The sequence below is a fragment of the Carettochelys insculpta genome, chromosome 3 (assembly GCF_033958435.1).
Source record: "Carettochelys insculpta isolate YL-2023 chromosome 3, ASM3395843v1, whole genome shotgun sequence".
NCBI classification, from domain to species: Eukaryota; Metazoa; Chordata; order Testudines; family Carettochelyidae; genus Carettochelys; species Carettochelys insculpta.
The window spans coordinates 10,144,227-10,209,649 of record NC_134139.1 but is presented as its reverse complement, the minus strand read 5'-3'; the positions used below and the strand labels follow the sequence as shown (position 1 = coordinate 10,209,649).

Sequence of the window (65,423 nt, the reverse complement as noted above, 5' to 3'; positions counted from 1 at the left end):
AAGTGTACCCTTGATAGGAAGTGTGACCATTCTAATCCACATTCTGCTTACAGGTATCTTTGCAAACCTAATTACAAAGCTGATAATTTTTTTTTCCCCAGTTTAACCAGCGTTAGGTATGAAAACAAGAATGCCTGATATCCAGTTGTTTTAGTAATTTATTTTTAAAGTAGGCAACTTTGTAACCCAAATGGCTCAGTAGATTGAGGTGTAAAATGTGTTTTTGTATTCAATATGGAAAGTCATTTGCAAGTCTTTGAAATGATGACTACTCAGTGTGGTTGAAATTTGTAGTTTTACGTTTTGTTACAAAGTTAAAGCTCACGATTTGCTCGTCCATTGAGTTGCTAGTGGTAGGCTGAAATTTTAAGTGAAGCAAAAACAGCTGATGGGTTTAGATTTTAATCTTAATATAAAATCAGGTTTCCTCTACGTTTCTTTTTTAAGGCTTTGCATTTTTCTAATCTAAAACATCATGCATCTCAAAATAGTCTCATGTGCCCCTTGGGTGAAGCAGATGAGTTTTGATTAGCTTTTATTTTTTCACTCTGTAGACGAGCATACCTGGGCTGCATGTTTCTTAAGTTAGACTTTTGTGGCCTTTGTGAAGAGGTTTGCTATCTCAGCTGAGTTTGGCTCAAAGGCTTTCAAAGTTAATTCACCAGTTTGTCTATTTGGTTATAAATCTGAGTTCAGGAAACTTGCACCGAATACCTCTCCTTAATTTTCTCCCACAATCCCTGCTCCCTCTCTTTGACATAATTGACTTCCAGGAAGACTTTCACATCTAGGGTATTGAGGCTAGGACTCGGTCTGCATTTGAGGTTCTCTGTGAATATTTTGTACAGCTCCACTGTTTCAACCTTAGTATTGAGTGTAGAATCTAGGTCTCCACTATAATAAAAATGTGACTAGCTGCAAAAGGCCAGTGTAGAGTTAGCCTGAAACCACTGCTGTTCTAGATGTTAATAGGGAACCATTACCATTTATTCAGAGTATAAATTCTGAGCATAAGTGAAATATCCAGGACAAAGATCTGTTCGGTTTGGTAAGTCACTCAGTATTGCAGGAAGATAGAGATTTCCTCAATCTTTACCATTGCTCACCACAGCTCCTGAGGCACTCATTAAACTATTTGAGGCCCAAGAGAGAATACTTATTGAATAAGTGAAGCACTCTCAAATCTTTTATCAACACTTATGAAATATTAATTCAGTATTCCATCAGAATTTGTTACACAAGCCTGCTTTGTGGAATGCACAAGGTATTTTGAATAGCCCTTTTCAGTAGCTGGTTGTTTGACTAGAGTATGATTTTAAAGATGGCTTTAAAGATGCGCAAAAAAGGTCACAGGGGCCGTGTCTACAAGTGCATGCTACTTCGAAGTAGCGGCGCCAACTTCGAAGTAGCGCCCGTCACGGCTACACGTGTTGGGCGCTATGTTGAAGTTGAAATCGACGTTAGGTGGTGAGACGTCGAAGTCGCTAACCCCATGAGGGGATGGGAATAGCGCCCTACTTCGAAGTTGAACGTTGAAGTAGGGCACGTGTAGACAATCTGCGTCCCGCAACATCGAAATAGTGGGGTCCGCCATGGCGGCCATCAGCTGAGGGGTTGAGAGACGCTCTCTGTCCAGCCCCTGCGGGGCTCTATGGTCATCGTGTGCAGCAGCCCTTAGCCCAGGGCTTCTGGCTGCTGCTGCTGCAGCTGGGGATCCATGCTGCATGCACAAAGTCTGCAAGCAGTTGTCGGCTCTGTGGATCTTGTGGTGTTTAGTGCAACAGTGTCTGGGAGGGGCCTTTTAAGGGAGCGGCTTGCTGTTGAGTCCACCCTGTGACCCTGTCTGCAGCTGTTCCTGGCACCCTTATTTTGATGTGTGCTGCTTTGGCATGTAGACATTCCCTCGCAGCGCCTATTTTGATGTGGTGCTGCCCAACGTCGAAGTTGAATGTAGACGTTGCCAGCCCTGGAGGACGTGTAGACGTTATTCGTCGCTACATCTAAATAAGCTATTTCGATGTAGCGTGCACGTGTAGACGTAGCCAGGATCTCTCTAAGAACTAGAATAGCAGATCAGAGATTCCTATAAAATCCTGTAATTTTCCTCTTTGGAGTTTTTAGTGGATAAGGATTAAATCAGTAATAAATCTGTTTGGAGTTTGACTATTAGAATTAAATCTGACAGTAAAAACAGTTCTCCACAGGCCTTTTTCCTCCAATTTTAGACAAGGGGGCAGTCAGGAAAAATGAGAACAAGAAAAAGGAGGAACAAACGATGAATTCCCTATGAGGCACAGTGCCTCTGTCAACAGATTTTGTCAACAAAAAATAGCATAGATGCTCCCTGGGGCCCTCAGTTGGCAGACAGGGCTTACTGTTGCCTGAGCAGCCCTGTTCGCAGAGCTTCTGATTAGCTGTTCTGTCGACAGAGGGCTGGGCAGTTTGGCTCTCTCTGTTGAGAGGGCATTGACGGCGGAGCCTGTATTAGCTTTGGACATATTCTTTAGACAGGTTCTGTCAGGGAAATATCTGTTGACGGTGACTTCTATTAACAGAACTCTGTAGTGTAGTCGCAGCTCTAGTTACTGGTGTTCGCTGTAAGCTGAGGGCTTGGGCTGTCGCCCAGGAGAGATTCAGGTGCTGCCCAGCTGTTTAGCAGAGCATCCACAATCAGCAGCATGTGTTTCTATTGATGGTGCACATCCAGACATGCCTTGGTGCACATAAAAGTAATTCTACCCATTGATGTTTAAAATCAGGGGGAACGCTGCTAGTGACCTTGTCAACTCTGGCCTTCCTCTGGATTAATACCCTCCTTCTTTTTATGAGCCTGTATATTTCAACTTGCCTCTGGAGTCTCCATTACATGCACCTGACAAGGTGGGTTTTTGCCCACAAAAGCTCATGCTCCAAATTATCTGTTAGTCAATAAGGTGTCACAGGACTTCTTGTTTTGTCATCTTCGGCTCTATTCCTTTCCTTACTCTCCTGCTTCCATTGTCTGCGCCTCAGTTCTTGGTTCTGCCTTCATTCCACACTCATCTACAACTTGTATTACTGCCATCTTCCTCCTTTTGGTCTGCTGTTAGTAGCTTCACCTCTCCATAATTCACTGCTTTAAAGGTGAGTCTCATTCTGAGGTGGGCTTATCCATGTGAGGCTTTCTTGATGGTGGCGATGATGACATTACCCTTTACCAATAAGGAAGCAGATTCTTTCCTGTTGCCCTAGCTCAGCAGTCACTTGTTAGTCATTATGACCTCAGTGGTTCTGTTCCTCAGCTTGTGGGGAATTGGCCACATGATCAGCAGACCCACTGGTCTCCATGGAGTTTGTTCTTTCTCTGGTGGGGTGTCAGTTTGTGGGTTAGTTAACGCTATACTGCAGAGGGACTCTAGAGATAATGTGACTTGCTGCTGTCTGTATCTTTTTTCATAAGCAGGTTGCTGGTGAGCAAGAAATAAGCTCTTTGAAGAAACATCAGTGCTTCCAAGAGAAATTCTTCAGTAACCCCGAGTTAAGGACCATATTTCCAAAAGTGGGCTTAAAATCCAGTAAGAAAAAAAATCAACTCTATTTTCTCTCTAATGGGAGATAGAGGTGTCATGCGCTTGTCAAACCCTGGGATGGCTGTAGAGTTCAGTTCCTTACAATCAGTGTAAGTTAGGAAGGATGTATAAACTTGAGTCACTTAATCATCCACTTTCCTATTAAAGTTGGTCCAAAGTTCTGTTCATTATTTTGGACTTTCTTAGCAAATCTGGCACAAGATTTTCAACATGGCTAGGGCATTTGAGTGCTTCCATTTTGAGACACCCAAAAATGGGGGCAATCATAATCACTAGTTGTTGCTGGAAAATCTTATCTTCATTCTCCAAGTATACATCCTCCTGATTAATTTCAAGAGACCTTCGAACATTGTCTGTTGCTCCCACTTTTTTTGTCCAGCTGTGTGTCAAAAAGGGTATTATATCTTTATAACTTCACCTGCTGTGGAAATTGTGAAATCTGCAATGTATGTTAAAGATATCTAGTGACTCAATCATGAGCTCATAGAATTCTTTACAAAAGCACCTGATTGAACTCAGAGGAGCCAACTTTCCAGACCTGGGGCTCCTAACAGCGTGCTGCAGATAGGCTATATAATCTCAATACATTTAGCTGTGTCTCTATAAGGTGAGCAGAAAGGCTGATGGAAAAGGGCTGTTCTTTGAGTGACTGTCCTACTGGAATCCACTTATGCTGTGCATATGTGCAAGACTGGATTATTTATTTATTTATTGAGGCCAAAAGTATCTGTGGTTGGTGTCTCTGCACACAGACGTTCTGGTGCTCCTCATCGTAGAGCTTAAAGGGAAGAGTTGCCCCAGCTATGTTTTGTTTGCTTCTTAGTGCTTATGGCAGTGAGATGTTTGTCTTCTTCCTTGCATGCTATGCTAGTGGAGTTACATTAGTCTTATTAGTTGTAAGGTTAGTGGGCAAGGACAGTCTGTGTGTGTGAGTGGGTGGGGCAAGGACAGTCTTTGCGTGTGTCTGTGTCTGACCAATTTAGGAAAAATAAATGTTGGAATTTCCTTTGGGACAGAAGATCTGTCTTTTGACCTGTTCCAAAGTAGTTTGTCAGAAAATTGTCCAGATTATCCTAAAAATCCAGTCAGTATTTCCATGATCTCTTGAGACAGTAAATTCTACAGATTGTGCATCAAGTAAAGGAGAGAAGGGAGAACTGAAGCACTCAACCTGTGCAGTGATGTAATTCACAGTGTGCTTGCAAATGAAGGGTGTCCTAGGAAGCCCATTGGTCAAGGAAGACTCCAGATCACTGCATGATGCATTAATGTCCAGGACACCAGGTAAGTCTACTGGAATGATAGGTACCTTCCTGGAAGCAATGGCTGTGTCATCCATCTCCATCCGCTGTTGATGGCAGATGTTGCTCACTGTGGCAACGATCTCTTGCTGTAAGCTACTGCCAGAAGAGAGACTGTGAAAACTGATGCGTCTGATGAAGTAGATCTTTGCCCACGAAAGCTTATGCTCCAAAATATCAAAACTTGGCATGGAACAAAACGTTATGGAAGATATTGGATTCAGACACATCAAAAATATTTCAATCAAAATGAAGCATTTTGACATTCCCAAAGTGAGCCATTATATGTTTTTTGGTTTGTCAAACCAACCTGAAACATATAATTTTGGATTCCTTTAACATCAGTCTGGATCCACTTGCACCGTGGTCCCTCACCTTCTGCTCTGCCATGTTATAATGCTCATGATGCATCCTGACATCTCTGAGACCAGTCCATCATGGGAGGCACAGTTGTGGCAAGCAATCTGGAACATGGTTTAGAAGGAGGCAAGACCTTTCAGGCATTGACCTGAAAGAAAAAAAATCAGAGGTGTGTTTTTTTTTTGGGAATAGGGGAGAGGAAAGATGAATCAAAAAATTCCTGCTGACCTACATTTTTCCAAGGAACATTTTGTTTCTGTGGAAAACACAACTTCTTTTGAGAAATATTAGGACAGACAATTCCTGGCTAGGTTTTTTGTTTTTTTTTTTTTTTAAATGTATGCTGTTGGTAAAGGGGGAAATAGAGCTTCATGGTTCAGGGCAATGGCTGGGAACTGCAAAGGGTCGGAAAGGGGTTAGGGTTAGGTTTCCACTGAGGAAGACAAACACTGTGTGTCCATCCCTCACCTTTTTTTTTTTTTTTTCATTGTCTTACATTTCAGTTTGCGGCTCTGGCCGCTGCGAGAGAAGGAATTTCAGTCCCAGGCCTTGTCACTGTTACAGTCTGGTGGGAAAAAAGGTCCACGCAGGAAAGTGATTTGTTTACATAGACATGGCAGGGAGGATATCCTTGGTAGATCAAAGTCATTAAGGGTCTGGCCAAGCCAGACTTGAGCTGCATGTAGCTATATAATTAAAAGGAGATATATCTTTCTCGCTGAACTGTAGAGAAGTCCTTCTTCCTGACTGATCAGCTGGTGCAGCAATGGCTCACTAGCTGGGTGATGTAGCCTATAAATTATAAATAGACCTTTGAGAGAGTTTTCAAAAAAGCTCTACACTCTGGAGTTCCTTTCCAGGGTTCTCAGTAAGTGGCTGGTTGTGGAAAAATGCTCAGAGCACAGGAGCGCCTCTGAGGTGTGATGACCACACCATCTACATGCTGAAAGGGGAGTTTTGAAAGTCTTTTGAATGTCGAGAGCCCAGTTGTGGGTGCTCAGTTCATACGAATAGCTCTTTGCCCTCACCGTCAAGGTTCATTTTCCAAAGACAACTATCGTATACAATACATTGCTTGGCTGGAGTAGAGAGAGGTTTCTCCTCATGAAAATGAGCATTCCTTTTTAATCTCCTCATCCCATGGTTTGTGACTATCTTCCAGTGAAGGAAGGAGGATTCTGTAGAAAACATGGGAAAGTTGGGTTCAATATACAACTCTGGCTGTGAAGTCTCACTGCGCAGCCCTGGGCAAGTCACTTAACCTCCATGTAGCTGTGTCCCTGATGTAAAAGGGGGATAATCGCACCAGTTTGTGTCTCTGTGCCTCTGAGCATAGGTCCGTTAATGTGTGCAGGGCATTCTGGCGAGCCATAGAAAAGCTTTTACATAGTCATTTGGCTTAACAACTTGCTAGAATGCTTTCAAGAAGCACAGGCGTTCTATCAAAATATCAACAAATAATTACACTTTAACCATGGGCTGCAGTTCATCTGAGAACGAGCAGGAGTGCCATCCAAGAATGTCCCATCTGAGTCTGACTCTTACTCACAGGATTGCCTAGCGAAACTGCCATCTTCAATTTGCTCCTTTAAACCAAGGGCTAATTAGTCCTACCTTTCCAAAAGTGCCAGGTCACACTGTCCCTGTTATGGCACACTGCCACTCCCTTTGCTAGACTTCCTATTTAACAATGGACTTGCCTGGTATGCAGCCTCAGGTGGGAGCAGTAGGAGCCTTTCTCTACAGTGGTATGAACATCTGTCCCTACACTAAATCCTGAGCAGAAGGAAGGTGTGTGAGTTGGTGGGTGGGGACTGTGTAATCCCAGAAAAGTTGTTTTATGACACAAGCACTCTCCAGGGAGCTCTGCTTCTCGGGAAGAGTCTGGGAAGCAGCCAAAAGCCCTTAACTCTTCGCAGGACCAGGGTTCCCCAGCAAGCCCCAAGACCTGTGGAACTGGGCAGCTGCATCCATGGCAGAGCCTGCATTCCCAAGTGACTGCTTAGAAGAGGACTTGGATGTGGACTTCATATTTCCTGACCTTGTTCCCTGCCTTTCAGCTGGCACTGTGACTAGTGTGCCCAGTTAGGTGTGTAGTAAGTACAGGCCCAGTATGAGGCCTTAGGCCTGAACTAAAGTAATGGTCAAGACTTTGTTAACAGAAAGCAAAGTTCAGCTGTGAGCTAAAGGAATGCATTGCTCACAGAAGTTGGCAAGAAGAGGATTGATGTTGCATAAACATCTCTACCTAGCATATTGAAGTATGAACATGGTACCAGAACACCCTACCCTGGAACATTCCACAGTTAAGAAAGAACAGGCCGACCCATCCCAATGACAGGGGCAAAAGGGTAATATGATGGATAGAGTTGTTTTGTTCGAACCAACATGTACAAGATGAGAGGCGGCACCTGACTACGTAGAAGGGTTGTACCTCAATACGTCAGGAGTGATGTGTAAATTGTTTGTACCTGTGTATAAGAATGTACCCGTGGGGTGTGGTCTGGGTCTGGCCGAGGGGGCAGTGGAAAGTCCTGCCGCTGACTGAGCCGAGTCCATTGAGCGTGGGTGCATATTTGTATTATGCCCTGACTTAGACTAAGAAGTCTACAGGGAACTACTATTGCGTCCAGTATGGCAATAAACCTGGCCGACATGCCTTCGCACCTTGCTGGACTCTGTGGTCATTGGGGGTTCTCTTCGGGTCTGCTGTGTCGGCTATCTGCAGAGCTGGGGCAGCGCACAGAGGGAACGTACACGCAGCCGAGTGATACCAACATTGGAGAGAGCAGAGCACCACGCTGGTAGCATCTGACAACAAGGTGCTTTGAACCCATCCATGCAGGCTGAATTAAACTAGGCGCTCACCTAATCTGGCCTCCTCCATGGTGAGGGCCACTGCCAGACTCAGCTATTAGGCTGTGTGGATAAGACCTTTACTTTGTGAGGCCAGCGTTGCACAAGACCTAGATAGACACTTACGGTGCTTTGAAAAATGAAGGCTCAGTCTCTGCTGAACAGTGGGGCTACAACCTATCTAGGAAGTAACTCAAGTCCTTCACTGTTGTAAAAGCGCTTCATGCTCTGAAGGAACCAGGCCTGTCTGACGTCATAGCCAAGGTGAGTTAAAAAATAAACTGAGCAAAATTAGTGAGCACTAGGTTAATATGTATTAGATGATCAAGAGCCTTCTGCAGGAATCTGAATGGACAGTCCTCTCCATTTCAATCATGTAACCCCAGAGGCACTGAGACGACTGACAAGGGAGAGTGAAGTCTGCTCTATAGCCTGGGCTGAGAGCCAGCTGGCTTTTAGCTCATGCATTACAGCACACGGCTTTAGCCTGTAAGCCTGCACGTTCATTCCCTCCTGCTGACGACCCAGCTCCATCGACCACATACATAGAAGATGCTTATAACACAAAGATTTTTTTTTTTAAACTGTGATTTCTGTTTTCACCGTCTCTTTAACCTGAACAAGGACAGGGTTCTGTGGCCAGCCAGGCTAATCTTCCACTGTTGTGTCACTGCCATGGCAACTCTCCAGCATCTGTCCTCAGAAGGACAAAGAAGCAGCAGTGGTAGCTACAGAATAGCTTGTTAACATTTGGATGTTCCAATTGGATGGCGCTGTGACTCTTACCAGCATCTTGGCCCTAGTTATTCCAGTGAGTTCTTTGCTGTTGCACAAAATGCCCTCGTCTTTCCCTAAGGTGACAGCTAAGCCTGCACAAGTCTCATGAAGCAGAGAGAGGGAGACGTGCATTCTGCAGGATGGCAATTGCTTAGGTTTGTTAAAAGAAAGGAGCCAATTACTTGTAGGGAAATAGTGTCAGAGCTAGCCTATATATCTGTCAAATGCAGTGAATAGGCTCATCAGCGTATGGGCTATTACCTGCAAGAGGCCAACTGGATGGACCTAGAGCCAGACAACCTGGGTTGTTTTAAATGCTTTGTAATAAGTTTGGAGGCTCCTCCTGGTCAGAAATGACCAGGCAGCAGGAACAATATGCCTTATACATCTCAGCTGTGGCCTAGGAAGACAGCTGTGGTCTGTAAGTGTGGATGGGCAGACTCATGAATCCTCTGTTCCCCTGAGGGATGGGATAACACATTCACAACCAATGCAGAAATCTCTCCACAAAGCATCTTCACTGGGCAAAATGCACCTACTCTGCATCTGTGGCTTCGTCTGCCCCACCCTCTCTCTGACAGTCTTGGGTTAATCCTGGTAGGTGAAGCAGACCCATCTGGGTGCGGGGGTAGGGGGTGGCACATGACAATGAAATACAGACATGTGCCGATGTTCCCTCTAATCTGATCCATCCATGTGCATATTTTTTCCATCCATGTGCAGAATAAATGTTCATGTGCACTGAGGCATTTGCAAATGTGCACCACCTGTAGAAATAAAGGACCTAGCTGTGGGTGCTCTGCTAATCAGATGGGGGCATTTGAATCAGTCCTGAGTGGCTATGCGAGTGCTCAGCTTACAGGGAGCCCAGATCAGTACCACAGTATTCCATGGCATTTGGAACACCGAGGTAGGGATCACCTGCTGCCTTCTCAATGCAAGGTGTAATGTGAGTCCCTATGAGTAGAAGTCTGTGGCTACTCTGTGATAGGCTGTGATGTTACTGACAAGCTGCTCTTCCCATTCTATCTCCACCCCCACCTGACAGCTAGTAAGAGTGCACTGCCCAATAGTCACAATCTATCCAACTTCTTCCGAAATGAGTTGGACCCCTTCATCTGAGCCAGTTCCTTACAGGCATGGGGTGCAGGTACTGAGTGCTTTTGAGGTCTGGCATCATTACAGCATTGCTTTGTGGGGCAGAGCTTGTTGAAGCAGTGGTGCCTCGCAGTATACTCTGTCGGGGGTGTGATTGACATCTCTAACACTGATATCAGTGCTGCTGCGCAGATGGAAGGCACACCAAGGCCTTTTATAAATGCAGTATGATTTTAAAAAGTGTTTTGTTTCACCTAGAGGCAATTTGCTTGAATTTTGTGTTTATCTTTTTCACAATACAGTGGAGTGAATTATTTGCTATGAAAGTGAATGTGAAAAACATAGCCATTCTTTTCTTCTTATAATCATAGAACACTAGAACTCATCCCATAGATATTTTTCCAACCTGTTCTTAAATTTCTCCAATGATGGAGATATTTATCTCCAGTTCTTCTTGCTGAATGTCCATCTACCATCAGAAGATCATATGAATATCTAGCGGTTACATCTCCCTCAAAAATACGGGACAAATTCTGGCCTACCACAAAAGTAGCTCCAAAAGGGACACCCACGGACATTGCAAATACAAGCTTTGAAATAGTAATGGGCTACTGTATTGTGGCCAGTCATGCTTCCCAGCCCTCCCACTGGCCTTCCTTACTCCCCTTATTTCTGCTAGCAACATGAATGTTTGGTTTGACGTGTCACTATTCCTGGGTTGCGGTGGCCTATGCATTCGAACGTGTGAGTCTTGTTCTCTCATACCAAAGATCCACGCAGGCATGTCCTTCCCTGGTTGCCTGTCATTGGTGAACTGTGGAGAAACTTCCCCACAGGCTTTGTGAGGGGAGCTGAAACTGAGGTGGAAGCGCTCTTGTTCCTTGGAGCTTTTCTGCCATATGGCTCTGTGCACAGAGCAGGCAGGATTTGGTCACAGGTTTACCTTCTTAGCTAGTCTGGACTAAGCATACTTCCTTGTTTGGTGTGCGTGTGATGAATTTGGATGCCACTGTAACCCACACACCTGTTACACCCTAGTATAGGGGAGGAGGCATCTATACTGACTTCCTCTCAACACCCCCCACCACACTCGTGCCTCCCCTTCCTGTCCAGACTCCACCCCTCCTCTGCCTCTTCCCCTCCTCCGTACACCCATCTTCCTTCCTCCCCCTCCCTCAGTGCCTCCTACAGGGAGTGGAGGAGTAGATCAGCTGGGCAAACGGTGAGTGGGAGGCATTGGGGTGCAGAGTGGAGCTGGCTGCTGGTGGGTGCTAAGCACCCCCTAATTTTTTCCCATGGGTGCTCCAGCCCTGAAGCACCTCACAATCAGCACCTTTTGAGAGGAAGTTTGTGTACCAAGTGATTACTAGAGAGACAAAGGCAGTCTTGGGCCATGCTCGCCTACGTCAGTTGGCATGGTGCTTAAGGAAGGAAGGACTAAGGAAAAGGAGTGGGAGTGTGGGTACATGGGGATGGGTGTGACATAACCAGTTTGGGAAGTGTGAAGCAGCTTTGTGATCTTCAGAAGTTTTGGGGCAAATGATCAACTCGTATACAAAGTAACGCTGAATATAGCTGCGTGTATTAAAATATCTGGCTGTCACACAAGTTGAACACCGCTCCAAAATCATATCACAAGGGTTCAGGTGTGTTCGTTAGTCCATTCTGAACTTTGCTCAAAATTGACATGGATAAATGACCTGTGTTTCTTCGATTTAAAATATCTCCTGGTGTAATTACAGATCCGTTAATATTCATGTCCAGTAATTCCTCTCGTAAAAGTTTGCAGCAGATGAGTAACCATAAGAAGCATAAACCTCTCTCTCGTAAGCCTCTTAGACTAATTTCCTTTCATAGGGGAAAAGCTATTAGAGACATTTGGCTTTCTCTCTAAGTGCTGTAGTCTTCATTAAATGTTTCCCAAGACTGACCATATGGTCACCACTATCCATCCTGTTTCATTCCCGAAGGTGTTTCTCAAAAGATGTTAGAAAATCCCTGCTGAATCATAAGTGTTTTTCTCACTCATCACTGGTCCTTATGCTCTTTGGACAGTGTATCCGTAAAACAGTGGTGTACCCTTAAAACAAGACAAAGGCACAGTTGAAAATGAACAGACTTTGTAGTACACTGCAGTTTACTAGGAAGGATTGTGATTCTGTTTTTATTTGTTGTTTACTGTTTCGCCTCATTAAACAAATATAAAGCCACTCTACAATGCAAATGGCTAGGGAACTGGGTGGGTGGTTGTGCAGGCTTTGTTTGTGATTACCCGCAATTCCTGATTGGGTAACACTTCACACACACATACTAACACCTGATTTCTCAGGACATTACCCCGGTTTAAAGCAGGTGTAACTTCAAAAAAGTTGGAGTCATGCAGTGAGAAAGCAGGCCCTGCATGGAACTTTGGTGCCCCACATGTGACCCATGGAGCTTGTAGACAACTTTCAGAGTTTGGCTGTACCTCCTCCATTGTTCAGAATGATTGGATTTTAATTCCGTTCTAGATTTCTCCCTTTACCCCCAAACAGAAATGGAAAACATATGGATCATTAACGACTGACACAGAGCAAGAAAGTGGCAAATTTAAGATACATCACCCTAGAACACCCCTGAGAAGGAAGTGTATCTGTATCCATATCTACCAACTCACATTGTATTAATGTACTATATATACTCCCTCTCAGGGGTGTCCTCTTTTTTGAAAGTTCAAATATATTAACCATAATTGTGCTTGTAAGCCACAAGCTGGTAAGGAGAAATTAATGTCATTTATTCAAAATCTATCATTTAATTTCTAAATTCATGATTTGTTCTACAGTTATTACATTTTGGGTAAACAACAGCTATTAGGTGCATTCATTGTGCTCCCAGCTGAGGCATAAATCTCATTTGATAGCTCAATTTCAAAAAGACTTCGCAAATCACTACTTACAAATGATGTCTTGAGGTGTAGTCCAAAACATAAGAAGAGGAACCAGAAAATTGTATCTGTTTAAATGAAGAAACACCAAAAGGAGAATCCCGCATAACATATGCACCTTTATCTTGTCGCCATTGTTTGTTCGTTCTTTATTTTGGGACAGCGACCCACGGAAACCACAAGTCCCCTCATACACAGCTGCTCCCTGTCTGGAGAGAGATTGAAGGGAAAGGGTTTGGCAAAGGAACAAGGGTGGGTGAGATCTTAATACGGACTAGCAACGGAGTCTGAGCAGGGGAAGGGGGAGAGAGCTGATTTGCAGGGAGGGGGCAGAGGAGCTAGGGAGACAACTAAGATGATGATTCCCACCTCTCCTCTCCTCAAATAAACAACCCTACAATCTCCACTCACTGTTCTGACCTGTCAACCCCTCCTTTTGCTGGTACATTCACCCTTCTTCACATGGGGTTCTCGCAGGGCTGCCTCCTCTGCACCTGCTGAGGTCTTTCTCCCCCACTTGGATCTGCAGTGGACCAATGGGCAGAGGTTCCCCTTGCCCCAGAGCACCTTCTACAGGGGAAAGGAGGAAGTGCAACAGCTTTCATCCAGGATCAATGGAGCAGCAAGGGACCAGTTTTACGTGGTGCTCTGCAGAGGGCGGGATTTATTTCACTACATCCGAGCTCCGCAACTGGTGCGCCACAAAGCGGCGTATAGCGTGCCCAAGAGTCACATGCTGGGAGTGCTGTCTGCCATTCTGCTCATGAACCTCACCGCATGGTGGCTCCGGCTCTGGTGAGTCACTGGCATCAAGTGAGAGCGGTGGTGGGTAGGGGCCTGTGGGGGCCTGGCTCTGGTGGAGGGCTGGAGGATGGGGTTACAGCCTGGGAGCTGGGGGATACATGGCTCCGGTGGAGGGGAGGAAGACTGGGTTATAGCTGGGAGTGCCTGGCTCTGGGGGAGGGATGAGGGATGGGGTTAGAGTGGGGTCTGGGGATGCCTGGCTCTGGGGGAGGGATGGGGGGGTTGGGTTATAGCTGGTGTAGGGTGAAAATCCCAAGTTCCTGCTGCATATTACAGTTTCTGTTAAGAACCCTCACTTTTATGTCCAAATTTCATAGTCTGGTATAAGACCTAACTCGTAACATGTACCGTGGTTCGCAAATACAGCTAGTGTGAGAAGGAACTTACAAGCAAGGCTATAGCTTTCTCATAGCCCGGAGAAACAGATGATAACCACATCAACTGTGCTCCATGGCCAAGTCCAGAGGCTGAGAGACAAGCCTGAGCTGCCATGGATGAGATGCCCTCCTCCCTTTCAGTACTATCTACAAGACATTTCCCTAGTTCACTAACCCAGGGCCCAGGATACAAGAACAATGTGTTACAAATAAGTGATGTTTGTTATGTTCTCTCATTTGTTTTATTTTAACTCCTTCAGATATGCACCCGTGGATCATACCCAATCGAACAAAGGCATCATTACTACCATGGGTACATAAGCTGGAGTAGAATCAAGGTAAATGTTTAAATAGATGACTAAAGAAAAAAACACCTATGTATCATCTAAAATGTTGCATGTAAATTATGGGCAGAGTCATTGTGTAACCTTTCAGACTGGCTTATTGTGCTCATCATTTCTTGCTGCCAGCACATACCAAGGGACTTGGGATCTCTCACCCTGTTGTTTCTCACTGCTCATTGTTATCCTTTATAATCACTTGTAACCTATTGCTTGCCAGGGCTTCACTGAGCCTAGCCTGACAGGCAAGGTGGCACTCTGCCACTGCTGAGTGTGATAAACCCTCCCGCTTGGTTCTACACAGTGTCCAGACTTTGTTTCTGCAGCTGGGGGTGCCTAGCTCTGGGGAAGAGATGAGGAATTGGGTTATAGCCCGGAAGCTGGGGGTGTCTGGCTCTGGGGGAGTGGTGGGGGATTGGGTTATATATATATTGGATGTGCCATGAATTTATAACAAGGGCTGAAGTGTGCCACGATGTAATAAAGGTTGCTGAGCTCTGATCCACATTACAGAAGTGCCCTGAAGTCTGAAATCAGGGCTCTACTGTGCTTAGTGCTTTCCAGACACTGTAAAGTGGTTTGCATCAGGCATTGTCAAGACAAGGTGAGAGAGAGGAAAGATCATTACCCCACGTTTCACAGAAAAGGAACAGAGACACTGTGAGAGAGCCACTTACCTAAGGCATCTGTAACAGAGCCGGGAATTCAAGCCACATCTTCATAGGTGTCTTTACTGTAGACGTCTGAGAATCCTCTAGCTTTGTGCGTGTTTGAACCTGGAGTTGGAGCTGGTTTTGCAAATGGTCTATACAGAGTTCTCCAACAAGATCTAGAGCACTGAACGAGAGACAGTCCCTAACCTGAGGGACTAGCCTTTGTTAAACTTACGCAAAGTAAACATATTGGCACTATATGGATGCATGACTTACGTATGCATTTCTGTTCCTGCTTCCCCTTCTCCCCACCACATTGTAGACTTTTTTGCACAGGATCTTCCCCAACCATATTGGGCACATACCTCAAACTGTGAATGAGAACAGACTGGCAAAGTCCAAGGAGGCTGTCCAGGTGCACGACAGGATTGTTTGCACAATTTTAAAAGTTGTTTAAATCGATTCGGGTACTTGAACTTTGGCAAAGTCCCACATTAATGATTTACAGTCTGAAAAATAGAGCTTAAAAAGAGAAGGATTTGGAAGAAGAGATTTGTTCCGTGGGAGCTGCAAAATGTCTGCAAAGCCAGTTTGTGTTGATGATTTTGAACAATATGCCAAGAGAGTCCTTCCAAAAGCAGTGTACGACTATTACCGATCCGGAGCAGACAATCAACAAACATTAGCAGATAATATAGCAGCATTTTCAAGGTAGGAAAAAGACAGCGGTTCTTTAGTATGCTGAAAGTCTTTACTAGAAGTAGAGCTAGTTGGGTATGTATTTTGCCTTGCATCCTTGGCCCCCAAAAACCACCAGAGGTAAAAAAGAAAGCAATTGTGCTTTCATCGTTTTTCTTTGAAAAGTGAAAACAAAATAGTTTTTAAGTAACACTTTTGTGGACATGGAGTTTCTTGAGAATTTCCATTTATGGGGCTGGAAAATTAACCCAAAATGTTTTCCATCTGAAGATGGAATAGAGTTTTGATGGAGTTTTTTTTTATTTTTTACCAGATTTCAGTGTGAGCCCCATTGATTTTCCACTGAAGTGTCTGAAAAGGCCCCTGTTGGCTTCATTGTGGTTTGGATCAGGCCTGGGGTCAGCAACATTTAATCTGCCGATTGAGAGTTTAAATTTTACATTTCTCTTCACCACCTGAGTCATGTCTCTGCTTTCGGGGAACATTTCAGCCTCTTTTTTTCCCCATGGGGAACAGGAGATATGTGGGAGAGCTTTACAACTAACTCCAGCAAATTGCAATGCAAGGTACTGGCCACTAATGTTGACTGACTCAGACAAATGTACGAGCTGCGGAAGGCAATGATCGCTAGACCATTTTCAACCATCATCAGAATCTCTTTGAAGGGGTCAGATTCCAGCAGCTTTCTATCCTATCCCAAACTAGAAGTCCTGTGGCACCTTAATAGAAAATACTTGTCAGTCTATAAGGTGCCACAGGACTTCTTGTTGTTCTTGAAGATACAGACTAACACGACTACCTCTCTGATACTTATCCCAAACTAGTGACTCTCACTTCCCTCAGGCTGTCAATGACTTGCACTCCTGCTGGCAGCAGAATGAAAGCAGTGTCCTATTGATGCATCAAGAGACAAGACATGTAAGCTGAGTCTGAGTGTCTAGGTTGCCTTCTACGCATGTCTACAACCATTACTGTTGGGCATTCAGAGGGCCAGATCAATTCTGTTGGGTGGAGGCCTTACTCAGGTCTGATCTATGCTAGAACATTATGCTGGTTTACCGTTGCTGCCCAGGGCTATGAAAAATACACCACAGACCAAAGCTGCTTTTTCTCTCTCTGCTGTTTTCTTATGTCTTCTCTGTTATGTATGTTTGCTGTCTTTTGTCTTGAAGAAACAGAATCAGGCTTCAATGATGTCACCAGACCATCTAAACTAACCTTCTTTTTCCTATATAAAAAGGGGGCAGTTACTCTATCTTTTACACTGTCTAAAAGACCGAACAAGAAGGTCGTTCCCAGTAAATAACTAGGTGCAAATAAAAAGGGACTGGGGAAGAGAATAGGGAATATGGCTAAAATGAAAACCTTACTGCATATTTTATATTTCTGGTGCATAAACTGTTTTTCCTTTTTTTGCATCTCTGCTAAACCATTAAAACAATGTTCGTGGTACTGGTTGTAACAGAAGAAAGCCAGTCGTCATTTGCCATTAACTCTCTGGCTCACACTTAGCCATTAACTGTAACAGGAAGCAAAGGTTTCATTAACATCCCATCCCTTGATGGGCCCACAGCATGCCATTATCACCACAGCATATACAGTGTAACAGATACTTATGGAAGACATAAACTGGTGTGCAGTGGGATTGCTTGCAAATGTAGGTCCCCGAGAAGGTGGGAGGGGGGGCCCTCACTCTGTGCCCTAGAAGGGGTGTTGCCAAGGTTAGAAGGGGTGTGGCCTAGAGTATTCAGACCTTAGTACTGCATGGACTGCAGGCTTTCCACTCACTTGCAGCTGTGCACAGCTGGAGCAGTGCTGCTGCAACACTTTAAAGGGGTGCAGAACTCTGACGGCTGCTGCTGCCAAAGTAACTATGGCAGCGTCCAGAGCTCCACGCCCCTTTGAAATGCTGTCCCTAGGGGCAACTACCCCTCTTGAACTTCCCCCTCAAATGTCTCTGGGCCTGCTGGTGTGACCCTGCCTATTATAGCAAAGAACAATGCAGTTAGATAGCTGGTCTCCACTGACAATAATAATGTTCAAGTAATTCTAAGTGCCCTTTGGCTATTTAGCCCAAACACTCACTCAATTAACTGCTCAATATTTTTCCTTAATGAGCCTGTATTAGCCTGTTGATATGTGACATATTCTGCATTATATGGGCTTAATTGCTTTGGATGAGTAAATACCAATATATCCGCTTTAAGAAAGGATGAAATGCAAACAGCCCTTACTAATGAGTGTCCCCACTGACATTAGAAGGACTTCTGCCATTGACTAATGGGCCCAGGATATTTGTTCAGTGTTACTTTACAGAAGAAGGAGTTTTTACTACAGGAAATTATTACTGGAAAAATCTAAATCTAAAAATCTAGTTATTCTATGCTGCTACTCAGCAATGGCTCTCAAAGCACTTTACAAAGGTGTGTGGTCATCACCATGCACTTTTTATATCTGAGGAAACTCAGCCAAAGCAAGGTGAAATGACATGCCCAAGGTTTTTCAGCATGCCAGTGGCAGAGCCAGGAATAGAACTTATATTTTTCTGAGTCATTGGCCAGTCAGCTAGCCATCTGAGGGTGCATCTACACTTGTATTCCTCTTTTGAAAGAGGCATGCAACTGAGGGAAATCAAAATGCAAATATGGTGCAAATTTACATAGCTGGCACCTCATTTGCGTATTCCTGTTTCGAAAGAAGAAAAGCTGTGTAGACACTGCTCTTTCAAAAGTAAACCCCATCTTCGAAAGAATCCTTCTTCCTTTTTTGTTGTTTTTGTTTTAGGAAGAAGGATTCTTTCAAAGATGGGGTTTACTTTTGAAAGTGCAGTGTCTACATTGCTTTTCTTCTTTTGAAAGAAGCTCTTTCAAAAGAGGAATATGCAAATGAGGCAGCAGATGTGTAAATCTACACCCCATTTGCCTTTTCGATTTCACTCATTTGCATGCCTCTTTTGAAAGAGGAATGCAAGTGTAGACCCACCCCTGGTTTATTATGCTGAATATATGCAGATAACTTTTTATTACAATGCTCATTTTCCTTTTAGGTGCCTGTCAGGGTAACACTGCAAAAGCCAAGAGTTTCTTTTTGGATGTGTACTGTTATCCCTGTTACTAGACCTTACAGAAAACCCTGATAATATGAGAAATGTTGATTTCCTTATAGCAAGCAGGAAAAGTAGTAAGCTGGCAGAGAACCTCAATATTGGAGTGCTTTGTCTGAGAAGTGGAACCTTAACTGCGTATCTGAGTTTCTAGCGTGTATAACTTTTTAAAAAACTCTGACATTTTGCAGAGTTAATGTGCGCATGGAACTCTGATAAGTTCTGCAACTTGAATGTACCCATGAGGAAGTTTTCCTGCAGGATTCTGGAGTGATTGTGAAGGATGCTTGGTGCACGGCAATGAGAATTCACATCAGATGATTTTCTGCTCCGTTGCGTTTCTTTGGCAACAGCAGCTTGCGTACTTAACGGCGCCTATGGAGAAGGCTGCCAAATATGTGAATAGATTTTAATTTTCCAAACAAATGCTCTCACGTTGTGACCGAGGCTTATCAGACCAGAAACCCATAGTAACACGCCAAGAAGTAATGTGCAAATAGCACAGTTGTCTCACGTGTGTCTGACGCCTTCACTGTGCTTTGGATTGTGGTGCCTCCAGTCAACATCCTTAACATTTCTTCTGCAAGCTGAACGAGGCATGATGATTTTGGGGTTCAGCCATTGGAGTACAGTTCAGCAGTGTTGCATCCAGCCTCTGATTCTACCACAGCTTTCAAGGGGGCAAGGTCTGGATTGTGCTTCTGTGAGCCACCTGTTCTTGGGGAGGCGTGGGAAGGGGAGTGAGAGAGGGAATCCTACTTCCTAACTCACAAAGATTCAGCCCCTGCTTCTGAAAACTGGACCCTAAAAATACGAAGTCCCATGTACTTTCAGGACAAAGGACTTTAGCACTGACTGACTTTGAAATTCAGCTATTTAACTGCAAAATAGACAGCAGAAAGCTGAGACCAAATCAGCTCTTGGAATCTTCAGTGCGTGGGAGATGCACAAGTTGCTTTTTTGGTACTTGATGTCATTATTTAGGTACATACAGCAAATAGGGTGGCCACATTGCCCTATGGCAAATATGGGACACCGGCCTCCAGGAATGGGGGGCTGCTGCCCCGTGGTGAGGCACCAGGGATGGGTGTTCTGCAGCCTCTGATTTGGGAGGTACCAGGAATGGGGGCTTCACAGCCTCCTGGTGAAGGGGAGAAGAGGGTCGGGGCTCTGCAGCCTCCTGGATGGGAAGCGGGTTGCTCAAAATAGGGACTCCACAGCCTGTCAGCAGAGGGGACCAGGGCATGTGGCAGCCACCCCACAGAAAGGGTCCTTGAAAGCAGGGTCTGCTGTGGTGGGAAACAGGGTAGCCACCCCACAGAGGAGCTAACCTTTAGCAGGAGTGCTCTGAGGTGCAGGATGCTGGGGAACAAGGCAGCCACCCTGCTGAGACACTGGGTGCTGAGGAACAGGAGACCTGCAAACTATGGGACAGGTTGCCCATTTCCTTTAAAAAAAAAAAAAAAAAAATTAGGCAGCCTCAATAAGGGACTGTCCCATTAAAAACAGAACGGATGGTCACCTTAGCAACAAATAATTTTGGTGCCATTAAATGTGGCTGACTTGGTTGGATGAGTTTCTTTTTGTTGTCCACTCAGTGGCTGGGTTACGTGACCAATGGTGAAAATGGCTATCCATGAGTTTCCTAGCAAGAGAGGGATTGCTTTGGGCTGTGACACAGTTAGTTAATTTGGTCTTTACTGTGCAGAAGTCTGGAAGAGCAGCACGCTTAGAGAATGGATTATAAAATGATTATTTTAGCTTTTAGGTGACAAGAAGTTGAGCAACTTCAGCTGCTCTTGGCCCAAAATCAGTTCTCTAAGAGTTTAGAGCGAGGAATCGGCAACCAGGAAGAGCAGGTGGGACGCTAGTGGCCGTCCTTTACCTGAGTGGCTGCAGCAGCCTGTAGCCCACTGGGATTCCACGAATGGCCCCCTGTGTACCTGCCTCCTCTGCACTTACCTGCTCCTTCTCTCCCTCCCAACACTTTCAGCACACACAAATTGCTTGATTTTCACTCTAATCCCCATCCTCCCCGCTTCTACCCAGAGCTGGAACTCTGTGAACAGCTGCTTTATGGCATTCCAGCTCCTGGGGAGAGAGAGAGAGTATGGATGAAGTGTCAACCCAGCAGTTTGCATTGCTCTGGGGGGAGGCTTCGGACGTGCAGGGCTCCAGTGCCCCAGTGTGTGAGAGGTGCATGGGGAATGGGGAGCAGCCAGGGGGTCTGAGGGCCACAGGTCCATGGCCCTGAGAGTGCCCACTACTGCTTTAGCACGTGCAATTCCATGAAAGAACACTTTTTATGCCAATCATAGTAAGTTCTTTGCATTCTTTGAATTTGTCTGTTGTGGGAAGAACCATGGTTCATGTTCCAATGTCAGGACTTTACTGCTAACAGTAACTATCTGTTTCTTGCCAGCCCCGGGGTATCGTGGCAGTGATTGTTATAAAGGTGTGATTATTAAGGTCAGAAAAGGTTTTGGGTTATCTGAGCATGTCATCCCTAATGCATGTGATCTGGGTCACCTTGCATTTGTGTTTGGTCTGACAACACCACGTTCTTCCAAGGCTGTGCTGCCTGGTGATTAAATTCACTCCAAAAATTTCCTAATTACCAATCAGGGTGAGCAGAGAATGGATTTTAAGACAAGGTCAGGGTGTCTTTCATTTGCAAGAAATCAATCTGAAATCTCCTCTTTCGGCATTTTAAATTAAGAGCCAGGGAGGGCAGGATCAAATCTCTGATAACCCCATCTGTTGTAACACACTCTGCCATGAACTTTCCCCAAGGCATTTGGAACAAGAGACGCGACGCTCAGGCATATATGCATAGAACAATCACAACTTGTTACTAAAGACACAGCAAATGACCCCTGCAGCTAGGCATTAAGGTAATATCTGTTGAGGGAATTTGGGAGTGCAGACAAGTTTAAACAAGCATTTATATTCCATTGAAAAAAACAGCAGTGTTTGGCATTTTGTATGGCAATTCAAAGGATCACAGAGGAACATTGCTGCTGGAAAGACAAAGCACTTCAACAAGTCACCTCATTTGGCAAATCCCTCTTCCAGAGGCATGCTGGAATGGAGGGTGGTTTATAGCTTGCCCTCACGCTGGTAGAGTGATCTCTTTCAGTTAGCAGCACAGGGTGCTGGTGGAAAATACTATGCTGTGTACAGCACATTTAGGAATTCCATCCCATTGCAAGGGAGAGTAAAGGCACATGTATCATGCCATCCTCTCATCAGTCGCAAAGGGCGAAGGAAATGTCCTGTTTCTCCTGCAGAGGGATCTCGATAGAAGCAGGCTAGCTGGTGGATGTGCTCACTATGGCATCTTGTTTGAATAAACCTAGGGAAATTTACACCTGTCTTGCCCCAAGAGGTTCGTGTGTTTTTAAAGAGGATATGCTGGCTGCATTTCTGAGATACTCATCATCGAAGGATCACACGTTTGATTTAAAACCTCTACTTTGTTTTATGAGGCATTTCCTCGAATTTACGAGGACCAACTCATCTCTCTGCAGCGCCCAGTGGCGGTTTCCCAGAGTCCCCAGCCCAGCCTTTACCTGTGGCTGCTCTGGGTCTCCGCCTCGACACTGCAGGGGCGGCATGCCCCAGCCCAGCTGGCGGCCACAGGCTCCCAGGTGCTTCCGTGCGACGTGGCTGCTGGGAGTGCAGCCCATCCCGGCCCCACCCCTGCCGCTGCCCGCCCTGTGCAGCTGTGCCTGAGGCGCCGCTTGCTGCCTGTGGCGTTCCTTTGCATTTAGCGCCTCAGCCGCTGCCGGCAGGGCCTCTCTGCCACGCAGCCCCGCATGAGTGAGGCATCGCCCCTCACCAACCAGGGGCCCCCTGTGCCTGCCGGGCTCCCAGCGCGGCCAGCCCCTGGCACCACCCCCTCCCCACTTAACCTAAGCTAAGCTCAGGTCGGGCTGCCTCCCCATGCCTGCCCCCTTGCACTGACCCTGCTGCTGCAGCCATGGGCAGCTACCTGGCTTTGTGCCCCCCTCCCAGGCGCTTTTTGATTTCCGTTCCCCTGTCTCTGCACCTGGGACAGCCCCGGGCTCTGCTCCCCAGGCCGCACTACCTACTAGCTCTTAAGTGTACGGTGCGTAATAGCTACGAAAGAGCTTAACGAGAGCAGGTAAACAGCCATGTAATAGAGTAATTAATGAAGGAAGAAAGCCTTGTTAGGGTGTGTTATGATAACTAATGTTAACTATTGAAGTAATTGTGTTCATTCGAATGGGATTTGGTGGTGTTTTAGCATAAATGGGTGTAAATTTTGGGGCTCAGGAACACACAAAATTTTTTCCCATTGAAATCAATGGTAATTGCATTTTCGACTTACAAGAATTCACCCTAAGAGGAGTTGTTCGGGAACGAATTACCCTCCTAAGGCGGGGGAAGACTGTAATGCCTAGCACGTTGAGGCATGTACGCAATACCTTAATAGGAATAATTACAACAATAGAGCTGGTGCTTCAGAGGGACTCCCATGACATTAGTGCTGTGTGGGTGGCCAGGTCTCCGCAGTGCTAGAGAAATAACTCGGCAGCTTTTAACTCATTTTCTTTAAAATTCAGGAGTCACACTCTAACACGAGCTGCCATCCCTGAATGTGCATTCACAAGACACTGATGCCTGCATGTCTTGTCCTGCATGATGAAAGCATCCAGCCCTCCCTCCTTGCATCTCACAAGGCACTTAGGACCTGCAGCAATACCTGCTAATGCATACCCTCTTGTGGATTGTAATAACCATGGCTTGATCATTAGTCACTGTCTTTCAGACCGCAGCCGGTTGGTTGCAGTTGGAGTGACCGGTCAGACAGCTTAATGCCACTGTGTTCGTGTTTGTTATTCAGTTTGTGATTTTTCCCCCAGTGACTCCTGGGAGGGACCAGGGTCCCACTGTTCTAGGTACAGTGCAAAGACTTTCTGCCCTGAGTTGCTTACTGTGATGCAGTACATGGCTTTTCTGGTACATCCTTTAGGTTGACATCTTTTGGAATAACATTTCTTGGCACCCCTTTGGGGACTCTGGCCTTCAGACAGACCCATGATGGGTTATATCCAGGCACTGAAATAAATGGGGCTGAAGGCAGGGGCTGGGGTCAGCCCTGCTCAAGTGGGAGCCCACTGCTGTTCATGAGCAGACCAGGCCACAAAGAGAGCATCTGAGTTCATTCCAATCTGACAGAGCTGGCTCAGCGGGACCCGGCTGGTGGGCGGGGCCCAAGGCGGCACGCTGACAGTGGGTACTTACTATTGGACATGGACCAAGGCGGCACACTGACAGTGGGGTTTGCCCAGTGGGCGGGGCCCAAGGAGTCAAGCTGACAGTTGGGCCCTACCGGTGGACGGGGCCAAAGGCGGCACACTGACAGTGGAGCCTGTCCAGCAGGCAGGGCCCAAGGTGGCATGCTGACAGTGCTATCAGTTGGAGCATGGAACCCCGAAGGCCACCACCTTGCTCACCTTGCCGTAAGGCTGGGTCTGCATCCCACTCCACTTGCTCTAGGAAGGAAGGAGTTTTCCTGTGGTACAGATCCATAACAGGAGACTCCCCCACCCCGCCCCACTCTGGGCCATTGCTTTGAAGCAGAGAAGGTGAGGGGGAAATCAAGGCTTTGTCCATTTCCTCCCCACCTCCCCACTTCACCTATTGCCTGAAAATTAAAAGAAGCACTTCACGAGCTGCTGTATTTGCATGCTCCTTCTTTCAAAACATGCACAGCACATACCACATTAATTGTGTCCCATAGTTGCTCACCGGCTAGGATATTTGCTGATCAGTGGGGCCCAACTGGTGAGTGGGGTCCAAGGCGGCATGCTGGCCGTGGGGTCTGGCCGATGTGCGGGGCCTAAGGCAGCATGCTGTCTACTCGTTTGTCACTTATCGCAGCCATGGAGTCGACAAATCCAACAAAATAACCCCGTAATTTGCATTTCAAGAGTGGCCCAGTGGAGTGTATGCCAGAAGGGCCCCAGTGATGAGACGGGCAGCCTGTGCCATGGAGTTAAAGGCTCACCTGGGACTTCCACAGTCCTCTGACTGGGCGTGTAGGGAGTAAGATAGCCTAGCCTTCAGAAAAGAACTTGGCATGTTCTGATGGCCAATTTTATGGTCATATTTAGATGCCCAAGAACGGCATCCACATAGGGGTAAAAGCAGATACGATCACTGACTGCGTGGGATCATTTTTCATGCAATGATTGTTTCCAGGGAGAAATAACTGAAGGACATTGAAATAAGCAACAATAACTTCTTGATATCTGACATTGACAGGCACCCACTTCTGCTCTGGGTGCAGACTCATGGAACTGTTTTGCATCTGTTGGTTATTTTTTAAATAATATATCAGCTAATATAACGTGCTAGAGCAGGGTTTCTCAAACTTTATATAGTTGGGACCTGGTTTTTTTTTTTGGTACCTTTTTTTACAGTCCAAAAATATAAACACACATGAAAAATGAATACATTTTCACTGTTTATTATTTAGTCACAATAATAATAGTACATAGCAATAATTTGTATATTTTCTAAGGACTGGTATTTTTTTTCCAAGGACCGGTGCTGGGCCACGGATCACACTTTGGGAAACACTGCCCTAGGGCTCTTCATCTCTTTCCTCCTTTACTAATTCCCTTCCCCGCCTTGCTTTGTACATTTCATCCACCTCACAGAAGCTGGGGAAGGTAAACTTACAGCTATGGTCCTCCCTAGCTTTCATCTAACCCATACCTATATTTCAGTAGCACCCAAGGCTTCTTTCTCTTCTCAACCTTTCCTGGAGATTCTCCTCTCTCAAAAGAAATCTGATGTTGTTCCTTATCGGCTGTTAATAATTTAGTCAATTTTCCCCACCCCCATCCCCCGATGTCAGATTGAGGCTGTACCCACGGATACTCAGGGACGTGTCTGTGATGGACCTGTCAACCTCCGTCTTCGGGCAGAAGATCAGCATGCCAATATGTGTTGGAGCAACGGCCATGCAGCGTATGGCTCACGTGGATGGTGAAACAGCTACTGCCAGAGGTAAACCACCATCGTAGAAAAACCCTCTCGCAAATCAGAGTGACACTGAGCACCCAGCTCGTGAGTTTTTGCTTTGTTTCTTGCTGGGGATTCTTTTCCACACAGGGATTTTAGTAGTTGCTGTCAAGTTTTGTTTTTTTTTTTGTTTTTTTTCTGGTTCTCCTTCGGCGTGCAACAATGATGAGAAATCCCATATACAATGGGAAATGATTCAGCAGCTGAAGCAGAGGGGCCAAGTTACAAACCATTTCACAAAACAGCCATATGTAATTGACAGAGAGATGCTAGAAGAGTGTTTTAATGCTGTTACTCATTAAGCCCATGTACCAGCAGACAACAGCCTCTGCTTGCCTGAGCTGTGTGCTCTTCTAATTCTTCACTTGCGTAAGTGGCATCACACCACAATGGAGCTTCACCTGTTCATACCAACTGAAGGTCTGGCTCCTGTGGTTTATAAAACTGATCCGCCACTAATTGGAATCCAACATCGCAAGGTAACGGGAACTTGTTCAGAGTCGGGGAGAGATGGAGTAGGGACAGCAAACGTTCCTTCTCCCACAGAGTAACGTTCTCAAAGAATTGAGGTGCCCACCTATTAATTCTGCCATGGGTGGGTGTAACTTGGCCACTGTGTGTGATCAGCATATCTTCCACCTTATTCTCTTTTTTAGCCAAGCCAGCTGAGGGTTTGGGTAGCTATTCCTAAGGGAGTCATATTCTTCTCTGTTACGTCCATCTTGTGGGGAGTCCCTCTCTGGGGAGTTAGCTAGAAACTCCCACCTCTTGCCTTGGGATGGGTCATCACTGGAGATATTTAAGAGCAGGTTAGACAGACACCTAACAGGGATGGTCTTAGATGGTGCTTGGCTGTTGTGAGGGCAGGAGACTGTAGTCAATGACCTCTCAAGGTCCCTTCCAGTTTTAGTGTCCTATGATTCTTTGGGGGGTAGGGGGTGTATCTGTTTTGTTTGTTTGCTACACGCTTTCCCCCGGCCTTCAATTGGAGTATTGTGTCCAGTTCTGGGCACCACATTTCAAGAAGGATGGGGGGAAAATGGAGACGGTCCAGAGAAGTGCAACAAGAATGATTAAAGATCTAGAGAACATGAGCTGTGAGGGACGATTGAACGAGCTGGGCTTGTTTAGTTTAGAAAAGAGAGGATTTAGAGAGGACACGATAGCAGTTTTCAAGTGCCTCAAAGAAGGTTACAAGGAGGAGGGAGAAAAATTGTTCTGGTTGGCCTCTGAGGATAGGACAAGGAGCAATGGGCTTAAACTGGAGCAAGGGAGGTTTAGATTAGACAGCAGGAAAAACTCCCTGTAGGTGGTTAAACACTGGAATAAATTATCTAGGGAGGTTGTGGAATCTCCACCACTGGAGATATTTAAGAGCAGGTTAGATAGACGTCTATCGAGGATGGTCGAGATAGTGTTTGGCCCTGCCATGAGGACAGGGAACTGGACTCGATGACCTCTTGAGATCCTGTCCAGTTCTCATGTTCTAAGATTCTATGATCCTTTGTCTGTTTCGCTTTTGTAAACTTCTTGGGACGAAGTCTATGACTTTCTAGGCGTCTGCACATCATCACATGCTTTGTAGAGTTACCTGGAGTATAAACCGTACTGTATAGATTCAGAGGTCTGACAGCCAGGAGTGAACATAATGATCCTCTGGTCTGACCACCTGTGTAAAACAAGTCAAAGAGCCTCGCCTATGAGTATCTGCCCCAAGCTGACAATTTCTGCTGGAGCCATAGCATGTCTTCTTGAAAGATGCCCAGTCCTGGACACCAAGTTTGTTTGCATTCCACATGTGACTCATGTGGTGGTGTTTCTGGTCCCTGACTGGATAAGCGTAAGCCTCAGAAATGTGTTTGAGGTGTTTGTGTGAATTCAACGTTTACTTGGTCCAAATGTTCTTCACTAGACACTTACACTCAGCTGCTTTTGAGAGCACACAGAGGGGAATGGAAAAGCAGTCAATGAAATCCAGTACAAACAAATCCATAAAAATGCAAACACAGGTTAATGCATTGTTCACCTGGTATTAAGCCGCCTCTATTGGCCATTGTGGACTATCTTCCCTTTAATTTTTTCCATCCATGTGTGGAATAAATTTTATGTGCACTGAGGCAGGTGCACCAACAATTAAAAAAAAAACCAAAACAAAACACATGTTGCTGGCTGTGGACTCTGTGGGTACTCTGCTAATCAAACTGGGCAGCATTTGAATCTCTCCTGGGTGGACGCTCGAGTGCTCAGCTTGCAGGGAACAACACTGTGGGTCTATTTATGTACAGCTATGAGAATTCATGTCCTTGGCTGTAGGATTTCAGGGGCCTTGACTTCCCTATAAAAGTGCTCCCTGCTCAAGGAATTTAACCCTTTGACTACTTATTAACATTTCACATTTATATAGTTCTCATGCCAAGGAGTCAGCCATGCTGGACCCCTATGTTCTCAGTGGTGTACAAACAAGGGGCACATGGTAATCCCTGTCCCTGAGAGCTTACACTTGACCATGCTGCAATATACAGCTAACATCCAGGTGCATTCACCAGTATTCAGGGTCAGACTTGGAGCTACTTGTTACCCTGGGCTTTTTGTCTCTTGCTCCATCTAACCCTGTGGAATTAAAGAGAGCACCAGGTGTGTAACTCTCAGGCTATGCAATACGCTCAGTCCTGGATTTCAGTCGATCCAGTATAATTTTTTTCTCACTTACACCATTGGAACCTGGAGGAATACAATGTAAGAATTCCTCACACTTGTTAACGTCATTTAAAAAACAGGAAATTAGCAGACCCTCCCAGCATCCTCTTCCTCTCTCCTCTGTCTCATTCTGCACGTAGGATAAAAATGGTTTAAAAATGGACTTTGGGTTAGGATCATTTCTTTAAATGTTGCTTAAAATGTTTTAAATGCATGGCATGGTGAGTGGCACATTAGGGTTTAAATGGCCACACAGGCAAAATTTACATTCTTACCATCCCTTTCCCCCTCTATTTACATTATTTCTTATGGGAGAAAATTCTTCATTATATGTCATTTCGCTTTAAGTCGCAGCTTTATGGTCCCTGTTCCCAACGTATATCGAGGAACCCATGTAATCACAGATGAGAGAGGACCAGCCAGTGTATCTACATTTTTGTAATGAGCAAATAATGAGCCAGGCTATAAAATCTGGGACCACAAAGTAGAATACCGGCACTGTGTGGGCAGTTGCTTGCATAAACTATGCATTTAACTACATCTCCCATGTTCGATGCGGAAAAATGCCCATCTCTCTTCCTTATGAAGGCGTAGCTCTGAATCTGGGTTTTTTCCTATTGGCTGGCTGGCTGAGTTCTACCTAAGAAAAGGGGTTAGATGCACTGCACATGCGAAAAAGGGGTGAATTGCCCCTCATCTCACCACAACGTTCAAATGTCCAGTTAGTGGTAGCCGTTCTGTTAACACCTGCTTTCATAGCTCTTTAGTCTTCAGCCTGCATCAGAAATCATGTGAGAGCAAGTGGCTTTGATGAAGAGTTATACCATGTTTAAAGCTGTATTGCTGCCTGGGAGAGATATTAGCTAGTGAAGGGGTTGTTTTTTTAGATTTCGCTCTATAGTTATACAGCTGTATTCCACTTGATGGCGATCTAAGACCTTTAATAGATAGTGTTCCGAGACCAGGGCTACTGTACTGTCAGTTTTTTTAGAAAGGACTGATCAGCTGAGAAGTTCAGATATTTTTGTCCCTGGGTGCTATGGTAGGACATTACTGAGTAAATGGTGAACCACAATGCTGATAAATGCAACCATGTTAACTCAGTGCTATGGCCGAGGTTTAAAATGCACAAAATTCAGCACATTTTGTAGCTGATTCCCACAGAAACCGTGATCAACTCCGTTTTAAGGAGTACATTCACCAGCATATACTGTACAATGATATGAGCTATTACGGGTTGAACTTCTAAAAACCAGGACTCTGTAATCTGGCAACATCTGCGAACTGGCATGACCACAGATGTTCCTGAACCAGAGATTCCCAGCAGGTGGGGGCAGGGAGCCTGGCCGGGGCCAGGACTCCAGCTGGGACCAGGGCCCGTGAAGCCAGCAGCACATATGGGAGTCTGGCCAGGTGGGTAGCCAGAGTAGGGCCAGTGGCAATGGGCCAGCAGCCTTACTGGCAGGGGCTGGAAGTGGCAGGAGGGGTAGCTCAGTGGTTTGAGCATTGGTCTGCAAAACCCAGGGTTGTGAGCTCGGTACCTGAGGGGGCTATTTAGGGATCTGGGGCAAACAGATTTAAAAAAAAAATCAGTCAGGCATGGTGCTTGGTCCTGCTAACAGGGACTGGACTCAATAACCTCACAAGGTCCCTTCCAGCTCTATGAGATGTGTGTCTCCAATTGTCATAGCTAGTCCAGGAGGAGGATGGCTGCCAGGACTGGAGAGGAGAACCCTTCAGGGTCTGGTATCTGGGTTTGGGAGCAAAGTGAGGAGGGGGTCTGGAATTGACCTCTTTTGGTCCCGCAAACTCCCACATTTGGAACCAGTCTGGTCCAGAGGGCACCAGACCAGGGAGGTCTAACCTGTATCTCAAAGGGTGGAACTGTGGTTGTGATAGACTGATATGTCTTCATTTGGGATGCCCTGACTTTTGAAATTGAATTGTCTTGAGTTGTAAATCAGGAAAGAAAAGGCATGATTCTCACTCCTTTAAGTGCTGCAACATGTAGTGATGAACGACGCTCTATACATGCTAGGTGGTGTTCACGAGTATATGATTGATTAAATCCACCTCTGTTTGAGATCAGCTATCATGGCTGACAAATTCAGATAAGGGAAAGATGAAAATATCACCCTTAATGTTCACATATTGTGAAGTTTGGGTCCAAATTTGAAAGCCCATGAAGTCTGTGTGGAACCAAGCTTTCGGTTCGGTCTGTGACAAGAGAAGGGACTAGCTCCTCAGAGCCACTCCCAAAGTTGAGAGTGCTGGGGTCTGGGGTTTTAGTTCTGACTTCCTTCTAAACATTCATCTTGTATTTCCTGTACCCCTTTGGAAGCCCTAGTATCCGCACTAACTAAAAACCAGGAGCGCTCACGGAATTGCTGGGTCCTTGGGCAAGGTAGTGGGTGGGGAGCTCCGTGCTCTCAGATGGGGCAGGGGTGGGACACACAGCCCTCCGTTCTGCCTAGAGCTCAATGTTCCCCCCGCTTGTGGCCCTTCCTTGTTGCAGGAGTGTGTCGTGTGGTGCTCTGGCAGCATTTAAAGGGCTCAAGACTGCTGCCTGCCACTGCTGCTGACCCTTTTGAATCTCCAGGCTCCAGGGCAGTTGTCCTCTTTGCAATGCCCCCCCCGCCCCCCGCCGCAGTGGGTCTGCTGCAGACATACAAATGAGATCACCAACTGGTGTAAATCTGTGTGGCTTCAGTGGAGTACAGTGATTTATACCAGCTGAGGATCTGGGCCAGTCTCTTGGATTGTAACGACACTGTAACTTTGAATCTTCGGAGTGCTACACAGAAAAATAGCCCTCGTGTGCCTCTCCCAGTGTGAGGACGTGCTCTGTGGCATGGTCTCATTCCTTCCCAACTGGACAATGGCTGTTGTAAGGAGTTTTAGGAGCCACCCACCTGCAAAGGGCTCTCTGCCGGAAGAAGGGTGCCTTTTAGTTCCATGGTAAAGCTGTGGCCTGAGGACTATAGATGCCTCAGTTTGAATCTCAGTGTGGGTGGGTGGTGGCGGAGATGGTCAGGTTGCAGGTGTAGTAATTCCAGCTTTGAGACCTCACGGTTCTGTTGAACCGTTAACGCATCTCCTTTGGGTATCAGTCCACCATTCAGCAGACACAACAGTATATCCCAGCGTCAGTGGGATTGGAGGTTGAGAGAGCATCCCGTTTGACGCTGACTTTCCCAGCTCAACAGGTTGTCTGCTTAATAGAATGAGCAATTTTTTTCCTCACCTCTTAGTTTTGCAAAAGGACATTTTGGTGGTTCTAATCAGTTCATGGCAATCCAGCCTACAGAATATTAGCTGGAGATGGGAGAGGTGTGATGGGCCAGTGGTCCTGGCTGATGGTGGAGAACGAGCCCCCCTGAGCTCAGCTGTACAGGCATAGAAGGTGGGGGCGAGCAGGCCCACCATTGCGGCAGAGGTGGGGGTGGCCTGCGGGGCCCAGAGCTTCAGCTGCCGCCATTGCTATTTTGGCACTAGCAGCAGCTGGAGCCCTCAGGCCCCTTTGAAGTGCTGGTGGCAGAGCTGCTTTGCTGTTCCACGTGGCTCCGAGAGAAGGAGGGGGGCCCACCATCATGATTCAAATGGTGCTGAGGGCTGACTGCCCTAGGCCACGCCCCTTCCACCTTTGGCCGTGCCCCTTCTGGGGACATGGATCCAGGCCTCCTTCCCACCTGGCCCTGGGACCTGTGGTGGCTGTCAGCCCCATGAGGGATGAGCCATGGTTCCAGCCATTCCCATCTCTTTCTGCATGAGGTGTGGATGAGCTGGCATGCCACAGTTTTTATTCCCCCCTGCACCTGCAGCAGGAATATGGGAAAACTGTGCAGTGGCAGGGGGTGGTGAGTTGCTTATCCCTACTTAAGCTCCTGAAGAGTCACTCATGGCTGGGCCATAATCTGGCACTTGAAAAACAAGCCAGCTAGAAGTCAGGGTCAGAATTCCACTTCCCACACCCTCCTATTTTTCAGGTGGGTAGGATTTGTAGAGAGAGCCGATCTTACAGTGTTGTTGGGTATGACTTCTTTGAAGTACTTCAAGTCTCCTGTAACTGGCAGAACTGGGTGCCTCATTTCCCTCTAGGTCACTGGCTTCTCAGCTGCACTTCTGGAAAATCTCAGCAGAGTCATTTCATTTGTCGAACAACATCAGTGCTGGCAAAAAGGGCTGGTCTGAGCTAATCAGAACTCCTCCAGCAAACAGAACTGCCGGAGATGCTGACGCAGCCTCTGGCCGTCTTGGTGGACGTCTGTATAAATGCTCCAGTCCTGATTTTTTTAGCTCAATAGAAACCATTTTGTACTTTGTCGTTGCATATTTTCCCCACTCCATAATGACTTTCTGCACAGATGACAAAATTCATTTAGTCGACAAAATTATTTTAGGCGCAGCTGGCATGGAGCATTTTGTTGAGCAAGCAGTGGCAGGGGCCTTCTTGGCCAACTGTGTTTCGTCAAGCAAATAACTTTAGGCACTTCAAACAATGTTATTTCTGAGAAAATACAACTTGGAAAACATAGTTGCTGCTCTTCGTAAATACTTCTTCTAAGGACATCATGTCGAACCAAAATAATTCATTAGTCGGAGACCTAGAAATGATATATTCAGTGATGGAATAGGGTGAGACTGAATGGACTGGCAGTTCGGGTTGGCCTTTTCAAAGAGTCACCTGAGAGTGGACATGATGGCAGAGCTTCCCTTGGAAAAATGAAACAAAATTAGTCAGCCTCCCAGGAAACCTACAGGGCAATGAACATCTTGAGTCACAACATGTAAGCCAAGTCCCAGGGAATAAACTAGAAAACTTTCCTTTAAACATATTTCTCCAAGGGGTCTGGACCTAGGATCATGACCATCCTAACTTGTCCATACTACTAAAAGGGAGTGGGGTCCTAGCTGAATCCTGTCTAGGTGGGAAAAGAGCCCCAGTGAGGTGGGCTGTTAGTATGGACAGGACTAAGAAATACTGTTTTAACTTCACCACTCTATTTGGTGTTTTTTTCCTCCCTCTTCTTGGTTGATCTGGACCATTAAGCCTTAATCTACCCCTTTATCTCAGGTTTTAAGATGAATTCCCCAGCAGGTAGGAGTCACAAATGACTATTTTTTTAATCATATCTGTTTGGATATTGTCCCGAGGCCTCAGACTAGATTGGAGCCCCTCTGTGTGGGGCACGAACATACAGGGCTCTGCTGTACAGCGCTTACAGTCTGAAGTCCTGAACCTGAAAAGATCTTTGTGCCTGAGTACCTTTAGGCAATTTGAATAACATCTTTGCCTTAGTGGGAGTATTAAATATGTACTGTGGCCACACATGGCCAAAACTTCGAAATGGCCATGCAAATGGCCATTTCGAAGATTACTAATGCGGCGCTGAATTGAATATTCAGCCCCTCGTTAGCGTTAGGACGCTTCCAGCTGCGGCACTTTGAAAGAGTGGCTTTTGAAAGTGCGCGGCTCAGCGCAGCTACACGGGGGTCCTTTTCGAAAGGACCCCGCTCCTTTCGAAATCCCCTTATTCCTCTCAGTGGAAAGGATCCCTGAGTCGCTGTGCCGAGCCAGAAGCCTCCTAATGCTAATGAGGTGCTGAATATTCAATTCATCGCCTTATTAGTAATCTTCAAAATGGTGATTTGCACGGCCATTTCAAACTTTTGGCCAAGTGTGGCCACAGCTGTATGGTTAAGAAGGTCTGTCAACCAGTGTAGGACTGAGGCCTAAAAGGCAAGATGTAGAAGGTAAATGAAAAAACAAGAGGGATTAGGATTGCAAAAATAATCTGATGTCTGAGCACTGTCTCTTGCTAATACAAATATGTCCAAGGGGAGTGTGGCTATGGGAGCAGTTTGCATAACTGTGCAAATAAAAAAGCCCATTCTGAAAGTCAGCACAAAATACGGTTGTTGGATAACTAATGTCTTCTATCAGAGGGGTAGCAGTGTTAGTCTGGATCTGCAAAAGCAACAAGGGGTCCTGTGGCACCTTCTATACTAACATATGTATGAGCATAAGCTTTTGTGGGCAAAGACCCACTTCATCAGATGCAGGACCCCTCGTTGCTAATGTCTTCTAGTATCATAAAACTTCTACTAAAATAAAAATACTTGCCGGGGGTGCATATTTCCAGCAGCATTAGATTATTAAACCAGGGGGCCATTGTGATCATCTGGTCTGACCAGTTGGTACAGTCCAATACGTATGTGTGATGAGGTATACAAACCCTTCTCTGGGGTGGAAATGGTTAAAGCGCAGCTCTGGACCCACACAGCCCCACTTAGCCACCTCTCCTGGCCACGTGTACCATGGCAGCTGAGTTCCAAAGGGGGCAGCCCCGTTCGGTCAGGGCAGATGGAGCAGTTGCAGGGTGTGGAATCTGGCTGAGAAGCCACAAAGGCCCCCTCACGTCCAGGCCTTTCCATTGGAGACAGAGATGGTGATGAGATGTGATGGTGAGAAGACACTGAGGAGCACAGACAGGGAAGAGTCTAGGAGGGTCTTGGGGGATGGACTAGATGACCTCCTAAGGTCACTTCCAGGCCGAGGATTCTATGACCGAGAGGCAAACAAGGGACGCCACCAGAGGAACACAAGTGAAAATATGAATGTCCGCTACCCCGTCAGCCACACATTTTGAATTATTGTTTCATCGGTCCCGTTGGAACCAGGTGGAGCAGGGAGGTCCCCAAGTCTCCTTCCCCTGGCTATTGACTCCAGCCATTGACTCCATCCGTCAGGTGACATAGGCCAGAGTATCACCACTAGGCCATACCGCTGAGTGCAGACCTCAAACTCACCTTCCCCTCCAGCCATGGGGTGGAGAACACGGACAATGTCCAGGGCCTGTTAGAAGACCATGGGTACAAAAGACCTGATGAAATGGATGCTGGACAGCCAGCAACAACTGGTGACCCAGCCACAGCAGGAGCAGATAACACAGCAGGTTGTGGGCCAGCTGCAACTGCAAGCAGCCCAGAAGCTGAGTCAGTAGCTGGCGGACTGGCATCAGGCAGCACAGGAAAGGCTGAGCCAGCAGGTGGCGGTACTATTGCCACAGGGTAGGACCACCTGCACTACCACACCACGATCGTCTCAGTGGTTGAGTACTCAGGGCTTACTGCAAACCAAGCCAAGTGCTGTCTGGGGCAGAGAGGTGCGACCTACCTTGGGTAGACCACAAAGCAGGGCCAACTGCATGCCGAGATGGCTACGGTCCAGGCACTGACTGATTCCCTGACCCAAAAAGCAGATGTAATGTTTCGTCAGCCTGTCTGGCTATTGCAGAGATTTGTTCCTAGTTTTGCCATAGCAGCCACCAGTGTTCCCAGTAAGCTGACCACCTGAGCAGCCACCCAAGGGAGATTCAGGTGCTGCCCAGCCGATTAGCAGAGTGCCCACAGCCAGCAGCAGGTGTTTCTATTGGTGGTGCACATCTGCACATGCCTTGGTGCACCTAACAAAATTTATTCTGCCCATGGATGGCAACAGTTAGTGAGAACATTGGCAGCCACCCCTCTTAAACACCTCATAAAGTCCCCTAAACCCAGGATCAATGGAAGGAGGCACATGACAGAGCCTTTCAGACTCTGAAAGACCAGCTAACTTAGGGGCCATTTCACTGTTACTCTAATACATCCTGATTGATGAGTTGGCAAAAGTCGCTATCCAGTTGCTGCTAGTTTGTGACAAAAAATAAGAGGCAAAGGATTTTTAAATAAATGATTTGCAATTTTCATTTTTCTGGATAGGCCAGGGAGTAAAAATGGTCTGCATCATTTCTCTTACAAATTAAGCAAAAGGCGAACATAAATAAAAACAAATGCATAGTAAATTTGATGTATCATAAATGCCTGTCTGACATCTATTTATTCTGCTTTGTGGATTCTGTAATTTATGACCTCCTTTGTCTGTTCTTCATGGAATAGCAAAGCTTTCAAGATAGACCACCAAAGCATGCTTGTTTCCCCCAATTGAAGGCTGCCTAATGGTTGTGGGAGGGCGTCAGCAATCTGTTTGAATAAACTCTTCATGAGATTCCACTCTGAGAGATTTGTAATCCTTATTTAATCAAATGTTGTCATAACGGCCACTTTACAGGGCTTGGAGATATGGAGATGAGGTTTTCAGACAGAGGACTAGTTACTTGAAAAATATGCACACTGTGGTGCACCAAGAAAAAAGAAGGCTCTGTATGATATTTTGGAGCTCTACTGTGTGTTTGCCTTTATTTTACATTAAGTGATGGATTGCCCCATTAGATTCATAGAATGATTGTGTGAGGTTAGTTGATTCATGGAATTCCCCTCTGTGCGGAGAGCTTAGCAGATAGTCTGGGCCCCATTAAACCCTAGTTGAAGCTTCTAAATGATGCATAACTCTTTTGACAACTTTTTATACAGGAGGGATTTCCACTCATTAGATTTTTAGTTTCTAGGAGGGGAAAAGCTACAGAGGCAATGAGATGTGATGGACAAGGAACTAGATTGGAGGCAGGAGACCTAGATTGTCTTCCTAGCTCTGCCCTGACTTGCTGTTTAATCTTGGACAAATCCCCTCTCTTTTACTTCCCATCGTTTGTCTGCACTCTGCGAAAAAGCACGCGTTCTTAGCCTAGGTGAGCTCATTTAGATGGCAACAGCAGCGAAGATGTGGCAACTCTGCTTCTAACTGGGATTAGGTGCTTGGAATCCAACCCCATCATATTTCTTTATGGGCTTTAACCTGAGCTGCTAACCTGAATTAAAAGTGAGCTACTAGGTCTTCACTGCTGTTTTAGCCTGATGACTCCTTCCACGTTGCCATCTCTAAAAGGGTCCCACCTATGAAGAACAGGCACTAATCAAACTTCTGCTCCTCAGCTTGCAGGTCAATGGGGACAGGGATGATGCTCAGCTCCTGGGCCACCTCCACCATTGAAGAAGTTGCTCAGGCAGCTTCTGATGGCCTTCACTGGCTACAGCTTTATATCTACAAGGACCGGGAGGTCACCAGGTCTCTCGTGCAGCGTGCTGAGAGAGCAGGCTACAAAGGAATCTTTGTGACGGTGGACACGCCGCTCCTCGGCAAGCGCTTTGATGATGTACGCAACAGATTCCAGCTCCCTCCTCATCTCAGGTACATGCCAGTCTGCTGGTCTGGAAAGGCCACCTTCAGCTCGGACATAGGTCTCCCCAGCAGCAGCAGCAGCTGCTGTTGTGCCTGTAGTGGTGTGTGTGTGTGTTTCAGGTTTTTCCCTTTTTGGAGGGGAGCCGAGCCTTCCAGTTCGGTGTGTCATGCTTTCCTTTATTACTCCGAAGCTGAGCAAGCTCAGTTTGTCATTCTTTCACTTTTGCCACCTCTAGCAGCGTATTGGAGCATATTGGAGACCAACTGAGGTAAAGGATATTGAGTATCAGTGGGAGTATTAAAAAAGAGGGGTGGGCGGGCGGGTAGGGCAACTCCTTCTGGTTTGAAAACAAACCAAGTGGGATCTTGTAATATAATGAGATGGGACAGGAAAAAAATAGGGGTCCGATTTCAGGAGGGACCTAGTTTAGTGTGACACGCCTCTCTTAATGAGTAGGACATCTTCATGTCACCCTCCTATCTGTGAGTCCGTTGATGGCTGACCAGCCTGATTCTGGGGCCGCAGGGCTTATCACAGACATAGGTGGCTGTGGGAGGGATGCAGGGCAGGTTTTGGCATTTGTTCCTTCTTCTCTGCCTCTCTTCATCTGCACGGTGGTGGGACCTCTCAAATTGCTCCACCTCCCTCATGGATTACAGCTCTCCACTGAGGATGGTCCTGGACAGGGTTCTCCCAAGTGTTGACACCGATGCCACACATTTTCATGTATGCCTTCAGCACGTCCTTCTATTGCTAAGAGGATATGATGAATCCATGCTGAGTCAGGATTGCTGGCTCTCAACAAATTGTCCTTTTGCACACAGTGCAGATCTCTTTCCTACGCCACTTCCTGCTTATGAAACAAGTCATGTTGGTGAGCCCCAGCAGCACCACATTTGGTAAAACATTTCTGAAGCAGTTGGCCCCAAGAGGTAGAATTACCTTAATGAAAATACGCGTTTTCATTGAATTAACTCTGTAAAACCTAACACCAGAGAATTCATTTAAATGCCGAAATAGAGCAGTTCAAATGGGAAAAATAAAAAGCCATTCATGGAACTATTAGTTTCAGAGCCATAGGAGAAATTCTCCAGGACGATGCTTTTGTCAAGTTACCTGATAACTTTTTCTTGGCTTCAGACTTCCAACAAAGATTGAGTAACAACAAGGTGCCATTGTGCAGAGAAATATACTTAAAACAACATTCATTCATGTGTTGATCTGCATTTCACAGGCCAAGAAAAATAACAGTTATTGATATAATCTTCTCCGTGGTTCTGTTTTTTCCCTATTCACCCCACAAACCAAGTGCTGAAAAGCTGGATCTTAACCTAGAGAGGGGAGCCAGGATGCAGACTGTTCCTTTCTTGTTTTTTCTAATGCTACGATTAGAGCATCGTAATGAAAGCCTAAACCCAGGTGAAATTCAGCTAGTTCCAGGAGCAAATATAGAAGTAAAACCAGCGAGAGTCACATGAAGATTTTTTGGTTCCTGGAAATATTCATTGAAATGCAAAGTGAAACTTTTTGCCATTCAAGAATGGGCCCAGATTTTGAAAAGGGCAAAGTTATTTGCTGATTTGGGCATTGGAGTATACCATAGAAGAGCTTGGTTCAATTTGTGGATTTGTCACTGGGTAACTTGGGTAAGTTGGTTGTCTATTAAGACAGTGAACTCTTTGAAGCAGCACCTATCTCTTACTAGGCTGAGATCTAGCACAGTGGGGACTACTTAGTGTCTCTGAATGTTACTGTAATACAAATACAGGTTGAATCTCTCTACTCTGGCACATTCTCATCTGTAGTCTGGCATGATTTTAGTTAGCTGGATGACCACTTGTCACGGGTGAGACCAAGTTTCATGTGATCCCATAAAGTTTGTTTACCATTACCAGTCCTGACTCAGTGTTTGGTGCTGTTATTTAGCTGTAGTTTACTCCTAAATGTCTTCTAAGAGCCCAGTAAGCAGTGGAAGTGTTGGTAATGCTGCTAGACAATATTGACCTCCCATGGTCTGGCAGATTCTCTTGTTTGGCACTGGTCTGATCCCGAGAGTGCCAGACTAGAGAGGCTCAGCCTATAACAACAATATATGTTCTGATATGGAGGGTCAAAGAGTGTTTTTCTGTGTTTCATGAGGGAACTGGTGTCAACTGATATGATGTTATTCTCGTTGGACAAATAAAATGATAAACCTTTGCAAGGGTTAAAGACTGAACCCTCCTTTACGCATATCTGCAAGGCACAGAGTTTCACAAGACCAAAAATGAGCCTCCCATCCTGTTTGGGATGCTGAACTATATGATACTGTTCAACCAACAGGTGATTCCATGGGAATCTTCCTTTACTTGACAAATAACAAGCCGTCCTATGATACCTTAGAAACTAACAAATGTATTAGGTCATGAGATTTTGTGGGTAAAAAAGACATTGTCAGATGGATTTGGAATGGAAATACAGAATGCAGAGTTTATATAGCATAGAGGAGTCGGGGGTGGGGCAGAAATAGTTACTTGTCACTAGAAGGACCAGTTAATGAAGTGAATTACACTGGAGGTGTGTCATTCCTGCGAATATTAAAAGTGGAGAAATTGCCCATGTAATGCATAAGCCAATTAAGATCTCTAATCAGGCCAAGTATAAAGGTGTCTCCCTTTGTAATCGTGCAGTAAAATTCTTTTGTATAAGTATGGCTACTTTTTAATCTGTTACTGAATGCCTAGGGAGGTAAAAAAATGATCGCTTACAGGTTTTTGTATTCCTGATGTCTGATTTGTGTCCATTCATCCTTTGGCACAGAGACTGTCTGGTTTATCCAATGTACATAGCAGAGGGGCACTGCTGGCACATGATGGCATCTATCTCATTAGTGAGTGAGCAGTTTATGAGATGTTGTCGTTGATGTGCTTAGGTCCTGCAATGGTGTTGCTTTTATAGATAGGTGGACAGGGTTGGCAACAGGGTTTGTTGCAGGGATAGGTTCCTGAGTTAGTGTTCTGGCGGTGTGTGTGTGGCTCATCATCACCAGTAGTAACCGTGGGCTCAGCGACCATTGGTGTCTGACGCCTCCCTCTCTATTTCCTTCCATCTTGCCCTGGCCAGTGAGGAGTGACTTAGTTTCTGTAGACTAGCTCTACACTAATCTGTTATAACATCTACCCATTCTCTGTGGGGTCTGCCTCTCCTGTTCAAACCATCCATTACCCTGAATACCACGGTCTTGGTGGCTGCCTTTAGATAAGGACTGGCCTGTCTCCCAAGGCCTGTGAGTGATGGGTCATTTTCCAGGGTAGGCTGTAGATTGTCAAGTTTCAGGACTGGACAGAGAAGCTACCAGTAGGGACCAGGGAGCAAGCAAGATGCCCCTAGCTGACTGCAGGGGCTCAAGCAAGACTTCATCCCTGAGTGAAGGGTAAAGGTGAAGAAAAGAGGCCCAGGGAAGGAGAACTAGAGTTAAAAGGGACATAGCAGGTGGCTGCTGTTTATCAGGTCCCAGGCTGAGGCTCAGGGTAATAGGTAGGTCAAGGTCCCTTCACACAGGTGGAGTGCCAAAGCCCTGGAGAAGGGGAGTTTAGAGGCTGAAGACCCCAAAGAAGGTCAACATTTGTGGACTTTGGCAACCTTTGAAGGGATTGAACTGCCCAGAGACAACACTGCAGAGAGGGAGACATAGCTCAGGGCGCTGTGAGAGGCCCTGGTGGACTGTGTACCTGTGGATGAGGTTTACTTGTGTCGCACTCCTACAACCAGCATGTTGCTCGGCCAAAGGGCTGAGTCACTGAAAATCTGCTGCAGAAGTTACTGCCAGGCTAGAGTGACTGCAAGTAATGCAGCACACGCCTGCCTAATAGGAGGCGGTTATGTGATGGGAGTGTCCCCTCAAAATGGTGTGATATTAGGCCCTGATCCTGCCATCAGATCTGCACAGGGGCAGGAATCTGCTTGTATGGAGCACACTGCAGGACAACTGAGGGTTTTCAAATGTTTCTTCAGTTCAATTTTCTTTTGTCTCTTACTTTAGAATGAAGAATTTTGACACCAACGATTTGGCCTTTTCTTCCGAGAAAGGCTACGGTGAAAATAGTGGCCTGGCTGTCTACGTAGCCCAAGCGATCGACCCATCCATCAAGTGGGAGGATATTCAGTGGCTCCGACAACTGACTTCCCTGCCGATCGTCGCTAAAGGAATTCTCAGAGGTTTGTAGCCGTGATGTTTCAGCAGCAGGTTCTCCTGGAGCTAGACAGGGCACCCTTTATTTAAAGCAAGAGCAAACAGAATTAAGAATGCTCAGGCTGCTTCATTGGGACAGATACTGGGGGAGGATTAAAGAGTAAAAGCGTTAAAGCAAAACCACATGCGCCCTCTATTATTTTATCTGTCAGAACATTCTTACAATAGAGGCAATGATAACTTCAAGCAAGTACTGAAATCCCCTTGATTTGGGGGTGGGGGGCGTTATATGCATGCTTCAGTGATTTGCTGACTTGGGAGGCATTGCCCAACTGGAGCCTAACTGGGCCCAACTAGCTGAACCCAATGGATTCTTACTCCTTACGGAGGACTGCTTTGGGAGGTGCTAACTGTTCCTCCATGCCAGCTCTATTCAGCAGGAGTGAAAGGACAGTCTCTCTGCCTCTTTCTCATAGGAGCTCTTTCGTGGAGTGTCTCACTGAGCTGTGTGAGTGTCTCTGTATTATGAAGCATACCCACAGACACGCATTTCTCTGTCTCTTCCTCCTGCTCAGTGGGGACTGGCCACCATTAATTTTGTAGTTGTGGGAGAGCAAAGGCAAAGATGTGGGGTTTTGTGTTAGGTACTGAAGGTGGTGTCAGAGGTCTGTGGTCATCCTGGCCAGGAGATGCTCATCGTCTTCTGTGACTCAGCCTTTGGAGACTGTGAGCTAATAATTATGTCCCTGCTTCTCCATTGCACAAAGCAATGAGGGACGTTTATAGAATCACAGAATCCTAGGGCTGGAAGGGACATCAGGAGGTCAACTAGTCCAGCCCCCGCCACACGAAGCAGAATCAACCCAACTAAATCATCCCAGCCATGACTATATCAAACCTTTAGAGATGGAGATTCCACCACCTTTCTCAGTAACATAATGTTATTTATGCGCTCCTGATCTCGGTACAGTGGCAAGTGTTTGACATGGGTATGAGCCAAGAAGGGTCCTCCTGGCATGGCTACCTTGTGAAGTTACAGACCATCTCACCACTACTATGAAGCACTGACTTGATGTAGCAGTTTGTGGGCCTAATTCTGATCTGACCTTCACTGGTGTAAAGTGGGCACAGTTCCCTGAAAACCAGTGGAATTAGATCAGCGTCAGTGAGAATCACAATCGGAGTGAGCTACTCCTCACGTATCTCTTGCAAGGTAGGTAGATCTTATCACCACTTCCGTTTGACAGGGGGAAGAGACTGAGGTGGAGAGAGCTGAATTGTACTTTAGCTTACACAGGTTTCTGATTGTGATAACTCAGCTGACTTCACTGTAGTAACTCCCGATTAACACCACTGTAGGGAACTGAATCAAGCATGGAGACATGGCAGGCCCGTATGTAGGAATTTCTGTAGGGGGTGATTTTTTGTAAATGTGGACCACAACCTTTTTTAAATACAAAAGAGTTCAAAATCGTTGTGCAATGTCAAAACAAAAAGCAGTCAAGTAGCACTTTAAAGACTAGCAAAATAGTTTATTAGGTGAGCTTTCGTGGGACAGACCCACTTCTTCAGACCATATCCAGACCAGAACAGACTCAATATTTAAGACACAGAGAACCAAAAACAGTAAGCAAGGAGGACAAATCAGAAAAAGATAATCAAGGTGAGCAAATCAGAGAGTGGAGGGGTGGGGGGGAAGATCAAGAATTAGATTGAGCCAAGTATGCAGACGAGCCCCTATAGTGACTCAGAAAGTTCCCATCATGATTTAAACCATGTGTTAATGTTCCGAATTTGAATATAAATGTCAGTTCGTCCACTTCTCTTTCTGAAACGGAGCGATAATTTCTCTTCAGTAACACACATACCTTGAGGTCATTGACAGAATGCCCCATTCCATTAAAATGTTGACTAACTGGTTTGTGGATCTGGAGTGTTTTGATGTCTGTTTTGTGCCCGTTGATCCTTTGTCTAAGGGAGTTAGAAGACTTCCCACAAAAGCTCCCACGAAGACGTCCCACGAAAGCTCACCTAATAAACTATTTTGCTAGTCTTTAAAATGCTACTTGACTGCTTTTTGTTTTGATAGTGTATAGACTAGCACGGCTTACTCTCTGTTACTGTTGTGCAATGTGTGTGCATTAGAGAGGTTAATGGAAAATTTGAATGCAAACAGCAACTGGTGAAATGATTTTATGATAACAATAAAACATTTATACTGTAATAAACGTTTTATTGAAATTACGTTGTGGGGTCTTGCTGTAATATTGTAAGTGAAAAACAATATTTCAAAATATTCCGGTCTTCATCTTCGGAGTTTTTCAGTTAAGACTATTGATAGACTAGTAGTAAAGAAATAAATTGTAGGAAACAGCAAACTTTTTTTCACGACAATAATTTCACATCAGTGTCTAAGACATGCACATAGTTAGTTTCCAAGGACATGCTGAGAAATGTAGTCTGTTTCCTGCTCCAGGGCCAGCTCTCTAGGCAGGGAGTTGGTCAAGGAACTACAGCTCCCAGGATGCCTTGGGTTCCCCTAGCATGCCCTGCAGGCACCCCGTACATGAAACTGGAATTGGGGGGACACTTTGCCCCCTTTGTCCCCACGGACAAGCCTGTGTGGTGAGTAGCCCAAGGCCTCATGGCAAGCTAGGCACAGAACTAGGAATTAGTGTTCAGTACTTCCCTGTACTTAGAGGGCTATCTTTGGTGTTCTAAATCATGGTGTCTTCCCGAGAGACCACCATCACCTGCAACCAAACCAGTGATATCCATGGGGTACTTCCTCTTAGCTCTCTTCACATACTGCTTTGCCAATGGGACAACCAAAGTAGGTCTGAAATTATTGCTTGCAGTGGCTTTTAGGAGATCCATTCAGGGGGCAGGACCCCATAATGCTAGGTGCTGTACACACAGAGAACAAAAAGAATGTTGTTTTGTGTGGAAATCAAGTTTACATTGTTCTATGCATATCCCATACTCCAGGTATTAGCACAATTCAGTTGTACTTGGCAGAGATTCTCACCACTCGGTTACGTACATAAGGGAAAGGTCATTGTGCTATGACACGGGAGGCAGGAAAGTTGGTTTCAGTTCCTGATTCTTGGCAAGTTGAGTAAGTTGTTTGACCATCAATCTTTCCATTAAGCCATCTTTAGAATGTGAACAATAATGTTTCATATGTCACATGGTTTATGGGTATGTTTGTGTACAGCCATGCTCTGATATTATGGTAGTGGGCGCCCAATAATTACTATAAATAGTTTTACATCCTTACACACACACTTGAATATGTAAAATTAAGTATCATTCTATCTGTGGTACTTTAAATGGCCCTCATTGTCAAAGGACGTGAGCTTTTAACAGTCTTTAATATATTTATTCTCACAACAGCCCTGTGCTGCAGGAAAGCGCTATTATCCCCATTGTACAGATGCAGCGACTGAGGCCCATTAAGAATTGGGTGCATGACTTGGACACCCTAGTGCTTGTGTCACTTAGGTGCTAAGCCCTATTGACTTGTGATGATACTTAAGCTCCTAAATGCCAATTTCAAAAATGGCTTAGGCACTTATGTCATATTTTGAAAAAAAGCCTCAGTGTTTTGACCAAGGTCGCTCAGTCTGTGCCAGAGCAAAGGCCAGAATCATGAGATTTAGACTAGGGCCCTAGCTGTTGGACTATCATCTCTCTGCTTCAGTGCTGGAGGGTACTCATTTTCCATTTTATCCGATATTCCCAAATCAATACAATGTTCCATTTTCAATAATTCTATAGGCATTGATGTGTGTTGGCACTAATTTAGGTATATCTGAAATCAGCCGTGATTGGAAACGAGAACATATAGACGTATTCTACCCATGACATGTAGAGACCCAAGCTCAGCTCTAGCTTGCATTCTGCATGGGTATAGGTGAGAACAGGACGTTTTTTTTGTATCTTTCTGGAGATTCTGGAGTCCATCAAAAGTCGGTCAAACACAGTGAAGTGACCACAGTGCTAATTCATGCTTAATGTAATATTAATCATTTCAGACTAGAGTTAAACACACCGCAGGAGAACTGCTGAGGTGATGGTGAACTGCAGGTGTGCCACCAGAGGAGATCAGTAATGGCTCCTTCACCTCCTCCAATGTTCCAGCTGATTCAAATGCTACTTTTAATTCTGATTGGGCCACAACTATCCAGAGGCTGGAGCAAGGCTCAACCATGAAATGCCAGAGTCCCGAGTCGATGCCTTTTAGCTGAGAAGAGTTGTGCAGAGGCTGCTGCGTCTGCACGGACAGCCCCAGCTGCAAGGGCTGATGGGTTGAATCTTGTTTCTTCCAGCGGATGATGCTAAGGAAGCTGTGAAGCATGGTGTAAATGGGATCCTGGTGTCGAACCATGGTGCACGCCAACTGGATGGCGTGCCAGCCACTGTGAGTATTAGTGAAACTTCTGAGGAATGGTGCTGGAGAATCTGTTTGGTAACTCTGATTGCCTCTGCAGCCTCTTGCTAACTTGTTCGTTCTCTCTCTGCCCCACCTAGCTCCTTTTAAGTAGCACATGCGGTTACTGAAGAGGAAACATGAAAATACTGGGCTGTATTTTTGAAATGCCAATGGGCTGTTCCTCTCAAGGCCCCTAGAATTTTGCAACGTGCTTTTCAGCACTCATACTTCTCATTGGTATGTGTGAGGGCGGCATGTGGATTTCTTTCTTCTAAGAAATCCAACCAAAAGCCACAGAAGAATTAATATGTGGGCTGTTGCCCTTGGGAACCTGGGCAGCCTGCCCTGGCTGCAGGACTCAGGAAAGCAATCCAAAGGAGTGGTTTCAGGTTAGCTCACGTAAGAGCCCAATAAAAGGAGAAAAGTAGCTCTTGATGTTTGGCATACCATGGATAATTCAGAACTTAGACTGCCGTAGGAGGTTAAGAGTGGATACGTGTCTTCTGATATATCAAAGCAATGTCTTGCCTCATGCTAGCTGATGGCAATACATCACAGCGGAATGTGGAACAAATAATGTAGCAGGAGGCCAGTGGTCAGATCTAAAGAATTTGTGGACTGGAATAGCTGTGGTGACAAGCCAACTATAGCTGAATTAACTCTGATATCTTTGTTTTATTGTAAGTGTAAAGTCTGGATTTGTTTGTGGGTTGAATCTCAGTGAACTTCATCCCAATCCTTTCTATCTGTGTCCCCCGGTGTCCATGAGTGACCCATCTTTGGTCAGCTCCATTAACGTGAAAGGGACCAGCAGATTCTGTATCATGCTACGTTCTCCTATCGGTGCCAGTTAAGGATGGAGGCCTGGAATTCTGGGGATTGTATGCTAATTAGGCAGTATTTTAACATGCAGCTCTGAATACACATCTCATTTCACTTAGACATCTAACCACCACAATTCTCCTGCTCATCACATCCAGCTTTCCTTCTTTTTGAGTTTCCCCACCACTTCCCCCTTCTTTTGTAGATTCCCCATATTCACCTCCTTCCTGGCTCCCTGGTGTTTGAGATTCCTGGACTCCTGAGAGACTGTGTATATAGCAGGTAATGCAGGTGGATGCTCATGTGGGCATGAGAGAGTGCCCAAAATCAGGAGTCATGCAGGAAACCAGGAGTCAAAGTAGAATTGGATGAGAAAGAGGAAAAGGAATTTGCAAAATTTAAAGTTGTGCAGGATTGGATCAGTACAACAGAACTTGTTTCTTTTGCCACCAAGCTTGTAGGCAATAGGTTTCCCAAGTTTTCTGAACTTCAAAATTGTAGAAAATTCTTAGTTTTTGTTTCCATTTTTCTCTCTGCCCCTCCATTTTACCACCTAGTGTAATAAGCTGAATAATGTCCAGACTTGTTTTCAGTCCCTTTTCCTTTTGATACATTATAATATTATAATTTTTCAAAACCTTTTAAAAACTGATGCAACAAAAGGAGAAATGCAAATCTCAATGGCTAGTTTTCATTACTTCTCCATCTTTTGAAATGTTGCAGAGTAGTTGAGGCTTATTTCCTTATGTCATTCAGCAGTATGAATAAGCCTCCCCATTGAAGGACATAGTTACAGCGACCTAAGCGCATGTGTGGGATGGGCTATGTTAGTGGGACAGTTTCTTCCACTTTTGTAGCTACTGCTTCTCATGGAAGTTGACTTAATATGTCTATCGAGAGCTTCTAGTAATGTAGCACTTGTAGTGCAGACAAGATTTGATAGTGTCTTTCTACTTCATATTGGGCTTGTCTACACTACCACCTTCCTTTGAAGGAAGGATGGTAATTAGGGTGTTGAGAGTTTACTAATGAAGTGCTGCCATGCATAGGGAAGCTCTTAATTAAGCAAATTCCGCCCCCCCCCCCCGCCCCCGCGGCAACTCCAAAGTTTTAAACTTCGAAGTACCGGCACGCATCTAGCCGCGGCTCATCTGCCGGTACTTCGAAATGCTGAGCCAGCTTCAAAGTCCCCTTACTCCTCAAAATTGTAGAAGTACAATTCCTAAAATTCGAAGTGCTGGAGGGTGCACTGTGGTTAGACGCGTGCCAGTACTTCAAAGTTTAAAACTTCGGAGTTGCTGCGCGGGGTGGGTGGGGGGGAATTTGCTTAACGAAGTGCTGCTTATGCACGGCAGCACTTCATTAGTTAACTCCCAACACCCTAATTACCATGCTCCCTTCGAAGGAAGGTGGTAGTGTAGACATGGCCATGGAGGTGTTAGGCTGTGATTGGTGGAAAACTCAAATGAAATGTCAATATCCTGTACTACTAATTTGGACTGAGAAGGGATGGCAGCCCGTTGATCATGAATCTTTTCAATATCTTTAAGAAATCATTCAGTGTTATCCCTCTCAATATCTAATGTAGCATTGCATGCTTCAGTTAAAAGATTTGTTTTGTGGATCATTTTTAGCAGCTTCCTCTATATGGGTGACATTAAAATGCATTCAGATTTGGATGTGTACTTCTGAATTGCCTTAAGCTCAGCATGAGCCTATGTTGTGAGAATAAGGGATTCAAGCTCATGTAAAGCCTTTCTCATGGGATCCAAATGCTGTGCAACTGGTTTGATGCCATCAATTCATGCCGACCATCTCATCATCGACATGCTGTGAAGGGAAACAAACAGATGCTGCTTCAGAGTTTCCCATTTTTGAGGACTGCTTCTGAAAAGTTTTACAGTGGCTGGATTGTTCCAAAGTACGTGATTGCTTCCTTACGTGATTCAGTGCAATCAACGCTGACAAGATTTAGTGTGTGGTTGCCACAACTGGAGAAAATACAGTTTTTGGATTTTGCTCAAGAAGGACTGCTTGTACTCAGTTGTACCTCCCACACATATTGGATCCATTGTCACCAGCTTGGCCAATGCAGACTTGAAAATTTAATTTGAAGACTTCCAGAATTTCTAATACGTGAGCAGCGATTTCTTTTCTACATTTTTTTTCATGAAATTATTGAACAAAATGGATCATTTGCCTATTGAAACCGTTGAACATCTAGGAATTTTAGCATAGTGAACAACCCTGGTTGCCTGTTCTTTATAAAAACAGTCTGGAGTTGCATCAATAAGAATTGAAAAGTACTTTGCATGTTGTATTTCTTCAAGAATTGTTGTTTGCACAAATGTTCCACGCAGCTTAATAAACTCATGTTGTATTCTGGTAGACAGATAATAGACTTTACATGTGTTTTCTGCTCTCTTATGATTCATGAACATGCCTTATATAACCTGAAAGTGGGTCATACTTGCTAAGAAGCTCAAGTATGCCATGAAGGTTTCTGTTTGTAGGGTGACCAATATGTTGTCTGGAACCAAACAAAGCCAATCACAGTTCAGAAAGACAAAAAATGACATTCAATATGCACGTAAGATGTTTTTTCCAGTTGTGAGTTTCTGTGCTTATTTCACTCAGACTTAAGTTTTCAATTGAACTGTTAGCTAGTGCTGCTCTACTAGTTGATTTCCATGTAACATGGTTATCTTTATGTGATAGTGAAGGCATTTGGTCTTTCAGCTTCCTCCAACCTCTACTGACGCTCCAACCAGATGGATCAGACAGTATTGATGCATTTTAAGTGTTACTGTTAAAAATGAACCAGAGTACACAGTGAAGAGCCTGCTTTTCCATGCTTCAGCAGGGCCAATCTCTTGTGTAGATCTCTCCATTTGGAAAAGTTTTTGTCAGGAGATGAGTGGGGGAAAAAGATAATTTTCATCATCTTTCGGTATATACTTTGGATACTGAAAGCAACTAACTTTGAGAAGTGACTGCATTTGAACAACATTGTTCTTAGCAAGAAATCCAACAGTGGGTTCTGATGCCACGGTAATTACCCTGTGTCTTGTGCCAGTCACAAGTTCTTGCTCTTGCTGTGCAGCATCTTTGAGGTCCTCATTTTCTGCCTGCACAGTCTCTAAATCAAACATAGATTCTGTGGCTATCACTATCGTGGGCATTTCTGTATCTTGATTAATAACCTCCTGTAGAGGTGTCTGCCAGGGGAGTGTGCCCCCTCTGGCGTGGAGCAGACCACCGCATCTCTCCAAAGTCTAGGTGCTTCCTGACCTTGGACAGACAGACAGGCTCCACCGGGTCTCGTCCCCTTTAATGGGACAGCAGGCAGGTAATATATGCACCCAGGTGCAGGGTGGGGCCACCTGCAGTCCAAACATAGCCCTAGGTCAGGGCAAACAACACACCCAGTTAGCAGTTCAGAGAGTCCAGGCCCTGCTTCAAGGCAGGTGGCAAACCCAGTTAGCAGTTCAGTGAGCCCAGGCCCTGTTTCACGGTGAGGCTGCAAAGATAAGGTTCAGCGCCTTATTCGCAGGGTTGAGCAGTTCAAACCGTGCTCGAGGGGTTTATCCTAGCCCTGGGCAAGGGAACAGCCATTCAAGCAAAGCCTGGGAGTTGGGAGAGCCAAGGGACTGCCTCTCCTAGGGGTGGGGTAGAGGGGCACAGGCCCACCTGCTCTGCTGCACCCTGGTTCAGGACCCTGACAACAGCTCTCACTGGCAGCTGGGCGGTGGGGATCCAGATCACAACACACCACCATGGGGCGTCCTCCAGGCCACTTCCTACCAGCTCCTTTGGCTCCTGTTCCCACTCGGAGTCCTCGGGGCGGTCGGGAAGGCTGATGTCCTTGGAGTAAGTAGCTATGGGCAAGTCTGGCCAGTTGGGCATCTCCGCATTGTTCAGGTAGTGGACTGGAGGCAGGCCCACAGGCTCAGGCTGGCCCAAAGGCCTGGGGTCGCTGGTGGAGGGTAAGCGCTCATGCTCAGGCTAGTCGTGGCCCTCAGCGTAACTGGCAGCAGGGAGACTCTCTGGTGCAGGCAAGTCTGGGCCCTCGGGGTAGCTGGCAGCAGGTAGGCTCACCAGCTCAGGCTGGTCCTTGGGACACAGCGCTTGCCAAGGGCCAGGGGGCACAGGTAGATCCGGGAACTCTGGGTACCAGGCCAAAGGCCAGCGTGGTTGTGGCTCTATAGTGTGGCCAGGGTGGCTGGCCAGTTGCTCTGGCCAGCCTGGCATGGGCCTTTCAGCTTTTGCTTGCAGGAGCCTGGCCAGAAGCCTCTACTCGGCTCGGAGGCCAGCCTCTTGATGAGCCCTGTGCCCCACCTCTGGCAATTCCGGTCCCCGGTGCTGCTCACTGCAGGGTGGGGAGTGGGTGCTCTGGGCCTGCCCACCAAGGTCTCTGAGAGGCCTTCTCTGCCTCAGAGCCAGGGGGAGGCCACTTCACCTCCTCATTTTGAGGCAGTGGCATTGAAGTATCATTTGTAGGTACAAAGCTTTCATCAGCAGCATTGGCAATGTCACTGTCAGTATTGTCACAGCTAAAGGCTCAGGCATCTGTTCTATGAGAAATGATGTTATTGGCTATAGACAATTAAATGCTGCTTCACTCTTGGTTTCACAGTCTCTTGCTTGCGCCAATTTCAAATCTATTGTCTATATACAACATTTTAAATTGTATATGCTTCACAATTACTATTATATGATAATCTGGGGATGTTATTTTCAGGTCTTGTAGCCTTACTTCAAAGTCTTGAAATTTCATCTGCTGACATGTTCTCGTGATTAAATTCTGCCAGGAACTGGCACGTTATTATGAATATGAAAACGGGCAATTGCCAGATTAGATCTACAGTTTATTAAATAGTAAGAATTAAAAGTTTATTGTCACAAAAAAAAGCCTTTAAAGGTGAATCTACAACAGGATGAAGAGGTAGCTTACAGCTGAGCCTGATATGGTTATGAAGACACACAAGAAAAAAACAGTAGCATGAAAAATCTCCTATGCAGAGATAAACATCTAATGTGAAAGTTAAATTCACCATCAGACCAAGCAAAATCACTTTATAGTGACAGAATTAATTACGACTTTCAAAACCTCTGCACGATGCAAAGCCTGCAAACAGCATTTTATAACATAGAATCACTAATCACAGATGCTACTCCAATCAAACTTGGATGTGACAGAAAAATTGGGGTGGGCCCAAGGTTTCACACTGATTTGAATCTATTTTTGCAGGTATAGATAGCATCTTTTGTTGTCTCTGTTATAACTGCAAGGGGTATAATAAATGTAAATGATTCGGTAGAAAAACTGCAAAATGTGAGGCCCCTGTGTCTCCTGAGGCCATGGCCAAATGGTCCTCCTGCTCCCCTCAGACCACCTCCCACCCTGCAAGTTAGGGCCTGTTATCATTATATCAGTAGGTGACTTACCCCTATAGGGGGAGAAGAGCATACGTTATGATCATTTACCTGAGCAGAATTTAGTACTTGATCCTTCCTGGTAACTTCTGTAATATAGATCTGAGATAACAACGGACAAGTGTTTGTATGAGAAGTTGTTTGCCTTCGAAATGAAATTTAACAGTGGTGTCATGACTTTTTAGTATTTGCTTTCTGCAAACATTCACTCGCCTGGGTTTTTTACCTTGAGTATTTGAAGAGTAGCTGAAAGCAAATTTCAAATGATAGATTGTAAAAATTCCAAGTTTACATGGTATTGGACAGCACTCAAGACTCTCAGCTGAGGAACTAACCAACGTCTGGTGATCTGTGTTTACTAATCAGTGCTCCATGAATTCTGAAGTTTAAACAGAAAAGATGATTTGCAGTGAACTATCGGTAAAATCTTCAAGAGTGCACCATAGACTTGTAAGTCAAAACCCCATTTTCAACAAGGACTTAGACCAAGCTTTTAAACATGTTGTAATGGGGTCCAACGCACTGCTGCAGTGCCTCCTGCTGGTTGCAGTGGGATTGTAATGGGGTCCAACGCGCTGCTGCAGTGCCTCCTGCTGGTTGCAGTGGGAATTAGCTCCACCTTTAGCAGGGCACTCTTTTCTGGAGGGTGTCTTGCCCATTGTCGCTCTGTTCTGTCTCTGTTCTGGATCATGGCATCCTCTTGAGACGTTGCCCTTTGGTAGTGCCCACGACGCAGTCTCTCAACCCCTTCCAGGGTATCAGCAATCTTCAGTCTCTACACCTTCCATTGCGTCCATCTGCAGCCAATGTCTCGCGCCTCTGCCTCAGGGCAAGTTTCAGTCTGTATCAGCTGCTGTCCTTAGGAGCAAGGTGTGGTGCCATAAGTGGTGGTGGGGACCTGGAATCATCCACCATTCTTGGTCCTTGCCCTCTGGCAGCCTTGTCCTTTCTTCCTTCTCTCTCTCCTACTGCTTCTAACTTCTTGGGCCACTTCTCCTGTGACCATTGCACCCTTCTGGCCCTTATATCAAGGCCAACAATCTGGTGGGTGTCAGGCTGGCGCCTTTCTCTAGTTCCCCTGAGCCCGCCCGGCACTGCTCTTTCCAGGTGCTCCTCCCCTGCTGGGAGCCAGTCCTGCACCCTCTCTGGTCAGGACCCACTGTCTCTGCTCTGCTGAGCAGCTCCTTATATACAGAGCTTCCCCAGCAAACTGCCCTTCCCATAGGTGCCCTTTCCGAATTGGCTGGGGCACTGTTCAGACTCCCTCCAACCTTCTTTAACCCCTTTCCTGCTGGAGCGGGTCAGGCGCCCAACTACACATGTCCAGTGATTCTTCTTAGTCTCAGTTTTCAGGTACTTGAAGCAGTACTAATTTTCAGAAGGCAAGTTCACAGCACTTTTTGAAGCTGAGTACTCACAAAATGAGGCACATCTGCAAATATTTGTTTTCTCCTTTCTGAAAATGGGAGTTAGACACCCAAGTCACCTCAGTACTTCTGAAAATTTTTACTGGATATAAGAGCAATTCTGAAATGAACAGTTCTTGAAGACATTTAAAGTTATTTCAAATAACCAGAGCCCTGCAAACCCATGGGTATCCACTTTATTGCCACAGATATCTGCATCTGTTGATATGGATGTGTATGTCCAGGGCTCCATGAATGAGTAAATTCATGAACTTAGAAGTCTACTCACATTTTGCCTGCTGAAATAGAGAAAAAATTGAACCGAAAAAATGGTATTTATTACAAAAATCAGTTGCTTGTATAAAATAGCACGGAGGAGAAGAAACAGTTAATGGTGTGCATTTTGAATGTTCTGGTTTGTTCACAGGATTTCATGTTACAATAATGGGATATATTTTATAATGCAATCTTCATAATATAAATTTGTACCAGATCATAAAGAGTTTTTATTTGTGTCATAATCACATGCTTTAATTTGATGGATTTTTGAAATGAGCTGAACCCAAACTGTTTAATGCCTAATTACACATTGAGGAAATGCATGTTTTAATTATGGTTTGCATTATACTTCAATAATTAGAGTACAGCTATGTTGGTGCAGTTTGGTTAGATGTAGAAAGAGGGTGATGTTTTGACTCTTTAAAAGGAAATTAATTCCATCCCTATATGCTCTTCTATAACATGATGCTTCAGCCTCCTTAGCACTTTGTGTCTAATCTAATCTCTCTCCTGCTTTGCTTTGACAGTAAACAGTCAGGCATGACATGAAGGGTGACTCTGCCATTAAGGCAGGGGTGTTCCAAGTAGGGGATGCCCCCTCAAGGGGTCATGACATTTCATAAGAAGGGTGCAGTTAGAATTGGCTGCTGGGTCTCAGACTCATCCATCTCATTTAAAATTTTTGAAATCTGTTACTGTTTTTATGTTGCCTATTCATATGTATATACCGACTAATAGGGTGCATCTACACTGGCATTCCTCTTTCAAAAGAGGTATGCAAATGAGGGGAATAAAAATGCAAATGAGGTGCACATTTGCATACCTGGCACCTTATTTGCGTATTCTTGTTTAGCAAGAGCTTCTTTCAAAAGAAGAAAACCCCATCTTTGAAAGAATCCTTATTCCCATTAAATAAAGGGAAGAAGGATTCTTTCAAAGATGGGGTTTACTTTCAAAAAAGCAGCGTCTACACTGGGTTTCTTCTTTCGAAAGAAGCTGTTTTGAAATAACGTGCAAATGAGGTGACAAATATGAAAATATGCACCTTGTTTCCATGTTTGATTTCCGTCATTTGCAAGGGGAACGCAAGTGTAGACGAACCCATGAAGTTTTTATTTTCTACAGACTTATTTCCTTCATGTGCCAAAACTTTTTTTTTTTTCATATGAACATAACCAAAATGTCCATCGGTTTGGATTTCATCAGACAGGTTGAGGGGGCTGCTAATTGCAGAGGCAAAAGGTGAGGCCTGACATAAAAAGTTTGCTTGCCTCTCCTTTAAGGTTCTAGTTTGGGGACTCAAGGCATCCTTTGTGACATTGAGCAAGGTACTTAATCAGCGTCTGCCTTAGTTCCCCCTTTCTAAGATAGGAATATTGTCTCCTTCTTTCTTCCACCATTTCCTTGGCTTGTTCAATAGTAAATAGAGTTGGTAAAAAAAATGAATTCTTCTCTCAGACCCACAATTTAAACCAAAACATCTTTAAAGAAATCTTATCATATCCACTTTTAATTGGACATACTGAAAAACGTTTGCGTTTTCAGTGAATGCTGACATTTTCCTTACAAAAATGCAAAAGCTATCAGAAAATTTTGTTCAACGACAAAGACACCGGGGGGGGAAAAAAATATCTTTGATGGAAATTTTTCTCTCCAGTCTTTCAAAATTCTTCAGGGCAAGGACTGTCTTTTAATGTGTGTGCATACATAGTCTAGCATGATGGGATCCCTATGTCTGATGAGCTATAACACAGATAAATTATACCATATACAGGAAACCTGTGTACGCAGCCACGATGATTGTGTATATCACACGCATTCCTACAGGCCTACTTTGTGCATGCCTGCTAGCACAGTTAGAAGGACAGCTTCGTAAGATAATATTGCTTATTGGACCATCTTCTGTTGGTGAGAAAGACAAGCTTTTGAGCATACACAAAGCTCTTCCTCAGGTCTGATAGGTTAGGACCATAATGGACAGTCGCTGGACTTGGCACATCCATAGTGCACTATGCTAAACAAAAGATGAGAGTTATCTGGTTCTAGGTTTCATTGTGAAAGGTGCATACTGGCCTATCTAGGACCTTGCTTTTATATTTCATGAAAATGACAGAAGCTGCAACAAGGTGCCCCAGCACTGCACACAGTCAGTACTGACCTATTCCTCTTTCGGCCCACTAGTATGATGAGATGTATACACAACTGTCTTATCGGCGCACATAAATTAGCACGCAATTCGTGTCAGTCTCCATTAAAGATTGATCCCTCATTGACTGATTTGCTGCTGCCCTGTTCTCACTTTTCTAGATTGATGTCTTGCCGGAAATTGTCGAGGCAGTGGAAGGGGAGGTGGAGGTGTTCCTGGATGGCGGAGTGCGGAAAGGCACTGACGTTCTCAAGGCATTAGCTCTTGGGGCCAGGGCAGTGTTCATTGGAAGGCCAGTCATCTGGGGGTTGGTTTATCAGGTAATTCATCAAAGGGGGACATCCAAATTTTGATAATTAGACTAAACCAGGGGTTTCCAACCTTTTTTCATCAGGGGACACATGGTGATTTTTTATGTGTTATGGGGGCTGAACACAAAATAACCCCAAACTACCTCTCCTCCCACTCCCAGGCTTAACCCCCTTGCAGCCCCAACTGCCCCCAGGCTTAAACCCCTTGCAGCCCCAAACCATTTCCAGCCTTAGACCCAATCCCCCCATGCACCCTTTTTGCCCAACTTGTCCATATATCTGTCCTGACGTCCCCGCTGCCTCTCCAGCTCAGCCTGTCCATCTGTCCTGACAACTTCCCCTCCAGCCCAGCCAGTCCATTTGTCTATCCCGACAACTCCCCACTTTCCCTTCAGCCACACCAGTCCATCTGTCTCCATCCCCACCCTTCTGTACCCTATCCATCTGTCTCTCCCAACACCCTCTCACTGCCCTGCAAGCCCAGCCAGTCTGTCCATTGTCCATCTGTCCGTCCAGGCACCACTACCTGGAGAACGCCACTCATCTTGGCGAGCAGGGTGCGGAACTCCTGCAACGCGGAACTCCTGCCACTCCTTGGTGATACTGGGTTGGCCATAGTAGGCAGCCAGTGTGATGCCCTTCAGCAGCGCGCTCAGCGCCTTGACACCCTCAGTGGGGCTGATACGCTGCCATGTCAGTTAGGGAGCGAGTGAACTAGCATGCACTAGGACTACTCACTACGGGGGCCATGCGGAGACAAACCCCCATGAAGGATAGAACCCGTGGTCTCCACAGCAACCCCTGCTGGCTGTTTGCCCACATACATTGCAGCAGGGTTCTGGAAGCTGCCACTGCCGCGCTGCACAGGAGCTGGAGAAGGTAGCTGCGGTGGCGCTGGGAGGCACAAGGGCACTCTTTAAAGAACTACAAGTAGCTCAGAGCCTCCCAGCCACCTTTCAAAAATGGTGCGGCTGCCAGCTCAGCAGGCCGGATAAAAAAGCTGTGTGGATGAGAAGCCTGCAGGCCACATATTGGGCACCTCTGGACTAGCCTTTTAGACACAGGCACATGTTCAAAAATGTGACCAGGGAGTGGTATGGGTGCGAACACAGGGACATGGAATTCCAGAGTGAAAATGGTCCATGAAACCTTAATTCAGCCCCCTGCTGTGTACAGCTATGGTAGTACAACATGTTGCCTTTCAATCTCTTAGGGTGAAGAAGGAGCAAAAGAAGTTCTCCAGATGCTGAAGGAAGAATTCCAGCTCGCAATGGCACTCTCTGGTGAGACACCGGCTTCCTTTCCACAGTCACAGTCCTTCCCTCTGTGTCCATTGCCATTTAAAGCATTATTTGCAGCTCAGATTGGCCAAGATGTGCTAGATTTAATCTAGCTGCTGAGGCTAAATGTGGAGGTGTCAGTGTGGGTTTTAGGCCCACAGGCCTGCCTGGGTACCTAATCAGGTTGCTAACCTGTGCTGGGGTCACTGCCACCATGTATTTTTGGTTACACTCTCACTTCTGACTGGAGTGTAGACAAACCTGCTGTCTCCCATTTGTATAATCCCTGTCATCTCAAAGGATGCCCAGATGTGCACAAAATCCATCCCTTTGCTTCTATGTGCGACACGAACGAGGGAAATGACATGCAGACTCTCTGCTCACAAGGTAGATATTTTGTGCCCAGCCCCGCTGGGACATCATGGGCCCCAGCAAGTGATCACACCTGTTGCCTTGGAGGGATGGTCAGACCCAGGGCTATCCTCTGTATTTGCATCAGGTAAAGATGCACAGTGCCTCTTTTAAAGCCTGCCTGTCTGCCCTAAGTCATCCTGGTCTGAGCAAGCAGAATAGTTCTGGGACCAATGGCACTCTTTCTGCCCCTTTCCCCACACATAAGCGAGCCTGCACTGAAGTTGTCCTTACGGAAAATTCTTACAGGACTGAAAACAACTCATTTACAGAAACTGAACAGGGTTCCACAGAAATGATTCTCTGATATTGTGAAGACCAGGCCTTTAAACGGGGTTCAAAAAAGGACTAGATAAATTCATGGAGGTTAGGTTCATCAATGGTTATTAGCCAGGATGGGGAGGAATGGTGTCCCTAGCCTTTACTTGTTAGAGGCTGGAAATGTGTGACAGGAAAGGGATCATGTGATGATTATGTGCTCTGCTGACTCCCTTTGGGGCATCTGGTATTGGTCACTGCTGGAAGACAGACATTGGGTTAGATGGACCTTTGGTCTGACCCAGTATGGCCATTCTTATGACGGAGAATGATCTTTCCAAAGCTTCCTCAAACCATCCTTGATAGGAAGTATGGCAAAAGACCCCTGTGACTTAACCAGGAGACCTTCAAAGATCTAAAACTCAAAGCATATTATAAATGGAAAATAAGTCAGATTTCAAAGGATGAGCATAAACAATCACCACAAACTTAGAGGAGGGACAAATGAGAAGGGCAAGGCACAAAATGAGATTAAACTAGCTAGAGACATAAAGAGTAACACAAATACATTCTACAAATACCACAGAAGCAAAATGAAGACCAAGAACACTATAGGCCCATTATTCAATGGGAGGAGAAGATGGTAACAGAAAAGGTGGAAATGACGGCTGTGCTAAGTGACTTTTTTGTTTTGGTTTTCACTGAAAAGTTTAGTAGCGATTAGAAGTCTAACATAATGAACATCAGTGAAAATGCGCTTTCTTTGACAGGGCAGCAAGCCTCCTAGATGCAGGGGAAAGCAGTAGTTAAGATATATTTTGATTTTAGTAAAGATTTTAATACTGTCTCCTATGACATTCTCATTAACAAACTACGGAAATACAGCCTAAGTGGAGTTAATATAAGGTGGGAGTATAACCATTTGGAAAGCTGTTCCGAGAGAGTAGTTGTCACTGGTTCACAGTTAAGTTGGAAGGACATATTGAGTGGGGTCCCACAGCTATCAGTCTTGGGACCAGTTCTGTTCAATATCTTCATAATTGATTTAGATAATGGCAGACACTACACACTTGTAAAGTTTGCAGGAGATGCCTACCTGTGATGGGTAGCAAGTGCTTTGGAGGACAGGATTATAATTCAAAATGATCTGGACAAACTAGAGAAATTGTCTGAATTAAATAGGATGAAATTCAATACGGAGAAATGCAAAATATTCCACTTAGGAAGGAACAATGAGTTGCACACATGCAAAATGGGAAACGGCTGCCTAGGAAGGAGTAGTGTGGCAAGAGATCTGGAGGTCATGGTTGATCACAAGCTAAATATGATTCTGGGCACTATGAGCAGCGGTATGACAAACAAGGCGCAAGAAGTAATTCTTCCACTGAACTCCACATTTATAAGCTGCAGTATTGTGTCCAGTTCTGGGTGCTATGTTTCAGGAAAGGTGTGGACAAATTAGAGAAAGTCCAGCGAAAAGCAACAAAAATGATTAAAGGTCTTGAAAACATGACCTATGAAGGAATATTGAAAGAATTAGATTTGTTTAGGCTGGAGAAGTGAAGACTCAATGGATGGACATGATAACAATTTTCAAGTACATAGAAGGTTGTTAGAAGAAGGAGGGTGAATTTTTTTTCTTGTTAATCTCTGACACTAGCCCAAGAAACAATGGGTTTAAACTGCAACAAAGGCAGTTTAGGCTGGACATCAGGGCTAACTTCCTAATTACCAGGGTGGTTAAACACTGCAAAAAATTGCCTAGGGAAGTCATGGAATCTCTGTCATAGGCAATTTTTAAGAGCAGGTTAGACAAACAGCTCTCAGGAAGGGTCTTGTTGTTGTGCAGTTCTGCCTTTAGCACAGAGGTCTGGACTAGATAACTTCTTGAAGTCTATTCCAGTCCTACTCTTCCACTTCTTGCCCTGGTAGGGTTAAAACACAGAGATTATTTAATTTCTCAAAGACATTTTAGGACTGTTAAGTCCTATGGTATTCCTTAGACCCCTTTACCGAGCTCGCAGTAGTATGGATGATGATGGTGTTTAACACTACTAGGTGGGTGCAGGATAGAAAGAAATATCCCATAGCCTGTTGGAATGGCAACCTAAACTTCCTTTGCTACAATTTAAGCCCATTGTTTCTTGACGTATCATCAGACGCTTAGGAGAATAATTTTCCCCCCTCCTTCTTGTAACACCCTTTTAGCTACTTGAGAGCCTGGGTCATGACTCCTCTCAGTGTTCTCTTTTTCCAAACTTAACAAAACCAGTTTTTAACCTTTACTTAAGTCATATTTTCTAGACTTTCCCAGTACCCTATCCACTAAGCTATAGAAGTTAAAACACCTGCATTGAGCTGTAAACTTTACAAATTTCTGTGTATTACAGTAGTCTGTAGACACTGCAGTAAAGACCCGTTCTGCTCGGTGCTGCACATTCACATACCAAAACACAGTTTTCATCCTGAATAGTTTCTTCTGTGATTATTGATTATGTTTCTTACTGTAGTGACTAAGAACCAGAGAGAATGGGATCTTATTGTTCTGGGCACTGCACAAATCTAGAAGAAGAGAGTCTCTGCCCTGAAGAATTGGCAACTTACATAGACAATACTGACAAAAGGAGCAGAATTACCCCTGTTTTGCGGCTGGAGTACTGAGGCACAGAGCAATCAAATGGGACTAAACATTAAATTTTTCACAGTGTAGGTAATTAGCCAGTTAGCACACACAACCAGGGAATGTGGCAAATTCTCCATCAGAGGCACCTTTACACCAAGATTGAGTGTTTTTCTAAAAGACACACTTGAGCTCAATCACAAATTATTTAGGTCAGTGCAAAAATTGACAGATGACATTCTCTAATCTGTGTTATACACGTGGCCAGATTCCATCATCATAATGGTCCCTTCTGGAATTAAACAATGAAATTGACTTACCCAGTGTCACACAGGAAGTTTGTAGAAGAGCCAAACATCAAACCTAGGACTTGAGCTCCAGACCTGTGTCTTAACTAGCCTCTCAACAGTCAAGGGTCTTCTTTGGCCAGAAGCCCAGTTCCAGAATAATGCTAATTAGTCTTCTAATTATATTCTCATTATACATATTTACTTTCTTCTACAGGATGCCAGAGCGTGAAAGGGATTGACAGGACATTGGTACGAAGAACTTCACCTGATTTTTCCAAGATTTAGCACAGGCAAGGTGAAACTCCAGACAAGGCCGCTCTGTTCACTGTGGTTAGATTGTTCTCTTTGGCCCTTATGAAAGTCTTACTTAGGAGAGTAGCCCTATTGGCTTACACAGGGCTACTTCTGAAAACAGGACCTAAGCCAGGTGTTCCTAAATGCTTGGTACCCCAGAATAGCTCCTATAATAAGCTGAGCGCCTTCAAAAATCTGGCCCTGATGTGAATAAGTATGGGAAGATTGGCCTCTAATTCTCTCCTACAGATGAAGAAGCTGAGGTAAAGACATGTCATAGATAAACTGCTAAAAATGTCAGTAAAATTGAGCGCTTCTCCTTATTTTTATTGATGCATAAGGAAGGCCTGGAAGTGCGTGCTGGGTTTTTTGGCTTGATTTTCAATTTAGGAATGCAGGTTGAACTTCACTAGTCCAGGACATTCTGGTCTGGCTACAACCATGGCCCAGAATCATCAGGGAGCCCATGGGTGCTCTGGGGTTGGAGCACTCATGGAGAAAAATTGGCACAGCAGGACTGTGGCTGATGCAGGACCACAGAGCTTGGCCAGCAGCTGGGAGCAGATTCCTGGGGCCCAAGGCTGGCAGTTAGCTTCAGAGCTCAGTGGCCAGAACCCCAAGGGTGGGGAGTTGAACCTGGGGACAAGGGGCAGAGCCTAATAGCCAAAAGCTGAGGCTAGTGGTTTGGAGCTGAGGCTGGCGGCCACTAGCAGAAGTCTGAGACAATGGCAGGGAGCAGTGCCCCATGGCTGGAAGCAGAAGTCAGAGCCTGGGAGCCGAGGGACACAGCACTGACCTTCCCTGGTCTGGGAAACTCCCTTATTGTCTGGAGGGTGCAGAACCCGGGAGGTACAACCTCTATCAGCACTGACAAATATTCCATTTGCTGAATGTCCTCATGGTTACAAAGTGGGAATTCTTACACCTCAGAGAAAGTAGGAGAGTACTTCGATAATACGGCAACTCTCCAGCCTCACAGTCATAAACTGGCTGATATTTCACATTGGCATATAAAGAGTACTTTACAGCCATTGGGCCGAGACGCATCATATTTGCCTGTTCCCTGAAATTCAGCTTGGCTCTTCTAACAAGTACGGATAGCAAAATTTGACTCACCCGGGCCTTATACAAAGCCCACTGAAGTCAGTGGAAAGATTCTCTTTGATTTAATAGCCCAATGGCTACTGGGCCCCCCAAGAGGCTAATTCTTCCCACTCTGGCTCACATGAGTAGTCTTTTTTTCAAATGACTAATCCCATTGTTTATACGAGGGCTGTAGCTATTTATGGCGTGACCTTCCAAAGCTTTACTTTCATGAGTATTTCAATCAAATAAAAACTGCTTGTGTGCTTGAAAGATATACAGCTGTTAATTTTAACACCATCTGAAGCAGGTCCATACATATTGACACCATTTGGTGTGAGGAAACTAAGATAAGGGACTTGGGCCTGTATGTCTTGAGCAAACTAGATCTTTTTTACTGAGTTCAATGGGAATTTTGCATAGGTGCATAAATAATATGGGAGCGGGCGTAACAGCTTTATGTGACCCTCCGCCCCCAATACATATCGGCATTCAGGTTAAGAAGCTAATAGTCTCCTCTGGCCAAAATGAAGATGGATATTGATATCTCACCATTCTTATTTAAACAATATACAGGTTGAACCTCTCTAATCCAGAACTCTCGTCTGGCAGCATCCATAGTCTGTCATGATTTTAGTTAGCTGGATGACCACTTATCGTGGGTGTGTCCAATTTTCCCGTGGTCCCATAATATTTGTTTCCAGCTACCAGACCTGGCTGTCACTGTTCTGTGCTGTGATTTAGCTGTTATTTAGCTGTAACTTACCCCTTAAATATCTTCTAAGAGTCCAATAAGCAGTGGAAGTGTTGGTAATGCTGCTAGACAATATTGACCTCCTGTGGTTCAGCAAATTCTCTCATCTGACAATGATCAGGTCCCAAGGATGCCAAATAAGAGATGCCAACCTGTATAACAGCTAGAGTTTTCTAAAGTGATCTCTGTAGGCCTTACTTTGTTCCCTTTGAAGTCAATGGGTGCATCAGTGTGAGTGAATGTAGATCAGTGCAGGATGCTTTGCAAAAGGCTTCCTTAGAAATCTAATGGTAAGGGGGTTTTTTGAGCAGGAGGTAGCATTGTATTCTTAAGTTGTGTGTTCATTAAGTCCTGGAGCATTGGGCATAGACTCAGACCCATTGCCATTGGCTTCCCTTCAATCACATAGCACCTTGACACCTCTCCTTCAAAAAATTTGTCTTATGCACTATAGGAAGTACTCCAGATTGAACCTGACTTATTGGATCATTTTTTCCCCGAAAGCTTGAGTTTGCAAACATCTTAGAATACAATGATGGAACATTACTGCGTGAACATAAGTAGGGACTTGAACGCAAGGAGTCTGGGGTGGGTGGAAAGAAAAAGCCGTACACTGCCCTTCAATTGTAAAATTCTGACTCTTATTTATTGCAGAGTGTAGTATGTTGCAGGCTGGTTGCATAGCAACAAAATAAAGTTTATCTGTTTCAGGAAATATGAGTGTTTCTCAGCGTATAAGGAAGCATATTTTCTGCTGTTTACTGCACTTATCATATCAGTTGCAATGTGGACTGTGTCACATGTCAATTACAGAGCAACTTCAGAAAGACTGTTTATTTTAGATAATATAAATGTTACTCAAAAGATAGGGGCACGGTATCTTATGTTTACATGTTTCAGATCTATTTCTAAAGTTTAGAAGATGCAGTTTCCTGTCTTTAGCCCAACTTAATTTGAGGAAGATGCTGTCGTGTTGCCTCCCAGAATAAATTTTGATGGTGAGGAAAGAGACTTCATTTGGTGGGTTTAATTAACTATTTCTAGGTTCTTGCTCCATTGGGATAATGAATTTGCTCTGCTTATCTCAAAACTGACTGAATCACCACGTTCAAAGCTGATATACCCACTACATAGCTTCTGTAGGTTGAAGTTAATGGATTTGCCTTCCATCTTTTGTTTTTTTAAAAAAAACTTTCATGGTGAAGTGGCATTTTCCTGGATTTTGTGACAGACTAACAACATTTCTTGTGAAAATTATTCTGGAAAAACTGGAGTTTTGTATCTGATTTTTGATTATGGGGTGAGAAAGCAGGGGTTGGGCTCAACAGACCTCAAGAGGAGCACACATTTCTAAAAATGTACACCTATATGCCCCACCTCTGGCTCCTTCCTTCAAAACAACATAACTTTCATGGCGCACTCAACTTCCTCCCTGGGAAAGAGAATTACGGTGAGAATGAGTCACATGTGACAGAGGTTAGTGTGAGAGAATGTCCCCCGTCTTCCCAACTGACACACTTTTGTAATAATCTTTGTACAAACTATGCTCCATTAAGGTATTGCTTGACAACCTATAGTTTACTGCCTATCCCTTCTTCACGTTGTCACCCCACCGGTGCTCCTGTCTTGTCTGCTCTTTTGTTGGCCTCTTGCATCATGAGCTTCATGCCTACTTCCAGCTGATCTAT

The 65,423-nt window shown here is 45.3% G+C and overlaps 1 protein-coding gene across 1 annotated transcript; it reads left to right on the top strand.

The window, feature by feature from the left end:
* The first annotated feature begins 15,636 nt into the window (after positions 1-15,636).
* On the top strand, positions 15,637-61,889 carry HAO1 (hydroxyacid oxidase 1). Its single transcript, XM_074988460.1, has 8 exons — positions 15,637-15,773; positions 25,757-25,908; positions 37,492-37,747; positions 41,761-41,936; positions 46,242-46,333; positions 56,596-56,754; positions 57,959-58,028; positions 61,819-61,889. The coding sequence occupies exons 1-8, from the start codon at positions 15,637-15,639 to the stop codon at positions 61,887-61,889; spliced, it is 1,113 nt and encodes a 370-aa protein (XP_074844561.1).
* Positions 61,890-65,423: the final 3,534 nt, after the last annotated feature.

What these genes read in the sequence shown, in the direction of transcription:
- HAO1 (XM_074988460.1), top strand. Translation starts at nt 15,637, where the DNA reads ATGTCTGCAAAGCCAGTTTGTGTTGATGATTTTGAACAATATGCCAAG. An exon ending in AATATAGCAGCATTTTCAAG is followed by an intron (nt 15,774 to 25,756) that starts GTAGGAAAAAGA and finishes CCCCGATGTCAG; the next exon opens with ATTGAGGCTGTACCCACGGA. An exon ending in CGCTAAAGGAATTCTCAGAG is followed by an intron (nt 41,937 to 46,241) that starts GTTTGTAGCCGT and finishes TGTTTCTTCCAG; the next exon opens with CGGATGATGCTAAGGAAGCT.